Source organism: Helianthus annuus, chromosome 11 (genome assembly GCF_002127325.2).
Source record: "Helianthus annuus cultivar XRQ/B chromosome 11, HanXRQr2.0-SUNRISE, whole genome shotgun sequence".
Taxonomy (NCBI): domain Eukaryota; kingdom Viridiplantae; phylum Streptophyta; class Magnoliopsida; order Asterales; family Asteraceae; genus Helianthus; species Helianthus annuus.
Genome location: NC_035443.2, coordinates 106,604,780 through 106,676,868, shown reverse-complemented (window position 1 = coordinate 106,676,868; position 72,089 = coordinate 106,604,780). Strand labels below are relative to the sequence as shown.

The window sequence follows — 72,089 nt, the reverse complement described above, 5'->3', positions numbered from 1 at the left end:
TCTTGACACAAAACAATGAGCCTGACCCGTGGTTGTCGTTGCTACGCTCATATCCAATACATACAGGTCGTTGACTCTTGGTGCCCTCATGATGACCCACTCTTCAGGAACAACAAATCCCGGTTTTAGAATCAAACACTCTTTGTCAGTGAAGTGAGTGGTATACTTTCTGTCACAGATCTGAGAAATGCTTAGTAGGTTATTCTCCAGCTCAGCAATGTAATTGACTCTTTCAAACATCACAATCCCATTGGATAACGTTCCTTCACCAACAATCCGACCACCTTGATTACCCGCGAATCCAACATATCCTCCATTTATATTCCTTACATCGTACAACAATGCAGTCTTCCCTGTCATATGTCTGGAAGCTCCACTATCCATGATCCATCTTGAAACAAGTTGTGGAAGATCCTGCACATAAACCAACATGATTAAAACATTTCAATTAAGGATGCCGATTCATGCTTCGCGATCAAGGAAGCTCCGGCAAATCATACACAATCAAACGGATTTTGCTACCCAAGCCTCTTTGGACTTAGGTAACTCAAGTTTGATGTGAGATTTTGTTGTATAGAGTGGCGGAAAGTTTTTATCATTTAATTTCAAGCTTTCTTTAGACTCAACCTCAACCTCTTTTTGTGTGAACAACTCATCCTTTTTAGGTTGACCAGATGGTTGGTCTTTCTTTGCCACCCATTTCTTTTCAGAAATTGATTTCTCTTTTTCAAGCTTTTAATAAAAATCCAAAGGAACACTCATCTTTACCGATGTGGTAGAAGATGATTGTTTTTCCATCTCAGAAACCTTTGGTTTTGAACCACTTGCTCTCATCTCAGCAACTTTCGGCTTCCATGTTTGTTGAGTTGTTGCGACCCGTTTGTAAAATTTGTCATTTTTAATTACCACCTTCTTTACGGGTTCAGTTTTGACTTTGGTGTTGTCATTTTTAAAACTCTTTTTCTCAACAACCAATGGAGCTTTTTCTTTCACATCCTCTTTTTTCTTTTGACTCTCAACTACTTCAGTCTCAGGCTTCAAGTTGGTACACTTTCGTGCAATATGTCCAACTTGATTGCATCTGAAGCATGTTCGGGTGTCATCTACCCGAATTGTGCCTTCAGACTGAGGTTGTGAGGCCTTTTCCTCAAAGAACTCTTTGTTTGATTTTGAAAAGATTTTAGGTTCTTCATTAGGAAATGAACTCGAACTGTTCACAAACACTTTCTTTTCAATAGGCTTCTTGTTTTGAACATTTTTCTTCTGATAAGACTTACCCCCTGATATCCACCCGACCAGTTGTTTCGTTTGTTATTAGAAAAACGTGGTGGAATAACAGGTTTCTTGTAGTAAGCTTTATTTTTCTCAAAGTTCATTTGTCTTTTTGTTTGGTTCAGATTGTTCACTTCTGACAACTCAACTTCGACCAATTTGTAAACATTTTTCAATTTGTTCACATTTACATTCAAAATTGGAAACTCAGAATCCAAAAACAACTTATCTGAACCCAACATCTTGTACATGACACGATTTGGTTCTTCATTTAAGTTGTTCTTGGACTTTTGTTTCGGAATGTATTTATCCAAGAAACATCCATCATCTTCATTTGAATCAGACTCTAAAACACTTTCTGCCATGCTTTTAACAATATCAGTCTGAACACTATCATCAGATGATGATGATGAGAATGTAACATCAATTGACTCTGGAAGTTTTATTTCTTTTAACTCTTCCTCATCATTAACCAGCCCGGACCTTTTCTTTGAGAAATTGTTTAAAACAGGTGGTGGAACTTGATGATATCCCACCCCAGTTCTGTCCGAAAATACATCTTCGCCAGCTTTGTTTTTCCCGATGGGTTTGGGAACAATGTGCTGCAAAACAAAGCTTGCGGAGTTGTAGCTAGTTAATTTTAATTGGATGCGTTCGTTTTCAATTTTTGCTTCTTGAAATTGAAGTTTCAGATTAGCAATTTCATCCAATTGTTTATTTATTAACTCCTCTTTCACCCTTAACACACCCGTCAGTTGAACATTTTCTTTTGTTGTTTTGCCATTTCGATCATCCGAATCTTTAACCGTTCGCTTAAGCTTCTCAAAATTTTCAGTGATGTGACGATTTTCAAGAATGAGTTTTTCATTTTCTTTCTTAGTTCTTTCTATGTCACTTTTATCACTTTCAATTTTTTCATTTAACTCTTTTGCACGATCGTTTGAAGCTTTTAGCAATTTATCCCGGTTTAAGATCTGGTTTTCTACCTCTCTGACCCTTTTTGTCAGATCTTCAACCTTTTTGTTATTGAGGTAAGTGATAGTACTACAATCTTTGCAGTTTTTCCTGCAATTCTTGCAGTCACTTTCGCTTTTATCTTTCTTACCTGACACTTCATTTGTATTAATCTGACTGACCTGGCCGTTTGACTTAGTTCCAGAACTAGAATCTACCTCCAGTTCTTTTGCAGCTAGAACTTTGTCCGCCATCTTCATCAGATTTTCGGCTGTGAGCTCCTGTGATGTATCTATCAACCCTCCATCGATCTTCTTTTCTGCCGACTTCACCTTTTCTTCTTTCTCTTCCACTTTCTTTTCACCTTCACCCCACCATTCTCTTTGTCTAGCTTCCTCTTCTTCAGCATATTACACTGAGTGAATTTGGATCGATTGCGATATTACCTTGAGGATCAAGGTAGCATTCTCTGTCTGGATCCCACCTTTTAGCCCTTTTTGCTTCTTTGTAAATGGTATAGATTCTGCTTACTTTTGTTTGGGCTTTCATTCTTCTGTTCACAAACTTTTCTTCTTCTGTTCTTGTGTCTTTAAACGGAACAATCTTTCCTGCTGCGAACGCGTAACCAACTGCGTCTTCCTCAGGCAATATCTCACTCCAGTCATATCCTTCATCGTCATGAATGACCGCTAGAGCTCTTGACTTTTCTTTATCTTTTTCTTCAATCTGCTTCAGCCTAGGAGGTTCCGATTTATTCTGATGGTAAATGGCTTTCTTATAGTAATCTTCTCGGAACGGATTAGCAGACTCGCCAGCATACTCGTTTCTGCACTCACGTTTAAAATGACCTTTTTGTTTGCATTTGAAGCATGTCACTTTAGACTTATCGAAACCCAATTTGGTAGATGGACCACCAATTGTTTTCCTGCCGGTGATTTCCATGAAACGCTGTGCTCGACGAACAGCACTGGCCATAGCCCAACGAATATTGATCAGCTCCATTTCTTCAGGATCTATCTGATCATAATCTTCCTTCGTCAGGTTGGTATTATCAATCTTCTCGGCTACTAACCCTTCATATGACTCCAATACAGATGCTAAGAAAACCATCTGTTGTTTCGCTGACTCCTCACTGAAATTTTGACCATTTTTCAAATCAACTGCAATGTTACATTGAAAGACATTTTTTGGTGCTGATTGCTGTTGGTTTGATGTGCTTGAAGATGGTTCTTGACTTGAAAACATTCCTCCATGAAAACCACTGTGTGAGGTCTCTTGATTCTTTGGTTGTGAACTTTCTGCAGTGAAGGCTGTTTTCGGAGATCCTGTCTTTTGAATCAAGCTCTTTGGATAATAAAGTTCCACATTTTGTTGATATAACGAGTGATTGACTTTATGTGTTTTCTTTATTTCGAGCTCATGACTCTCAAGTTTCTCTATCAGCAAATCAACTGTTAGAACATTTGGCTGGATTGTATTCTTGATCATCAATGCGAAGTATTGCCAATCCATTTCGTCTGGCAGAGAGTCAAATAACTTGTCAACTAGCTCTTCTTGAGTAAATACAACCCCATGTCACGCTAATTCTAGCTTTAGATGCCCAAAACGTTCAATCATTTTCGCAATAGACTCGTTTTTAGACATCCGAACAGATCAAATTCCTTTTTTAGTAATTTCTTTTTATTTTGATGATCTCTGCAGTACCCACACATTTCTTTTGTATTTTTTCCCAAAGATCCTTTGCGTTTGAATACTCAATCAGTGAGATTATATCTTCTCTCACTGACTGGTTAATCAAAGCTATACATTTCTGTTCAGCCACAAAGTATTCGATCTCTTCATTTTCTGACATGTTTTCAAAGTCTTCTCTTCCATTGTTAAAACCGTTTTTTAAGCTTTTCCAACTGGGGTACGCGAAGGCTTTCAACCATTCCTCGAATCGTTTTGCCCACTGATTATATTCTTCAATTGCTAACAGCTTTGGTGGCTTATTATAGGTTCCATAAGCGCTTTCCACACTAAGTGCATCAGACAACGTCTTTCTCGTACTTGGAGTATTCTCATTCATTCGGTTTGTTGAATCATCTCCACTGTTACCAGCAAACGCATACATTTCACTGAACGGGTTCATGAATTCTTCCATTGTTAAGTACCTGAGATGTTTATCAAACACTTAGAAGATTTTTGAATTTCAAAGATGTAATCACAAAGACACTTGGATCGAATGGCTCGTTCGATCGATCAGCACACCCTCAATCGGCTAACTCGTTCGATCGATCAGCTAGTTCGATCGAATGACAAACAGAATTATGTAAACAGCACTCAATTACTGTCCGATCGGCTGTGTATTCGATCGGCTAGCAATATGATATCTGTAACAGTATCAAATTTCAACAATGTTGTTCGATCGATTTGCTCGTTCGATCGGCTAGCACTGATGATGTCACCAACACTCTCTAACTGAAAATATCTGAACGGTTATTCAAACAGAATGATGACGTCAGCAAGTATATGAATCGGCTAGGTCGTTCGACCGGCTGACATCAGCAAACATGAACAGTTTTCCATACATTTTGATCAATTTGAACAAGTTTTAGGTTGAATCTGATTATGAAAACTTGTAGGATTGTAATTCTGATGATTTCGAATCGATCTATAGTAAATTTGTCAAATTTTAATCGTAAAATCACACTGAATTTTAAGTTTTTCCAATTTTATGGTGACAAAGTGAAAAATAAAGCTAGATCTGAGAAGAGAGTAGAAGAATCAGTCAAATTTCCGGTGAAATTTGAGTTGAATCAGTAGAAATAACAAATTTCCGGCGAAATTTGTCTTTGAAACAACAAACATAGCTTGAATTCCGGTGAATTCGTCTCTAAATCAACAAGAACGGCTCGAATTCCGGTGAATTCGTCTCTGTAGATCTCGATTCAGCTTCCTAAAGCTCTGATACCACTTGTTGGTCCCTTAGATGGGATCTTCTTATTCGGAAACGTAGTTGAATCGTAAGTGATCAATGCGGGGAATTCATGTAATCACATAGCAGATATACGAAGACAAAATTCTACTCTGAATCACCGTCTGATATTCTATTGATATGATATGAAAATGTACAAGAACCAGAGAGAACTCAGACTGACATAAAGTTGCAAGAAAGTGAAAGTGTCAAAGGTCCTAAATAAGCTGATCGAACAGCTATTTATAGGCAAGGTCAGGATAAGAGAGTGCTGGCCGATCGGCTGGGCTAGCCGATCGGCTGACAATGCTAACCGATCGAACAGCCTACTCGATCGGTTGGGCTGTCCGATCGGCTGGGCTAGCCGATCGGCTGGCAGCTTTAGCACTTAGCAAAAACGTCGCCGTATTCTGACTTGCTTTACATACAAAACATATACAACTATACAAAATATGACTACATGTTGATGGAAGCTACAGACGTTATTGCACTAACAGTTGACAATGGTGGAGAGGTGGTGGTGGTGGTGTGGTGGCCGTAGGTTATGGGGGGAGGGAGGAGGTTCTTGAATGTTGAAGATGATGAGAATGATAAATGTATTATTTTAGTAGTTTTTATAACATTCTAGTGGCATATGGCATCTTATGTTGGAATATACTCCAACAAAATCTTATAATCCCTCCGTCCCATTAAATGTGTCTTATTTTGAATTTTCAAAGTTTTTATTTATAAACTTTGACTTTAATTATATATTTTATGTGTTATATAAAACTTGATGAAAATTAACCCGATAAAAACACTTGTAAAACACACTCAAATCATATAACTTTCATAAAGTATTATCTTACACAAACAAAATTATTTAAGGTCAAAGTTTATAAATAAAGACTTTGAAAATTCAAAATAAGACACTTTTAATGGGACGGAGGGAGTAAAATATAAGAAAGAAATCAAGGGTGGGACCCATGTCTCCTAACCGGTTGTCAAGGGGGGGGGGTAAAGTGTAACTTTTAATGGTTAGTTACTTGATTTAGTTAGGATTCAATGGTGCTCGTTAGGTATTTTATGTATTTAATGTTTATTAGGTGTAATATGATCTTCGGTGACCATAACTAGCTTTTTAACACTAAAACAATGCCTCTGGTAAGAATTTGATGTTTCAGGTAATGTCTGGCATTACTGTTTGTTAAAGTGCTGAATTGCGCAGTTTAGTGTACTTTATGTTGTATTTTATGACATTTTCGGTTCCCGATACTTAGGAAAGTATTCTGGACCATTAAACCACTTTTCTGCATTATATTTAGATGTTAAAAGCTAATTTATTGCTGAATTTGTTTATTTTCTGCAGAATTCTGCAGTTTCAGTGTGTTTCTTGCACTTTCCGGTACCTATGTCATCACCAGGAAGGCAGTTTTGTGATCCCTGCTTTCCTACACAATATACTAGTGTAACACTTGGTCCTGGGGCTTATTTTGTGTCTTAACATCATGTCTATCTAAGTACTGAACTCCCGTCAGTACTTCTAGTTTGTCTGATAACTGTGCCAACTCCGTTCTGTGCATTAATAGAACTATATTTTGTTGCATGCAGTAATGATAAAAGTCTTGCAACATGAAATGCCATTGTATGTATAAAACAGAAATCAGAAATTCATTCGTCTTATAGACTAGATCATGCACAGTCATTAAAGTACAGATTACTGTCTAATTATTGTACGGAATGTACGGAAAAGTGTTAGTTGTCACAATATACATCGTACACGCATAAGAAAACTAGTCGACAAAAATTACAGAGCCGGCGATTATTTCTCAATATCCAACATCAAATTTGTTCTTGATTTCTAAGTCTGATTCAATTGAACAACTTGTATGTATCAACAAATTAGTTTGATCTGATAATGATCCCTACAAGATTTTTAGAGAAATCTAGATGATATCAAAATTACTCTGTGATTCAAGTATCCTCAATTCGATCTACCTAAGTGAAATAGTGATTCAAGTTTCCTCAATTCGATCTACCTAAGTGAAATAGGTTCGTTTTCTCCATATGTTATACATTTAATACCATGTAAAACTTGCTAACAATAACAATAACAAAGTAAATGATTTATAATCATGAAAATGCTCAAATAAGAACTCATAAATATTACGAGAACTCGTGAAAAATAATAAAAATTATTATTTGATCTATAATGCTTTTAGTTTTATTCAAATACAAAAATTGTTATATTATATTTGTAACTTAGCATGTATTGATATATTATAGAAATTTACGTACATGTAAGTTTCACTATTCACACGAGTGGACAAAACTTATTAAAGTTTTAGGGATGAGAGAAGAAAAAAAAAGTAAGTAATTAAAGATATCAATGATTTAGTATCGTGTACTTCTATATTTTCCAAAAGGGCTTTTCTAATGGAACACCCCCTGTCTATCTACACACTTTTTCAAATCAATACGCATCGTATAGGCCTATACGATGCGTATTGAATTAAAGTAAAAAACATGGCAGACTGACAGGTGCAGGTTATGTCTGGCGGCGGGCCTGATACGCATCGTATAGGCCTATACGATGCGTATCAGGCCGCTGTTTTTTTGAATTTATTTTTGTTGTGTTGTGTCGATTGCGAACCCGAGAAACGAAAGGGATTTGGAGCAGTTGGTCGATGATATGATTGATAAAAGAAGCGCTTTTATCATGTGTCATATTAGATGTGTTATGGTGAGATTTTTTAAGTTTGCACAGTGAGAGAAAAGACCAGCACCTCTGTCAGTATTGTCCTTTAAATTCGCATAAACATATATTCGTTTCATAACCTCCTCCTATGTAACACCTCGAAATTTTTGCGTCCTATAATGTATTGACACATGTCATAAGTTTACACGTGGTAATAAATGCTAAATAAGGACTAAAGTTGACAAACATAGAAAGTATGTGAACCCGAGGGTTCAAAAGTGTCAACGAGGGATAAATATACTATACAGTAACCCTAAATGATGCTCGTACCTTCAAACGAATAAATCATGGATCGTACGGAACGAAATGTGGAAGAAAGTGAGAGATTACAAACTACAGGAGTTAAATGTGTCAACATGTTTAAGTTATACCTCTGAATGACCCTTTAACGAACCCGAGACTTTGTAACAGTAAATTACACTCACTAGAACATACGATATAAATTTTGCAAAGTTTCGTTTTAAAACGAGAAAGTTATGATCAAATTCGTATGCGAGGGGTTAAAAGCGTCAACATTGAAAGTTAGGACTTTTGGGTAGTAATAAATTAACCAAGGACTTAACGGCGCGGTTAAAAGTCACGGGGCCCTTATGCGTAATTAAACGAGGCCCAAAATGCAAAGTTACCCATCTGAAACGCCAAAGGCCAATGCAATAATGAAAAAGATTTGAAAAATCTTACTTTTAGGTCTCAGGCGGCCGCGTAAAAGAAACAAGGGGCTTTACGCGGGCCGCGTGATATGGGCTCTGACATAGAGATCCAGGCGGGCCGCGTAAGAGTTGACTCACCTTTGACGCGGGCCGCGTCAGCCTCCCAGATGCAGAAAAGTCGGACAGAAGCACTGTTTGCTGTTTTAACCGACTTTGGGACAATTATGAGCAGCATGGGCGCCCCCTAAACGTCCCCTAGCACTCAGGGACAGTTGTTGATCATCCATGAACACTTATTGGCCTTGTTGTAATGATCTCATGCTTCAAATTTCACTATAAAAGGCCTTGTAGTGCACACTTCATAAACACACCTTCATCTGCTTTCTTGATCACTTCGGAGCTCAAGCTTTCTCTCTTAGCATCTCTGGTCGTGTACCAAACTTCTGTAAGTGTGTTTAACCCTTTGTGGTTTAGTTTTTGCATAATTATAGCTTAAAAGTCAATCCGTCGTAATTAATGATTGACTTAACGATAAATCACAACTGGTCCATTGATTTGTCGAATCAAAGGTAGTTACATGTTGGTAATTATGTGGGCATTAAACCCCTAAAAGGGCACCCTCTGATTCCCACTCTAACTAGTCCAAATGTCGGGTCAAAGTTGCTTAGAAAAAGTCAACAGAATGCTAACCTTCGATTTTATGCATAATCAGTAATGTAGATGGCGTGTAACCTATTTTAACACTCATATAACATGATAATAAGTATTATAACTGGTCTAAGCTTGTTTGATCCGACCATTTACTGTTTTGACCCGGTTCGGAACCGAAAGTCGCAAAACTTTGACTTTTGCTTTGACTTCAGTTCTGACCCGTTATGGTATGATTTAGATATGCCTTGGGACTCTCTTAGGACCAGGTTACATGATGGTATAACCCTCTGTGACCGGTTCATTGTTGTCCGAGTCTTTTGCACATTTCCGTTAAATGCTTAAAAGTTGACCATAACGCCCCTTTTACTTTAAAACGAGAATTTTGGATATGTGAAAGGACAATAACCTTAGTTACTGATTTCTAAGCATGTCTCTAAAATTTCACGTCAATCCAAGGTCTAGAATAGGAGTTATGCTAAATAGCGCAATTACGGAAACTTTAGTAATTAAACGGCGCAATTAGCATAAAGCCTATCTAAACCCAAATTTCGACACCAAGCCTTTTACACACTGATGTAAAATAATATTTTGGAATTTTTAAAGATTTTTAATTATTTTTAACCTGCTCATAACCTCCGGTTATGGCATTGATTCGGTAAATACCGAATATACCCTTTTCGAACATAAAATGAGTTCTACAATGTATTTTGACCCGAATCCAATGGCTACTGATTTTAAATAATAAATAGAGTATTTTGGACTTTATAAACTGTTCGGAAAACTCAGATTTCCTGTAGAACTCGGAAACCTCTTTTATAATCTTTAAAATGACCGAAATACCCATACGGGGCGTATACTGGGATTAAACTCGTTATGGGCATAATGGAAGGTATCTTACTGATACCACAACCTCTTTAGAGCATATTAACTTAGGAAACTTGTGTAGGACTCTTACGGTTACCCGTTACGCCTTTTACGCGTACGGTTCGGTTTATGTAACTAGTTTACATAAATTAACCGAAACGGGTCAAACCTTATCGTTTTTACTTCAAAATCCAGAGTGTGGTTATATTACCCATATGAAACAAGTCTTCAAATTTGTTGGGTCTAAACCACATTCCATTCCCGGTTTTCGCCTTTCACGCGATTAAACCGTAATTATCCTTTGAAACTGACCGGTCTAAGCTAAGGCTAAATTAAAGACCCGTTAGAATTCTAATAGATTGTTATAAACCTTCGTTCTAGAATAGGAGACCAGTAAAAGATACTTGCATTTGTTTGTTGAGGTTATTACTTGCTCAGGTAAATACTTTTAACTTATTTTTCATTATACGGGCTTGGGTTACGGTATACAAAATACCGCTTGGTCGGGCAATTGACCCCAACTCATTAGTAGTTGAGTATTATCAATGTGACCCGTTTAAAAAAATTGGTTTTGTTGGCTTTACGCCTTTGGGAGCTTAATGACCATGTCCCGGATATCCTTGGCATCATTTTACGAAATGGCCACGACTTCGACACGCGGGTGTAGGCGTACACCCGACAATGTGTCTATATTTTTAAAGGTATAACCGTTGGTTTTCCCGCCACGGCTTTATGCTTTGTGGCGTGTCTATTAACCTTAAACCCGGCACGACCCGGGCGACTGAACGCATAGTGAACATGTAATTCTTTTACAAGATTTAATTGATTAATTATCCCAAGTTATAAAGAGTTTGTGCCTTGTGCATTCAAATCAATTTTATTAAACCTTTTTACAAAAGTATCGGTTGAATGTATTTACCAGTGTAAACTGACGTATTTTCCCCAAAAAGATTAAATGCAGGTTCTACACGAAATAGGCTGGCCACTCCTTAGCATCGTTAGAGTCTCGCAAGCTTGGGATACCACTATCTGTTGAACAATATTTCTATTTTTATTTTTGATCCCCTGTGGATTTATTTCGACTACTTGTGATACTTGGATATTGTATTTGATAGTTGAAATATATCTATCTTTATGCTTCCGCTGTGCATTTAAATATTGTGTGGTTTGACTATATTGTTGCCAACTACGTCACGATAATCCCCCACCGGGCCCACCGGTGAAACGTGTGGAAATCGGGGTGTGACAGGTTGGTATCAGAGCCAACGTTGAGTGAATTAAACACTATCCTTATGTGTTTAGTCTCAATGACACAAATGCACATACTCGAGTCTAGACAAGAACATAGGACAAATTCGGATTGTTGTTCTAGTTGTCTTTTATTGTTTATTGTTGGTTTAAAAAAATTTTGTTAAGCAGGTAATATGCCACCAGCAATTAGAAGAGGAGGAAGAGGCAAAGGGCCGATCACTACTCATAATGATCACGAGGCCGGACCTTCACATATGCGAGCTCCTTCCAACACAAGAAGTGAAGAACCTCAGAGGCGTAGGAGGAACCTCTTTGAGCCCGCAAGACGGTCTACCTCACACAGTTCGACACCTTCATACCGTCACTCTTTTGGACCAAATTCGGAAAACGAGCCCAGTAACCCTCAACCTTCGTTTATACCTCTCCAGCGTTCTGTTTCGTACCGTTCCTATGGCGATCCCACTCCTTTCTTCCAAGGCCAGTTCAACCCGGCTGATTATGTCCAAGAACCAATAGGTTATAACCCTTTAGGACCCGAAGACCATTTCTCCGAAGATAATGCGATGGATATGGACGAGGACACGGACCCCATCGAACCTGCAAGAGGTACTCCCAACCATCCTATTGAGATCTCTGATGGGTCATCCTTCCACGGAACACCCTATCAGGGTCCAGACAGTTACCAGGCAAGGTTTAACCAGTGCGAGTTTCGTGGATCCTTCCGAGGATTCGCGTTTCGTGGCAGTTACGCCACCGCCTCCACCGCCACCAGATCATCAAGCACCTCCAGATCCGCCAAGGCGTAGGAGATTAGACGCGCGGATGTCCACACGAGGAGGGGAATTCCACTTTAGCAACCCTCGCCACTCGAGTGCAAGTCATTTTCCGCCATTGCCTGAAGAACCACAAATGGGTGAACCTTCGAGCCACCCTGCAGAGGTGAATTCTGCACCAGTTGCACCACCTCCACCACCATTCGGCTATGATAACCCGATACTTGCGTACGCCGGTTCAACCGCGTACAACCCGTTTGAGTTGCCGACTCACACTCACTATAATTATGCTGACGCCGACGCATATTTGGTAGCGGCCAATTACAACGCCCTCCATCCCGAAGGACCTTATGGAAATCCTTGGGGATTAGGATACGCAGCTCATGGGTATCCAGCACCTGCTTGACCTCCGGTTCAACAACCATCGCAGCAGCCACGTTTTCCCCACCGGAGCAGGAAGAAATCCTTCACCGTTTAAATAGGGTAGAAAAGGACTTTGAGCAGGAACATAAGAACAATCGTGGATTCCTTAAAGGCCTAGCAAACCTGTTAAAAGGGAAGAAGAAGCGAGATCATTAGTCTTTATATGTTCTATTGTATTTCCTATTTCAATCGAGTCCCTGTGTGGACATCTATCTGTTTTAGTCCCTGCGTGGACATTTATTGTGTTTAGTCCCTGCGTGGACAATTGCCTTCCAGTCCCTGCGTGGACAATTGCCTTCCAGTCCCTGCGTGGACTTATCTTTTGTCCCTGTACGGACATCTATCCTTGTATTTGGTCCCTGCGTGGACTTGTTTTCTGTAAACCTCTGCGTAGGTATTTGTCTATTGAAAGTCCCGTTTAGGGCAGTGTGTAATCATTATTATGATTAATGGAATGTTAAGTTTATAAATTTCATTTTTGTCATTTTAATACATTATTATATGAAATAAATTAAAAATCATTCCTTTTAATTAAGTCTGCCTAAATAAAGAATCTTAATGGTGAGACCTAGCCTGGTGTCATTATAAGACCCGACCAAGATGGTGAGACCTGAGTAAAAGATTCAGATCCCTGTTAACCTCTGTAAACATGTTAACATTCTTGGCAGATGTGATTCGTTAAAATCACACGCGTCATTCTTATATAAGAATCCTTCAAAGGATTCCAGACCTAAATTAATGATTTATAAATCATGGGTTTAAATCACCAATTGAGTTGATTACTTATCAAACATCCATTAGTGATGTAGTGCCTACGGGCCATACTTATTGTCATATAAGACAAAAGACAGTTGTAGTCTATGACTCCCTGTCAGAGAAGGTAAAAGAACCTTGGTTCACACCTTCATGCCTTGATTCTCCGAAATCCTGGCTTATATTATAAAAAACGTCCTTGTGACTAGGCTTTTGTGCCACTAACAATATTATTTGTAATTAGGATAAGTTATATTCAAATCCTAAATAAAAGTGAGTAACAAATTAACCACATATGGTCTATGTTTACCATGGTTAATGAATTGCCATAAAAGACAATTCCATAATAAACTCCTAAATAAAATTATGTCATATTCCTTGTAGCAGATCAAGATCTCAATGGCTGACCCAAATGGAGTTAATAGTCAAACAAAGGAGGATGACAATGATAACGCCCAAATTAATATAACGGGCGCGGAATTAAAAGCTTTGGTAGACGACGCTGTTAAGTCGGCCTTGGATCGGCAGTACGAAGAATATAGCGAGTCTCGAAGCAGGACCCGATCTGCACCACACTCTAAACCAAGAACCCATTCTGAACATCACAGCAAACCACCCTCGACCCAGTCTAAACCTAAGAAGGATGACGATCGACACTCATCAAATGAGAATAGTGTCCGTCCTAAGAAGATAGTGGTCGATGATGCACCTCGCGCCAGGGGTTGCACGTATAAGTATTTCGTTTCCTGCAAGCCCCGAGATTTTACTGGGGAAAAGGGCGCGGTGGATTGCATGACCTGGCTGGACGAAATGGACAAGTGATGAACATTAGTGGTTGTGCTGAGAGGGATGTGGTGAAGTTTGTATCCCAATCATTTAAGGGTGAAGCCCTAGCATGGTGGAGATCATTGGTTCAAGCCTATGGGAAGGTTGCTTTGTATAGCATGACATGGGAGCAATTTATTGCCCTTATCAAAGAAAACTACTGCCCTCAGCACGAGGTTGAGAAGATAGAGTCTGATTTCCTATCACTGGTCATGAAGAACCTGGACTGCCAGGCGTATCTCACAAGTTTCAACACCCTGTCAAGATTGGTTCCGTACCTTGTGACCCCGGAACCCAAACGGATCGCGCGTTTCATTGGGGGTTTGGCCCCAGAGATAAAAGCTAGCGTGAAGGCTTCTAGTCCTGCTACATTTAGATCCGTGGCGGATATATCTCTCTCTCTCACACTGGATGCAGTGAGGAAGAGATCTCTGAGAAATGCTGACGGTGAGAAGAGGAAACGTGAAGATGATGATTCACGTAGGTCAAGCAAGAAGCATCGGGGGAATCGTGACCACAAGAAGGGATCAGAGACCAAGAAGAATGACCGACAGTCGGGCGATAGGCCCAAGTGCAATGTTTGCAAGAAGCACCACTTCGGAAGGTGCAGGTATGAGCCGAAATCCCAGCTGAAGGCATGTGGGATTTGCAAGTATTCTGAGCATAGGACACTTGAGTGCAAGAAACTCAAGGATGTGACTTGTTATAGTTGCAACGAAAAAGGTCACATCAAGACTAACTGCTCGAAGATAGTGAAGAAGGCTGAAGAAGGGAAAAAGACCAATGCCATGGTCTTTCAGATGAATGTCCAAGAGGCTATCCAGAACAACAACGTCATAACCGGTACGTTTCTTATCAATGATGTATTCGCAAGAGTGTTATTTGATTCTGGAGCAGATAAATCCTTTGTGGATAATAAGTTTTGTGAACTATTAAAACTGCCTGTTAAAGCCTTGAATGTGAAATATGAAGTAGAACTAGCTGATGGGACTATGGGAACAGTCTCAACTGTTTTAGATGGATGTGTTATATCCATTAGGAATCACTCATTTCCTTTATCCCTGTTACCCTTTAAATTAGTTGGTTTCGACGTAGTATTGGGTATGGATTGGTTATCGCATAACCAAGCCCAAATTATGTGCAACAAGAAGCAAGTGGTAATCAAGACTCCGTCTGGAGAACCACTTACCATTCAGGGAGATACTCGACATGGATTGCCTACACAAGTATCTATGCTAAAGGCATCCAGATGTTTGAAGAAAGGATGTGTCATTTATATGGCACAGGTGACTATTGGTGAGGAGAAACCCAAGATTGAAGATATCCCAGTCATCTCTGACTATCCTGAAGTTTTCCCGGAAGAACTGCCTGGTTTGCCACCAGATAGGCAAGTGGAATTCAGTATCGACATCATTCCAGGAGCAGCGCCTATTGCAAGAGCACCTTATAGATTGGCACCCATGGAAATGAAAGAATTGAGGACGCAGCTAGATGATCTGCTAGCCAAAGGTTTTGTTAGACCAAGTTCATCTCCTTGGGGAGCACCAATCCTGTTCGTCAAGAAGAAAGATGGTTCGATGCGTCTATGCATCGATTACCGAGAGCTTAATAAGGTTACGATCAAGAATAGGTATCCTTTGCCCAGGATCGATGATCTGTTCGATCAACTTCAAGGAGCGAGCTACTTTTCCAAGATTGATCTCAGGTCAGGCTACCATCAATTGAAGGTTAAAGACGAAGATGTGCACAAGACCGCATTTAGGACTCACTATGGTCATTTCGAGTTCCTAGTGATGCCTTTTGGGCTCACTAATGCACCTGCCGCATTCATGGATCTCATGAATCGCGTCTGCAAACCGTATTTGGATAAGTTTGTCATTGTTTTCATCGATGACATCCTCATCTACTCAAAAAGTCAAGCTGACCACGAGAAGCATCTTCGATGTGTTCTTAGGCTGCTTCATCAAGAAAAGCTTTATGCCAAATTCTCTAAATGTGAATTTTGGCTACGAGAAGTTCAATTCCTTGGACACGTAGTCAGTGAGCGTGGTATCCAAGTGGATCCCGCCAAGGTTGAAGCCGTCATGAATTGGCAGGAGCCGAAGACGCCTACGGAGATTCGTAGTTTCCTAGGTCTAGCAGGGTACTATAGACGCTTCATCGAAAATTTCTCAAGGATTGCTGCACCCCTAACTTCTTTAACTAGAAAGAATATAAAGTTTAATTGGGGCCCTAAGCAGCAAGAAGCTTTTGATATCCTCAAACAGAAGCTAAGCAATGCTCCTGAGTTCACATTGCCGGAAGGAATGGAAGAATTTGTAGTGTATTGTGATGCATCGCACACCGGGATGGGTTGTGTGCTTATGCAGAAGGGCAAGGTGATTGCCTATGCTTCACGACAATTAAAGGTGCATGAAAAGAATTACACCACCCATGACTTGGAGTTGGGTGCCGTTGTATTTGCACTAAAGCTTTGGAGGCATTACTTATATGGCATTAAATTTGTGATCTATTCTGATCACAAAAGCCTTCAGCATCTGTTCAATCAGAAAGATTTGAATATGAGGCAGCGGCGTTGGATGGAAACTCTGAACGATTATGACTGTGAAATAAGATACCATCTAGGCAAGGCCAATGTAGTCGAAGATGCCTTGAGCAGAAAAGAAAGAGTGAAACCAATAAGGATCAATGCCAAGAGTATTAAGATCAAGAACAGTCTGAATGAAAGATTGTTAGCTGCACAGAAAGAAGCTGTGTCAGAAGCTAACTATCCTAACGAAAAGCTAGGAGTAACTGAAGAGCAGTTATCCTATGGCAAAGACGGAATTCTGAGATTAAATGGAAGGATATGGGTTCCTGTGTACGGAGGTCTTCGAGACGTTATCCTTCTGGAAGCCCACAGTTCCCGATATTCCGTTCATCCTGGAGCTGATAAAATGTACCAGGACTTGAAGGCAAACTTTTGGTGGATAGGCTTGAAAAAGTCTATAGCCACCTACGTAGCAAAGTGTTTGACTTGTGCGCAAGTAAAAGCTAAACATCAAAAGCCATCGGGCTTGCTACAACAGCCTGAAGTTCCCGAGTGGAAATGGGAAATGGTGACGATGGATTTCATCACCAAGTTGCCAAAGACAAAGAAGGGAAACGATACGATATGGGTAATAGTTGATAGACTGACTAAGTCAGCACATTTCCTACCCATCAAGGAGACTCATAGCTCCGATATACTAGCCCGGTTGTTTGTAGATAAGATTGTAGCCCTTCATGGCGTGCCTGTGACTATCATCTCTGATAGAGATACCAGATACACGTCACACTTTTGGAAGAGTTTCCAACAATCTTTGGGCACACGTTTGAATTTCAGTATGGCTTACCACCCTCAGACAGTAGGGCTGTTCAAATTGCTCGGCGCTCGACGCTCGTTCGATGTTCGCTCGAAAAATGCTCGGAATTTGCTCGTTCGATTCGGCTCGATTGAAAAAATGCTCGGTTCGGATCGGTTCGGTTTGTAAATGAACCGAGCACGAGCAAAGGTCCGCTCAGTTCAGTTCGGCTCGGTTGGCTCGATTTAACTTTTAATATATATATATATATATATATACTTGTGTGTGTATCGTTTTTAATGAAATGACTAGAGGCCAACATCAACAATGTTTGGTCCAAGATCCAAATAGATCTCATTTAAGTAATTAGAATTCAAATCCAATCTCAATATTCCATTGTTCAATATTTAAATGTCCAATTTAAGTATTGAGTCAAAATTTCAAATACTAAAATGTGAAGCGTCGATCAATACTCAAGTCTCAACCCGCCATTCGATTCAGAAGTAATCAAAACCCCCCATTGGCCATCGTTATTCGATTTCTCCATCGCCACTCGCCAAGACGGCAACTCACAACGGTTTTCTTTAATCGGTTCATTCAATTTCATACTTCCGATAAAACACGGGTATATTTCAGTCGATCGACAATTTATCTTCACGCTTAGCTATTCTCGATAGAACTAGTTGAGTGTTTCAGTATTCCTTGTTATTTGTTAAATTTTTACTTGTGTTCTATTGGATGAACCATCAGGGACGAAAACTGCACTTTATTCTAATAACTATCACTCCCATCGTCACTTTCCTTGTTTGTTCTGCGACGCTCGATACTCGCTCGACGTTCGTTCGAAAAATGCTCGGATCGAAACACGCTCGCTCGACTTTGGCTCGGTTGAAAAAACGCTCGGTTCGGTTCGGATCGGTTTGTAAACGAACCGAGCACGAGCAAAGGTCTGATCGGTTCGGCTCGTGAACAGCCCTATCAGACAGATGGACAGAGTGAGCGTACAATCCAAACGTTGGAAGACATGCTTCGTGCATGTGCGATCGACTTAGGTGGTAGTTGGGATAACCACCTACCATTAGTCGAGTTCTCCTATAACAACAGCTACCATACGAGCATTAAGGTTGCACCTTTTGAAGCCCTATATGGTAGAAAGTGTAGAACGCCCGTTTGTTGGGCAGAAGTTGGAGATGTCCAGATGACAGGACCTGATATAATATTTGAAACAACGGACAAGATTGTCCAAATTCGCGATCGATTGAAAGCTGCCCGAGACAGGCAGAAAAGCTACGCAGATTTGAAGCGTAAGCCTTTCAATTTCGAAGTAGGCGACAAGGTATTACTTAAGGTATCACCTTGGAAGGGGGTGATGCGATTCGGTAAGAAAGGCAAGTTAAGCCCGAGATATATTGGACCCTTCGAGGTAATCGAACGTGTCGGATCGGTTGGCTACAAATTAAACTTACCGGAAGAGCTTAGTGGTATCCACAATGTGTTCCACATCTGTAATCTGAAGAAGTGTTTCGCTGATGAATCACTGGTTATACCGCATACAGATGTACACATCGATGAAAGCTTAAAATTTGTTGAAAACCCGTGTCGATCGAGGATCGACAGGTTAAGAAACTTCGCACGAAGTATATACCGATTGTGAAGGTAAAATGGGATGCCCGTAGAGGTCCCGAGTACACGTGGGAGGTAGAGTCCACGATGAAAGAAAAGTACCCTCATTTATTTCAATAAATCTCGAGGTCGAGATTTCTTTTAAGGGGGTGAGGATGTAACACCTCGAAATTTTTGCGTCCTATAATGTATTGACACGTGTCATAAGTTTACACGTGGTAATAAATGCTAAATAAGGACTAAAGTTGACAAACATAGAAAGTATGTGAACCCGAGGGTTCAAAAGTGTCAACGAGGGATAAATATACTATACAGTAACCCTAAATGATGCTCGTACCTTCAAACGAATAAATCATGGATCGTACGGAACGAAATGTGGAAGAAAGTGAGAGATTACAAACTATAGGGGTTAAATGGGTCAACATGTTTAAGTTATACCTCTGAATGACCCTTTAACGAACCCGAGACTTTGTAACAGTAAATTACGCTCACTAGAACATACGATATAAATTTCGCAAAGTTCCGTTTTAAAACGAGAAAGTTATGATCAAATTCGTATGCGAGGGGTTAAAAGCGTCAACATTGAAAGTTAGGACTTTTCGGGTAGTAATAAATTAACCGAGGACTTAACGGCGCAGGTAAAAGTCAAGGGGCCCTTATGCGTAATTAAACGAGGCCCAAAATGCAAAGTTACCCCTCCGAAACGCCAAAGGCCAAGTGCAATAATGAAAAAGATTTGAAAAATCTTACTTTTAGGTCTCAGGCGGGCCGCGTAAAAGAAACAAGGGGCTTTACGCGGGCAACGTTGACAGTAGAAGATATGGGCTCTGACATAGAGATCCAGGCGGGCCGCGTAAGAGTTGACTGACCTTTGACGCGGGCCGCGTCAGCCTCCCAGATGCAGAAAAGTCGGACAGAAGCACTGTTTGCTATTTTAACCGACTTTGGGACAATTATGAGCAGCATGGGCGCCCCCTAAACGTCCCCTAGCACTCAGGGACAGTTGTTGATCATCCATGAACACTTATAGGCCTTGTTGTAATGATCTCATGCTTCAAATTTCACTATAAAAGGCCTTGTAGTGTACACTTCATAAACACACCTTCATCTGCTTTCTTGATCACTTCTGGAGCTCAAGCTTTCTCTCTTAGCATCTGTGGTCGTGTACCAAACTTCTGTAAGTGTGTTTAACCCTTTGTGGTTTAGTTTTTGCATAATTATAGCTTAAAAGTCAATCCGTCGTAATTAACGATTGACTTAACGATAAATCACAAATGGTCCAGTGATTTGTCGAATCAAAGGTAGTTACATGTTGGTAATTATGTGGGCATTAAACCCCTAAAAGGGCACCCTCTGATTCCCACTCTAACTAGTCCAAATGTCGGATCAAAGATGCTTAGAAAAAGTCATCAGAATGCTAACTTTCGATTTTATGCATAATCAGTAATGTAGATGGCGTGTAACCTGTTTTAACACTCATATAACATGATAATAAGTATTATAACTGGTCTAAGCTTGTTTGATCCGACCATTTACTGTTTTGACCCGGTTCGAAACCGAAAGTCGCAAAACTTTGACTTTTGCTTTGACTTCAGTTCTGACCCATTATGGTATGATTTAGATATGCCTTAGGACTCTCTTAGGATCAGGTTACATGATGGTATAACCCTCTGTGACCGGTTCATTGTTGTCCGAGTCTTTTGCACATTTCCGTTAAATGCTTAAAAGTTGACCATAACGCCCTTTTTACTTTAAAACGAGAATTTTGGATATGTGAAAGGACAATAACCTTAGTTACGGATTTCTAAGCATGTCCCTAAAATTTCACGTCAATACGAGGTCTAGAATAGGAGTTATGCTAAATAGCGCAATTACGGAAACTTTAGTAATTAAACGACGCAATTAGCATAAAGCCTATCTAAACCCAAATTTCGACACCAAACCTTTTACACACTGATGTAAAATAATATTTTGGAGTTTTTAAAGATTTTTAATTATTTTTAGCCTGCTCATAACCTCCGGTTATGGCATTGATTCGGTAAATACCGAATATACCCTTTTCGAACATAAAATGAGTTCTACAAGGTATTTTGACCCGAATCCAGTGGCTACTGATTTTAAATAATAAATAGAGTATTTTGGACTTTATAAACTATTCGGAAAACTCAGATTTCCTGTAGAACTCGGAAACCTCTTTTATAATCTTTAAAATGACCGAAATACCCCTACGGGGCGTATATTGGGATTAAACTCGTTAATGGCATAATGGAAGGTATCCTACTGATACCACAACCTCTTTAGAGCATATTAACTTAGGAAACCTGTGTAGGACTCTTACGGTTACCCGTTACGCCTTTTACGCGTACGGTTCGGTTTATGTAACTAGTTTACATAAACTAGCCGAAACGGGTCAAACCTTATCGTTTTTACTTCAAAATCCAGAGTGTGGTTATATTGCCCATATGAAACAAGTCTTCAAACTTTTTGGGTCTAAACCACATTCCATTCCCGGTTTTCGCCTTTCACGCGATTAAACCGTAATTATCCTTTGAAACTGACCGGTCTAAGCTAAGGCTAAATTAAAGACCCGTTAGGATTCTAATAGGTTGTTATAAACCTTCGTTCCAGAATAGGAGACCAGTAAAAGATACTTGCTCAGGTAAATATTTTTAACTTATTTTCCGTTATACGGGCTTGGGTTACGGTATACAAAATACCGCTTGGTCGGGCAATTGACCCCAACTCATTAGTAGTTGGGTATTATCAATGTGACCCGTTTAAAAAAATTGGTTTTGTTGGCTTTACGCCTTTGGGAGCTTAATGACCATGTCCCGGATATCCTTGGCATCATTTTACGAAATGGCCACGACTTCGACACGCGGGTGTAGGCGTACACCTGACAATGTGTCTATATTTTTAAAGGTATAACCCTTGGTTTTCCCACCACGGCTTTATGCTTTGTGGCGTGTCTATTAACCTTAAACCCGGCACGACCGGGGCGACTGAACGCATAGTGAACATGTAATTCTTTTACAAGATTTAATTGATTAATTATCCCAAGTTATAAAGATTTTGTGCCTTGTGCATTCAAATCAATTTTATTAAATCTTTTTACAAAAGTGTCGGTTGAATGTATTTACCAGTGTAAACTGACGTATTTTCCCATAAAAGATTAAATGCAGGTTCTACACGAAATAGGCTGGCCACTCCTTAGCATCGTTAGAGTCTCGCAAGCTTGGGATACCACTATCTGTTGAACAATATTTCTATTTTTATTTTTGATCCCCTGTGGATTTATTTCGACTACTTGTGATACTTGGATATTGCATTCAATAGTTGAAATATATCTATCTTTATGCTTCCGCTGTGCATTTAAATATTGTGTGGTTTGACTATATTGTTGCCAACTACGTCACGGTAATCCCCCACCGGGCCCACCGGTGAAACATGTGGAAATCGGGGTGTGACATCCTATAAATCAACCACAACTCACTCGATACGTCTTCTTTGGATCACACATGATAAAAGCGCTTCTTTAGACAATCTGGGATTATGTTCTGTTTCTTCAAGATTTACGTCTGATGTCCAAGTTTGATCACATTTGACTTCATCGGCGGCAGTCCAATGACTTTCTTGAGTCACATATCCAACAATAGGGCCCACGGATCTTATGCCCACCCGAGACCGACCTATGAATCATCATAGAAGACGTGTCAGGTTCTTCTGCTAGTGGTCGGGCTTCCAATGCTCACACAGGGTGATAAACAACGCTGATATCATCATAGAAGCATTGGGATCCAAGGGTTTATGAGTCAAAGTTAACATTCAGATTCAGATTCAGAAAGCAGATGATTTTGTACTTGGTTTATTCTCTTTTTATCTATTAGAACGATCCTTGTTTTGTCACGTACATGCGTTTAATTCCCAACATCCTTGTAGTGTTTAGAATGTTTGAAGGAAATGTTGGTTCAATACCACTGGTTTCTAACTTTATGCTTGCATCCACCACAGTGAATATTAACTTTGTTGGAGTCTACGAAGAAACTGTTCGATTTCACGGTGAGTGGAGAAATTAGCGACGGAGAAACTGTTTGTATTTGTGGATTTCGGTTGGTTCAGAAACTTAACAAGAGAAGCAACTGAAAAAGCGGTGAACGATATTTAACGTACACACCGCATTCGGTCATCTTACCAAACTACAACACACCCGATACGTCTTCTTTAGATCAAACATGATAAAAGCGCTTCTTTAGACAATCTGGGATTATGTTCTGTTTCTTCAAGATTTACGTCTGATATCCAAGTTTGATCACATTTGACTTCATCTGCGGCAGTCCAATGACTTTCTTGAGTCACATATCCGACAATAGGGCCCACGGATCTTATGCCCACCCGAGACCGACCTCTGGATCACACATGAGAAAAGCGCTTCTTTAGACAATCTGGGATTATGTTCCGTTTCTTCAAGATTTACGACTGATGTCCAAGTTTAATCACATTTGACTTCATCTGCGGCAGCCCAATGACTTTCTTGAGTCACATATCCGACAATAGGGCCCACGGATCTTATGCCCACCCGAGGCCGACCTCTGGATCACACATGATAAAAGCGCTTCTTCTGACAAACCGTCATGCAATTACATCTTCAATCGAGACCGCATTATTAATTATAATGAAGCAATGAAGGTTGAATGTGCAAAACCGCAACCGTTTTTTACTACGGAAACGATGGCTATGGGAAATACAAACCTGACACGAACCACAATGGACTCAGACTCATACTACCCTTGTCGTTCCGTATTTTCTCCTTTTCTAATTCTCGAAGAATCTCGTAACGTATGACACATGATAAAAGGGGAAATCTAATGGAACACCTGTTTGAGAGAAACTTCTTCGAGCTAACCGCCGATATCTCATCCTTCTTGTGTTCAGTATTTCCGAGACGATTCAAGTTATTTCAGTTATTTCTGTTGATTTAGTACTTCAACGTATTTTAGTTGGTTTCGAATATACCCAAAGAGATCTGAACCAACCTAAATCCACTTCCGAGACGATTCAAGTGAGTCCTATGAAGCAACTGTCGGTCTATTCAATTGAGAGGAAACATTGCATGCCTTGAACGAGTCTAGAACACTCGTAATCCTCAACCGGGCTTTGAAACCGGACGGAATCTATGTAGAAACTGTTCGATTTCACGGTGAGTGGAGAAATTAGCGACGGAGAAACTGTTTGAATTTGTGGATTTCGGTTGGGTCAGAAACTTAACAAGAGAAGCAAGTAAAAAAAGCATACACAAATAGTTCTAGTGGACGAAGCAAATGAAACCGGAGTTGTTATCTTGGTTGTTCAGTACTTTCATGCTAAATACAATGTTCATCTTCGTTATCCTTTGCTTTCTGCAATTCAAGCAGGCACGGATGCTAAACGTACTGTTATTACATCCGAGACGATCCAAGTGAGTCCTATGAAGCAAGTGTCAGTCTATTCAATTGAGAGGAATCATTGCATTACATCTTCGTTGAAAAGAAGTGGTTGTAATGATGGAACCCTTGATTTGAAAAAAACATTTTTGAGAAATTTATATTTCAATACGCATCGTATAGGGCTATACGATGCGTATTAATCGATGATTTTACTGAAATACCCCTGGTTTTCTGATAAATTCAGGGGTATTTTTGAGAAAATTCCAAGTTTAATACGGATCGTATACGCCTATATGATTCGTATTAAGCTGATATACGATACAACATAGGCCTATACGATCGTATATGGCATTATTTCAAATTTAGTATTATCGTGTTTCCCTCGGTTCGACGCGTATACGTCTCGTTTTTTGCCGTGTGTTGTATCGTATTATCCATCAACTATTTGTGTATGCATTCTTTTTGGAGAACTTATCTCGTGTGTTGCAGTTTGGAAAGATGACCGAATAGAGATCTGAATAACAAACTGTGGAGAACTTGTTTGAGTTATCCATCAACAAAAGATAAAAATACTCTAAAATTAACAAGGCGGTCTCTTTGTTGCATTATCCATCAATTTGTCACTTTCAAAATTCAAATCAAACGTTCATGTATCACAAGGAATGACCGATCTAAGGCAGAGAACCTGATTCAGATACACAAATTCGATTTCAACAAATCTTTCAAGGTCTTAAGTGATGGACAATTGGCTAAAAGATGTAGAAGAGTTTGTGTAGAGATCTTTACAGTATGGTTTCTCGACAAATGAAGTATTAAAAGATGTTAGGTTCTTGACAGTATAGTTTCTCGACAAATGAAGTATTATCTGACAAAACTCAAAACAATTGTAATATTCCCAGTAATCATCCATAACAAGGGTGAGCTCGTGTATCGAGCCCACAGATCTTATGCCCACCCGAGACCGACCTCTGAATCATCACAGAAGACGTGTCGGGTTCTTCTGCTAGTGATTCCTATGAAGCAAGTGTCGGTCTATTCAATTGAGAGGAAACATTGCATGCCTTGAACGAGTCTAGATCACTCGTAATCCTCAACCGGCTTTGAAACCGGACGGAATCTACAAAGAAACTGTTCGATTTCACGGTGAGTGGAGAAATTAGCGACGGAGAAACTGTTTGAATTTGTGGATTTCGGTTGGTTCAGAAACTTAACAGGAGAAGCAACTAAACAAGCGGTGAACGGTATTTAACGTACACACCGCATTCGAAGATCCTTGCATTAGACACAATTTGTTGTAATTTGTGGATCAACAGAAATAACTGAAATAGTTCTCTTTAATCTATTAGAACGATCCTTGTTTTGAGAACCTGATTCTGTTGTTCAGTACCAACAGAATGCATACATAAATAGTTCTAGTGGACGAAGCAAATTAAACCGGAGCTGTTGTTCAGTACCATCAGCGTTGTTCACTAACAAAAGAATGCATACACAAATAGTTCTAGTGGACGAAGCAAAGAGACCGCCTTGTTAATTTTAATGAAGCAATGAAGATTGAATCTGCAAACCGCAACCTTTATTGATCTAGAATTGGAGAACCGTTGTTAACAAGAGTGTTAACAAGAGTATGTTGTTCCAAGATCAATTCCAAGATTATTGATGGTAACAAGAGTATGTTGTTCCAAGATAAATTCCAATTGCAGCTGATGAAACCGGAGCTGTTATCTCGGTTGTTCAGTACTTTCGTGATAAATACAATGTTCATCTTCGTTACCCTTTGCTTTCTACAATTCAAGCAGGCACGGATGCTAAACGTATTGTTATTACATCCGAGACGATTCAAGTGAGTCCTATGAAGCAAGTGTCGGTCTATTCAATTGAGAGGAATCATTGCGTTACATTCCTGTTGAAAAACATAATCGATAAATTTAGGGAAAATGGGGTTGAAATATGATAACCCAATAGTGGAGGATCTCATTCGACAGCTTCGATAAATTAAGGGGTATTCTCAAATAATGTTTTCCTAGATGTTTGAAGACCAACAAATGTCCAAAGTGTTACTTCTTCGTTCGCGTGACGGAAAACTACCGCGTGACAGGAAGCTACCTTGCAAAAATTAAAAAATTAAATCGACACCCTCAATACGCATCGTATAGGCCTATACGATGCGTATTACTTTTTGGTAGGGGACAATGGCAACCTTTGGCAAGCATAGAAGTTTGAACCCACCTCAATACGCATCGTATAGACCTATACGATGCGTATTGAGGGTGTCGATTTAATCCCCAAGGTGTGCCAATAATACAGTTTTCGTAATATTTAAGGTTTATGTGTATATTTATTCAGATAAAGGTTTTCACAACATTATAAAAGAAAGAATGAAAAGTAGTTGGTGAGTTTATTGTGGTTATAATACGGGTTAAGTTATTCTAAAAAGTCTACTAAAAATAAGAAGTGTACGAAGACACAATGGATGACACAATGACTCACAAGAAGGACATAGTGACGCAAATATAGAAAAGACACAATGATAATAAATAAAAATTCTAAAATCTATAACCTTCAAATCCAAAAATAAGAACTTAAAATCTCACATCGTAGAATTCGATAAGATAGTACCAATGACGATTGAATAAGATAAATCGGAGTTCGTTTGATACTCTTTGTACGTCTTATTTTGCAAAGCATTTGTATTTGATCCTAAACCGTATAATATAATAATGATTGTTTCTTTTTAGAAACAGAAAACATCTGACTACCACAATTATTGATGATTTTGAATTCAATATAAAAGTTTAGTTTTTTATTTAACCTTCAACTATCTTGTTTATTACGTAAGAACAACTTACTTGGATGCTTATTACAAATCACTTTTAAACACAAAACTCTAAGAATTTAATGATCTAACGGATTTTAATGTCTATCTAAAACTAGTTATGCATTGAACTTATCAACAAATTTAAAAAAGTGACTAAAATACGTCGTCACCTAGCACGTACGCAGTTGTATCGGACAACCCTATTCGTAGTAACAAATTTGCTCATCAAGGTATCTAATTATCTAAACATAAAATTTACAAAGAGATGAAGATACAAATGGTAACATAGATTTATGAAACAAATCAAGATCCTTTTAGATCGTAGGTACGAGGAAGGACACCTTAAGACTGTAGGGTGGGAGTAGGTGACATGTTTGGCTTTGGTTGGCTAGTTCGATCTAGCCATTGAGGGTAGCCGTTGTCAAACCAAAAAAAAGTTCACATGGCTGGGCACGACAAGTTAAGCCACACCACACCCTAGTTTTTGAGTATTACTTTGTGGATCCCACACTTACTATGTATCAAGCAATGATCCAAACCCAATCCCCTCTACACCCTAAGTCTAAGATTTCCGACCACAAAACCAGAAGTCATTAATGATTCATCGTACTTTCCGAGCATGTCAGTAACTGTTCAAGATACTCTGCCCCCAAATCCTCAAAAACCACAATATTATTTGTAGCCCCTCCTACAACTTTTTTATTTTTTCTACTAACCGGTTTTTTCCTCATTGAGTGGCGTTTCTTTAGCACCATCACCGGCGAACACCCTTCTTCAAATCCATATTTCATTTCCTCCAATGACTCCTTCACACTCTCCACAGGAAAATTCAACACCGCTGCAGTCCCTCTCATCGCAAATGCGGCCTGATCATACGCCATCGCGGCTGCTTCGGCACTGTCAAACGTCCCGAGCCAAACCCGGATTCCATGCCTTGTGGAATCGCGTATCTCCGCCGCGAACTTCCCCCACGGCCGCCTTCTCACTCCTCTATACGATTTCTGTTTTTTAGATATTTCAGGTTTGGTTTTGGAGCTGACTTCTTCTTCCTTCACAACTCGGGCGGTGGAGGAATTCGACTCAGACGATTGATCTGTCGTTTGGTTTGACGCGATCATTTCAAAGAGAAGCATGTCTTCAGAATCGTTTAGATTGAAAGGGAGTGAGTTGTGTTGGAAAAGAAGTTCATCCCATGAGTAAGAGGATTCCGGCGAGCAATCTGAGCCGGAGGTGGGGTAGTATTGTTGAATGAAAGGATTATTCGCCATTAATGTGAGTTGTGATGGATCACATAAAACAGAGTCTTGCTGCTTTATATACCGTTGGAAAATCTTGATCTTCTAGAGTTCTACACATGTTTGATTAAAAATTCGTTGGTTGTTTAATATTCTTTCTTTCTTTATTTTTTATTCCAAGTTGTAGTAATTTTCTCACTTGGAGCTTACCGGCAAGGGTTCTTAACATATATTAAAAGTTTGAATTTTATTTGTTAACAGGTAGTCACATTATTGGACTTCCATGCACATTAGTTATTTTATTTTGGTGTTAAAAAACTTTCAATTATGGTTATGTGAAGAGGTATGGCCTCAAATCAGTGCATACATGTCATGCGGACCACACCATTTTTTTAATATGGCGTCCACATCACACATCACACGAGTGCATCCAGAAGGTTCTGGAACCTTCTGAAAGAAATCACCTGGTGACAAGAAAGTTGCTCCTACACACAAAAAGGACAACACGTGGCACCAATAGATGGACGCAAGCAGCGATTGCAAGATCCTTGGAGGACAGGCCGACAACCAGTACAAGCGGGCGCCCAGCTGGAACAAATGACCACGTGCCACGTCACCTCTGGTACTGACGATGCCAGAGGGTACAGAAAGGATATTCCTCCTGGTTGGATAGCTGACGAGCACTGGCTAGCTGGTATGCCTCCTCCTCCTCCTTCACCCTTCTCCGGCTATAAATAGAGGACTCCACCTCCAGGTTTAAGGATTCGATTTCTCACTCTCTTACTCTTAACACACTTATCCTCAGAACAATACTTATTCTCACGCCGGAGGTGGTCACAAGGAGACCCCCCTGTTCCCCTCCTTGTGGCGAGTCACCGGTGTTGTTGTTTTGTAGGATACTATCTGAAAGATCAGCTTAACGACGAGTGAAGAAAGAGACTGGACCAACCTTCACGAGACAACCAGCTGGGATAACTAAGTGTTAACAAGTGTTTCATCATTGGCGCCCACCGCATTTTTACAACCATTTTCATCATTTTTCTTTCCAAAAACATTCCTCAATGGCTGAACGAAACTCTTCTTTTCAAATCGGCGTGGAAAGCTCTCCGTTTGGCTGAACCAAACTCTTCTTTTAGATAATATTTTATAGAGAGAGTCTCTTGAACAAGAGAAGAAATGCGTACGAAGCATACACGACAATTGTATTCATTGATCTTCTAAGTTTAATGTCTCAAAATCAAGCGATTACAATTCCGTAATTTCAAGACTTCTATAATTCAAAAAAAAAAAAACAATTAGAGAAAGGGTATTCTTTTCTTTTCTCAATTGAACTCATTTCTCTTTATTTTTAAACGGCTATAACTTTTTCATACGTTAATATTCTTTTAAATTACATGGTATTAAGGCATTTCATTATTCTTTATTGGGAAATTGGTCTGTAATAATCCCTAGTAGACGTCATTGGCCATTGGCAGTCCCATTTTTGAATATTCCTCATGTCAGTCCAACCTTTCACCTATTTTTCCTCCATCGGTCCCCCTTAATAAAAACTTAAAGGAGTTAATTTTTTTCCGTATTACAAACAAATGTTTTAGGGTTTTTGATCAGAACGACGATATGAGTTCATTGATGTAAAACTTACCTTGAAACGGTGATCCTAACGACGAAAACTGTGCTTCAATCAAGTGTTTAAACTTCCAATTAACAAAAATCAAGTCGTTTGGAGCACCGCTTCGAGGTAAGTTTTACATCAATGGACTCGTATTGTCGTTCTTATTAAAATCCCTAAAACATTTGTTTGTAATTCAAAATACAAACTTAACTCCATTAAGTTCTTTTAACGGTGGACTGGTGAAGGAAAAATAGGTGAATGGTTGGACTAGTAGGGAGAATATTCAAAAGTGGGACTGCCAATTGGCAATGACGTCTACTAGAGATTATTACAAGCCAATTTCCCTATTTTATTCGACCAGACTATTGTTATAGTTTTCTTAAAAAAGATTTAAAGGATATGTGATTAGCCATTCAATATATATCATTACATGATTACACATTCAACATAAATCATTACATGTTACACATTCATTATGATTTGTTATAAAAAGATTAACAGGATACACGATTACCCATTAAATATAAATCATTACATGATTACACATTAATCATAAATCATTATATGATTACACATTCATTGTAAATCCATTACGTGACTACATAGCCAATATGATTTGTTATAATTACGTACTAGAACATAATCAATGAATACCTAAATCACCTACCATATGTGAAAAGTAGTAACAAATTACGTGACTATGTGATTTTGAATAACCATTACATGATTACGTCATTTCATTATAGTATTTTATGTGAAACCTCACTAAGTGATTACATAATTACGTAACAATAGTTGACTATGTATTATTACTTGATTACGTGTTTTGAATACCCATTACGTGTTTATGTGATTCATTATAGTATTTATATGAAACCCAATGAGTGATTACGTAATTATGTACTTACCATATCTATAATAAAAAAATATGTAATACATAATATTTCTCGAAATACCTAATATTTCAGGTCTAATCATGTAGTATAAAATGTAATACAAAGCATTAGCCAATCAACTTATAATTGAATGTGTAATCATGTAATAAAATAGTTTTAATAATAATCAATTATAACAAATCATATTGAATGTATAATCACGTAATTGATATATATTATGTGTGTAATCACGTAATAATTTATATTGAATGTGTAATCACGTAACGATTTACAATGAATGTGTATTCACGTATCTTGTAAAAAAATTAGAAAACTAAAGTAATAATCTGCTTGAATTAAAGAGATTGAAATGATCGTTAATACATGACAATTTAAAAAAAAAATATTAACGTAAAAAGTTATAGCCGTTTAAAAATATAATGATAGTTGTTCAATTGAAAAAAAGAGTCTTAAATTAGAAATGAGAAATATGATTCCATAATCTCACGTACACTTCCCATGAGATTTTGTTCTTGTGCATGATCTTTAAACATATTTTATACATTAGGTTATGAATAAACTGAATATCATATGTAAGGTTTATAGTGTTAATAATATTTTATGATATAGGTTATGAATAAACTGAATATCATATGTAAATATGAAAATGAACAAGATATTCTTGGTAATTCTAAAGGTTTCTCATATAGTTTTGTTGAATCATATGTAGTAGAAAGCGATCACTACACTATAGTTGCTAGATTCATGGTACCGGAAGGTGATTATTTTAAATGGTAAAAGAAATACAATTTTTAATTCATGTTGAAGTGGAAGCTTAAAAAACTTGGTATTTTCCAGAGCCACAATTACTTAGTCCAAATAACTTTACATATGTCAATGAATGATGTATAAGATAACTATTACTCTGGAAATAAAAGTTGGAAAGAGCACGTGAGTCAAATGACGCAAGGCGGCGGACCGGACCCAGATTTTGACGGCCTTTTAATAATTTATTAGCTCCCTGTTGTACCAAGTTCTTCTCCCCTAAATTGAAGATAATGAATTAAGTTGATATTTCAAAAAAAGGTTAAGAGCCTAATTAATCGAGATAAAATATGTGATTATAATACCGTATCAAGGGTATATTCTATTGGACACTAATCAAGGTAAACTTAAAAAAAATATTATTTAATCTTTCATTTAACTTCCAAACATTAGAATAAATTACAAGTTTTGTCTTTTATCTATTTACTTTCCTTTCAGACATTGTTGTTTAGCATAAAAATCAAAAAGTTCTGTATTTAATGTTTCAAAATTTTGCACGGTCCTTTGAGCCTAAGTCAGTTATATTTTTTCATTAAACAACTCTTATCTTTGTGAATGGACTAAATTACCCTTGTTAAATAAAAGTAAAAAATTTATCTATATTTTAAGCTCCTCTCTCTCACACTCTCTTTTCCTCTCACTAACCAAACTATCTCATCGGAATCCATCAGATTCATTCAGGAGCACCGAAATGGTCGGAGCATCCGGGAGCACCGAAACGGTCCTCACAAGTGGTATCAGAGCTTGGAGACCGGTTTCAAGGACTTATAACACATGATACCAGCAATATCAAACAGATTTCAAGCCGATTTGAATCTGATTACATCATCTTTCTTATCTCATTTTTTCTACTCATCTTCTTTCTACTTAAAACGCATAATTAACGCTGAATTCACAGACAAAATTTTCTGATTTTTAGATATATTGTGCGAAAACATGTTTTAATCAATCCTTGAAAAATTCAGACCAAATATCAAACTAATTTGTTGAAAATTCTTGGAAAAACCATGAAAAACACAACTTGAGGTTCGCAGGTCGTCCGAATTGCACCAGTCACTCTCGTACGAAGTGAAATAATCTTTCGGACGAAAGTGCTGAAAGTCAGTTTATTGAAGAAATTGTCACATTCGCACGAAACGGCATTCCCGTTCGTAATAAAGTGCTCAGTCTTTGTTTGAGTTCGCACGAAAGTGGCATTCCCTTTCGTACGAAAGCAGCTTATCTCTTTCGTTTTAAAGTTTGGTTTGACAGTGTGTTGACTTTTTCAGGCATTTCTCGAGAAGTCCAAAGATTGTAATCATGGAGTCGGAGTTTGTCACACCCCCAAAATCCACAAGCGGAGTATCACCGCAGGAGGCGTGACATGACCAGGATCAAGCCACCAATCATATTGAACAATGTATTAATGTAAATATAAAACCAACCAACAATATAATTGGTGTCTAAAACAAATTAACCAAGTTTAAGTTATCGGCGGAAGCATAAAGTTTAAAACTAAAATATAAGTTATAAGTTCATAAAGTTTAACATGGAACTCAACAGTCCATGTCCCACAACGACCTCTCCCCCTCGTGCAAGCTCCATCTACGCACCTAACGACCTGTAAGGCATGTAACAACGAATCAACAACAAAGTTGAGCGAGTTCACAGTTGATTGTCCATTTGAAAGTTGTTCCAAAAACCATAAGTTCTTTCGAAAACCATGTGTAAATCAATTCCTTGTTTCCCAAACCATAACCAGTGGGGGCTACTCCATGTTAACCACTAGACCCAATACCATATCGACAACTGACTGGAGTCATGTTTATGTGCCCTACGTCAATGTCTATCATCATTGACTAAGTGCCCAGATCCATTAGTCCACTCCCGTCCTCTGCGGCACGGTGTGAGGCTTGTCAAACCTAATAGCGCTATTTAACTAATGACCCGCTCGCCATTGGCCTGGCGATTAAGTCGATATAAAAATGAGGGACTTCATGATAGAGATTTGTCTAGTAAGTTATATGTTGTCATCCTTCCTACGGAGGATGTAGATACGTAATCTACCCAAGGAGAATACGCAGGTTTAATGTTGTCATCCTTCCCATGGAGGATGGAGGTACATATCCTACCCAAGGAGAATATGCAGGTTTCATTATTAATCCTTAACCCATTCCCAAACCACCGGGAATCCCATGCCTTGTAGAAAGTGTGAACTCACCTTGGTTTGCTCGGTTTGTTAAGTTACTTGTTCACAGTCAATCAATCAAGCCTATGGTATTCATGTATACATAATCAGTTTATGTTCGCATGGTACACATATCAGTTCATAATCACAGTGTGCATTTAGAATCACAATCACTAAATAACACATAACAGTTATTCAATCCTGTGCAAAACCAGTCTTCACTATCATCAATAACAGATAACAACATAGTTCTTCATTACCTTAAGTGTCCTAAACTACAGTCTGTTGTGACTACTCACAAGGCGGCGAAACTCCAAACGGCGAAACATATAGTGTTTCATCGAGATGCTAAGTGGCGAAACTTATAGAGTTTCGTCGAGGTGCTAAGTGGCGAAACTTATAGAGTTTCGTCGAGATGCTATTCGTCTTCCTCACAGGTCGTCATGAACAACACTACCCCTAACCACTTAGAGTTCCGATTTATTCATAGTTATGCATAAAGATAACATAGTATTCATACAACACATGATCAACAAAATCGTGCAGTGAACATAACTAAATATGAGACATCAGATTCTTGTTTTGCGGATTAAACTATAACATATCAAAACCCTACTGACGTGCAACAATCATCAGCCAAACATCAAATACGTATCACCGACCCACACCGATCTTATACAATATCATTCATAAATAACTGATAACACATAATACAAAAATCAAACACAAACATCAACTCTGAGCAGCGGACATAAATGAATACAATCATAGTGTTCTCAACCTGAAAGATCTAGTCCAATAAATTAGCAACAGAACATCAAACCCTAATTGACAACATATAAAAGCACAACCTCTACAAGATCCTAATTTGCAGTGGCCCTCTATCATCACACAAAATAATCAAACAGTATAACAAGCAAGTCTAATCAGATAGTCGCACACTAACCGGTTACGAGATGAACTAGCAAGAATTCGAGAGGGTTGGTGATTGCCGGCATTTGCAAGGGAGAGAAGAGAGCCTAGGGTTCGCCGGTTGTGATCTTACGAAAAGGTATGTTAATAAAAGGTATATATAACTGATCTGGGTTTGGGCCTCACCTGGGCCACGAGCCCACACCACGAAACATCATGTTTCGTCATGGTGTGTGTGGCGAAACTTCATTGTTTCGTCGAGATAAGGTTGTGGCGAAACTCCTAGGTTTCGTCGAGTAAGAGTTGTGGTGAAACTTCATATGTTTCGTCATATAAGAATAACACACACCAATATATGTCAAACAGTCCACAGTTTATTATTTAACCCAACCTATAATGTAATACATCAAAGTCAAACATATGACAAGCATGAAAAAGTTACACCGCAATGAATTATGAAAACAATTTACGAAACGAGTAACGTGACGAGTACAGACCTTGAAAACTCGGGTTGTCACAGAGTTTTACAACGAGTTCTATGTCGCTTTCACGATAGTACCAACATCCGCACCAAGAACAATAACAAATGCTATATCTGAGAGCTTAATTATTGACAACGCTTATGGAACTTTTAAAAAACCACCAAAGTTAATGAACATGGAGGACTACAATAGGTGGAGTGAGCGTTTTGAAAACTGGGTCAAAGCTTATGCATTTGATAGCTGGTTAAAGTTAAAAGTTGGATATGAACGTCCAAAAAATGATTGTAATGAAATACTACCAATTGAGGATTCACTTGCAGATGATAGAACGGATTACACTAATGAATTAAAAATGATCACATTTCTGCAACAATCGGTCAGAGATGATATCCTTTCTTTGCTTCAACACTCAGGATCGTCAAAAGCAATTTGGGAAGTATTGAAAAGCAAATATGAAGGTGGGGCAGAAATGATGAAAAGCAAGAAGTCATTGTTATAGAGATTTATTTGATCTTTTCAATTGTTTAAAAGGTGAAAACATCAAACAGATGATAGAGCGTTATTGCCATCTGATACTTAAGTTGGAAAGACTCCAGTTAACAACGACAAAGAGGAGATAATTGACAAGCTCATAGATGTCGTACCGAATGAATATGATTGGTCTACATACCTCATGATTATCAAGAATAGTGCAGAGTTTGGTATGTTGATGTTACCGATGCTGATTCTTTTGGATTTGAATCCTGGATCGATTCCTTTATTGATGAATGTGTACGAACACGTAAGTTGTGCGGAATCCAAAATACGCGTGTGGATCAGACACTCAGATGTAATTATAAGTTGTTTTCTATTGATACTTTGACAATACAAAACCGTGAAAACAAACGAGCAGAGCTTCGCCTCAAAGTTGCTCCAAAGTTACAAATGAACAAGACCTAACACTCATATATATATAGGGATGTTGGCTTCGTACGAAGCCATGTGTGATCCCTTTGTACGAAGTTGCTGGCTTCGTACGAAGCTGCATGAGCTTCCCTTCAAACGAAAGTGATTCAATATACATGTACTTTATGCTTTCCTCTATTCAGCACCAGTCTTGACTCATCTATTTGAGCTACGATACGTGATTGACGGAAGTGATAGACATTATACACTCACAGACTCCCCCTTGGATATTACTACATGTTAGGCACTAAAGTGTGAGACTGACGTATCAAATTAACACAATGAGCTATGGTTACAAACTGGGCCTTACCGGGTTAGTTAATATTAGGTTTTGGACCTTTATAGGTCACTTGGGCCAAGTTTTTGGCCATGTGGGCCAAGCAGGCCCAAGGGGAGCCAATGTAGGGAAGTGGGCTTGAGTAGGTATATAAACAAGTTTTTAACTTATTTTAGGGTTTGAGCCTCATTGTTACAAATTTCCTACAGAGAAAGAGAGGGGTGATTGAGTTGGAAGAACACTTGTACTAGTCGGTTTTACTTATTCAAGTAATAGAATCGGGGGCGTGTTAGGCAGGAATGGCTCCGTGTAAAAAATTGAAAGTATCGTAACTTATAGAAGATTGGGCACGGGGGCGTGCCTAAGAAGCACGACCCCATGTGACAGGTCCAGAAGAAAAATTGTTTCGGCAGTGTAGAGGCACGGCGGCGTGCTTACCTCACACAACCCCATGTTAAACTTATTGTAATGAAGATTTCGAATCAGGGACTTCTGTTTACGTGCATGGGGTTTTGGTTCAATGTTATTTCACATTTCTAGACCATTCCCCAGGTTAAACACCAAGTTTTTTCAATGTCATTCCATTAACTCCTTCCATCATCCAATTACAAACTAGAAAAAAAAATTGCAAACTAGTTTTAAGTCCAAATAGATAGATTCTACTAGATACCCCAAAAGATTCAAACCGCATAGCTCTTCCCTAATAAAACAATAAAAGAACAACAAAAACCTGATACTAGTTTTTGAGTGAAAAGGGCTTAGAGCTATTTCCGGGCGTGTTCCCTCAAAGACCGCTGAGCATTTCTTCAATCTCCCTTGGTAGCAAGATGAAGGGCTCATCGTCGATGTCCTCTTGTGGGAGAGGAGCGACGGCAACTGGAACCTTCTAAAAGGCATCAATGGGAAGTTCCGTTGGTATCTCTTCTCACCCGATCGAGTTAATAACCTCATGAGCGAGGTTCTAATCGTCTTGCGAGAGGATCAGACCCATAAAGGGGACCACTAGAATGTTCAACCTTTGGTGTAAAAGGTTGATTATCCTAAAGCTACTTTCCAAGGCTAGTGTGAGGTAGTTCACTCGGTTGATGAGGACCTCCTCCACCGTCGCCATTTCCTCGATTGACTCTTGTAGTGCGCATACGTAGCGGACAAGGGTTTCTTCCCCTTCTGTTGTTGCATGAGCTTGTTGACGAAGTTCCACTCTGCTGGCTCGACATGCTACTTTAAACAAGACAAACCATTAAAGTTGGACTTGCAGACAAGTCACATGGCCTTGTGCCTAGTAGGCACAACCCCATGCAACTTCAACATACTTCCAACACCCTGTATTTTGCTGAGCAAGTATATGCCCTATCCTATGTTGCAGATGTTAAATTCTAAGCTGACAAGTATAGGTGGTTTATTAATGAAGCCGGTGTTGTGTAGATCGTTTTGTGCCATTTTCTCTTGTTCTTTATCTGGAAAAACAGAGTATGTGAAAGAGACTGATTGGATCTTTATGTCACACCCCAAAATATCAGAGCTGGCGTGACTGGACTGGTATCTTCATTGCATAGCGGAAGCAAATAAGCTAAGACTTCAAGAAATTGAATGCCTGCTAAGTACTCGAATTCCCATGGGTTCACCTATTCCAACCGTTCCATAGTTTTGAAAATGCAACCTGAGAAAGAACATGCGGAAAAGTCAACATAAAGTTGAGCGAGTTCATAGTTTGTTTTGAAAAAGATTTTAAACAAATCTTTTTGTTCACCGGTTTAAAAGTTGTGGAGAAAATTTAGTAAAATCATTTTCGCGACATGTTATATGAATACTGTGGGTATAGCCCATGAGAGTCTTTGTGCATTGCACGAGAGAGAATGGGCCGAGCCTAAAAGAGTCTTTGTAAGCAGGACCAACCTGTCCTCTTACTTATACATAAGTTGAAAAACGTTACCAAAGTTCGTAAATCATGTATTTGTGAGTTTTTATCAAATGAATCTTAAAAACATTTGAAAATCCGAGTATCAAAAACTATTATGTAAGCGTCTATGAATAGATCATTAATGTTTTTCAAGGACATTAATATATGCGGCGACATCGGAAGCACTCAACCCTAGCGAGTTTCCTCCGGTCCACCCGGTTGGAACAACAAAAGTACTACATGGGCCACACAAGGACCCAAGAGTGGGGCTCGCTACACCCGATAGATCTACCACTCTTGCCCCTCGGTCTACACAAGATTAATGGCGCTTAAGAGAGATACTATTCGCTCACATGATCCTACAGTTCATTCCCTAGCCTAACCATACCCCAGTTAACGTATAATGTGTGAGTTATTGGGCCTAGCCCTTGTCCTTGGGCCTTTGCCCATGTCATTTGTGTTATTAAAACTCATGCATGTTTTGAAAAACACTTATGTTTTTATAAAACCGGTATGTTTAGCATGATCTTTTCGTAAACCAATTGAGTTCGTTGAAATCCTATCGCGAAATGGTTTATAAATATGTGATAGTCATTTATCGGAACCTTGTGTGATTCTGCAAAACTTGCGTGCTTTCCACCCCGAAAACATTAAAAAATGTAAAACTAGAAAAAGTGGGGGCTATGAACTCACCTGGATATCCTTGTGCAAAGCTAGCTTTATACGACTTCGTGATGTCGTTTCCAAGACGTGACTCGCTAGCGTGCATTCTACAATATTTCTAACACGGAATATTTTATAAGTTTCTAAATAAACGCGGTAACTAAACTACGTGTCACTGAGCTCTACCGAATCGTTAACGAATGATTCGACGGTAAGTTGTTAACTTAATGAAAACGATTAAGTTATACTTATTTAGTTCGTTTATTGTCGGAAATTAATAAGTCCTGAAAGACTTAGTTCTCAAGGGATTTAATATATATATATATATATATATATATATATATATATATATGTAAATATATTGTTATAATCATGTTAGCCGTCTCGTGAAGTCATATGTGTATGTAACGAGTATTCATATGAAAATAATATTTTGCTACCCGTACATTGATATATAGTATGCCGTTTAGGCGTTTGAAATAAATATAGAAAGTTATATTTATTTTATATGGTGTTCGTGTTGTAGTCGTTTAAAATAAATATAATAGTTATATTTATTTTATAAAAGAATCGTCAATCTTTTGACGTTTGAAAATAAATATATAACTATTTTTATTTTTATTAAAGAATTCGTGTTGTACGATATTTGAAATAAATATATAAACTATATTTATTTTTATAAAACGAATTTGTGTTGTTTGGTATTTGAAATAAATATATAACTATATTTATTTATGATAAAACGAAATCGGTTTGTTTGTTGTTGGAAATAAATATATGTAATTATATTTATGTTATATAAGCGTTTGTGTTATCGGTGTTTGTAACAATATAAACAATTATATTGATTTTATAAAAGAATTGTCGAATTTTAACATAACTATACTTATCGTTGTAAATACTTTCCGAATCGTCGTTTTCGTAAATTGTAAAGTGTCGTCGAAAGAAATTATATATTTGCATTTGTTTTTTCTAAATGATTATTCGAATCCGATAGTTTGTTTTATAATAGAACGCGTTTTATTTTACGGATTTTCTCGAAAAATGGGCAGAGTTTCCTTTGATTTTTGGACGCCCTCGACAACATAAGTTGTCGTTATTTTTCAAAATTCAATCAATATTCAATCATTAATGTATATAATTTTCGTAAAAACGATAAAGTATAAACTAAACACTAATCCAAATCGGTTCGAGCTCGTTCACGAAATTAATAAAAAACCTTATAGTTAACGTGAATAACTATTCGCGTCACCAAAATCTTTATCAAATCTTTCGCCTCGAGACGTTTGACTGAGTTGACCGGCTGAGTTGACTGAGTTGGCTCAGTTTGACCGAGTCGACAAGAACTGTTGACCGCACCCGAAACTTGACCCAAACCGCAGTTGACCCGAACTGGCTGAATCTGAAACCCGAAACCAAGCCGTTGACTTGATATTGACCACATTGACCGAGCTTTGACCAGTTTTGACTGAACCAAAACTGAACCATATCTCGAACCGCTGACCCGTGGTTGACCGAACCAAACCCGACCTGAGCCGAGACCATAATCTAACCCAAAACAGCTTGACCCAAACCGAAACTTCTAAGAACTGAACCTGCTGGATTTGACCGATGAAACCCGTGAAAACCCAAACCAAAACATCATCATCTTCAACATTTCGGGAAACAAAATGACATCATCTTCAGAAAATAAAAGATATAAACAGGGGGAGGGGTTTACCAATGAAACCCGTCGGACCGCGTCACCGGCCGCCGCCACGCCGCCGCACACGGCGGTTCTGCCGTCTGTAGATCGTCGTCGGAAATCGGCGTTTTTCACCGCCCTCCCTCCACTCGTAAGCTTTCGGATGATGGATAAACCATTTCTTCATCCAACCTTGGTACGCATTCTGCCCTTCCGTTAGTTTCAAACTCTTCAGCCCAATATGGGACTTCTTGTGTCTGAATGGGGTTTGTCAATGTAGGAATGTTTGCCACTAGAGGATGATGCCCCTGCCTAATTCTTATTCCAGAAAATGGTTGATGATTATAGGTATAATCATACACCCAGTTCTTCTCTTCCATAGTCAAATCAATAGACTGATGTGGATGATAGACTTCTATAAGTGGAGGTTTGAAGGTTGTGGGTTTGAAGGTGGAGGCTTTGAAGGTTAATGGTTTGAACGTTGACAGGGTGATTGTCGAATGTCACGACCCCCGACCACACCCTGGACGGGAGCCGCGAGCAGTCAAGTGGTACCGTTGTTATTTTGAAAATATTGCAGTGGAAAATTTCATCAGGACCGTGAGTTAGGAAAATACCAGAGTTTAGAAAACACCGGATTTTATTTATTAAACAGATGGGATTAAACCCATGTTTTACAAAGGTAGCTTTAATATGGGATAAACCCGAATATATAAAACAACGTTTTCTTAATTTAATTTAATTGATAAAATAAGCCACTTCTTTAAGCCCTTCGGTGCCGTATCATCACTCTTACTCCAATCTACTGTAATCACCTAAAACGCGTTTTAAAAACATTTGGTCAGCAGGAAATACTGGTGAGTTCATTAATTTTGTACAAAAAACACATTTGTTATAATTCACAGTATTAAGAGCGATTACGATGTTTATATATCAACCAATTACCCCAAATCGGTATTTGTCACTCGACCGTTTCTGTGACTATGGTCATATCACCCATTGGCGAACCCGTTGTCCAATGGTGACGGTTATCAAGTAATGTATACAAAACCCCACATACCGACAGTAATTGAAGATTACAAAGACATAATCCCTGTAATTACAACTTTGAAAATAAATAGGGTTTTTGGAAACAATTTGATAAAAAGAGAATGACTCACCTTGTTAGCATATAGTCTTGATTAAACAAGCATCTTGATTCTAAGTCTTCTTATGATTATACATCTTGTTTGATAGTTGGTTTATGGACCGGAGTTTTCTGATAGTTAAACATTTAGTTTAACAGAGTGGAATACGTATTAGTGTAAAACCACATCAAACCTAACGACGGTCACGAGATCAGGACCTTAACGAAATTCACAAAGTATAGTCTTATTTAGATAACACTTTGGCATTCGTTAGTTGGTCCCCAAATCGATCGGACAGAATATCGCATCGGTGATTATTGGTTGGAACACCAACGTATAGAGAGAAGAAGAAAAGAAATGAGCAAGGAAGAATGAAATCCTAGGCTCCTATTTAAAGGTAAGGCAGATTCCTTTCTTAGCTAGGAAGTTTTCTTAATTATTAAGTTTCCTTTTATTTATTTAGTTTTCCTTATTGATTAAGTTTACTTACCTATTAAGTTTACTTATATATTAAGTTTACTTAATTGTTTTAGCTATCAAGTTTACTTGGCTTTTTAACGGATTATCTCACTTAGCTGTTTAACTGATTACTTTTCCTTAACTGTTTAATTAAGTAATTTACTTAGCCGATTAATTTATTAACTTAATTAGCTGATTAATTAACTTACTTAGCTTTGCTTAACTGTTAAGTTTCATTAGCTATTGAGTTTTCTTAGCTATTAAGTTTTCCTTAACCGCTAAGTTTTCTTAACTGCTAAGTTTTGCATAACCATTAAGTTTTCTTAATTACTAAGTTTACTTAGCCATTAAGTTTTTCTTAATTACTAAGTTAACTTAACTGTTAAGTTTACTTAACTACTAAGTTTACTTAACCATTAAGTTTTCTTAGCCACTAAGTTTACTTAACTACCAAGTTTACTTAATCGCTAAGTTTTCTAGTTTAACAGTTTCCTGATTATGAGTTCTAATTCTAGATACAATGGAACTCGTATTAGCGTATTAACCCAATTCAACTTTAACGATAATCACGAGATCAAAGCTCACAACGAATGATAAAGTATAGCCGTATACAGGCAGCACTTAAACATCCATTGTATCAGTTTCAATCAATCGGATATAGTACCGTGTCCGTGATTAGAGTTATTACCCTGATAACGAGCAGAGTTTCGGGGTTTTAGGGGTATAATACCGAGCTACTATTTTGCTATAATAGAAGCTAAGAGAAAGAAAAGAATTGAACGATCTCAACTGAAGCTCGAACACCTCATTTATAGGGCTGGAAATGGGGCTCTCGCGCCCCGCGAGAGAGTTAAGACAGGGCTTCGCGGCCCGCTAGGAAGCATAGTGTGACAACCGGTACTTTACGCCTCCTAATTACGCGATTAACAAATGTTTAATGCGATAATAAATAGTGTTTAAGGCACGAATTAACTTAATTAGGCTCTTGGTATGCCTAGGAACGCTGATCGGACGTTACAGTGCGCGTATGAGTATTTTCGTGAAATCTACTGATTATTAAGCGATAAGGAACTGACACCGTACAAATTACTGAAAACGCCAACAAATACGAAGTTTATATGTATAATTCATACTCATGGGTTTCGTTAACTAATTTATCACGCTTCTGAACGACATAAAACGCAAACGAGAATGAAAAACGCGACTGCAGAAAACGCACCGACAACGAAACGGAAGCATCGGACACGCGTATTACCTTTAAAACATAAATTTTACGTTCTATTTAGTTCCGTATGAAATTTTAGTATCCGCAGTCGAAATCGGATCGGAAAACGGATCAGAAACAAGGAATGAAGCAGTTTACGCGTTTAAGCGCAACTGACAAAAAAAATATATATATACGCTTCAAATATCGAATATCGAAGTAACTTTGAGTATTCTCGACTAAACAATATATTTTACGACATTTTACGGTAATCGGGTTAAACAACGGGCTTCAGAAAATGCTAATGGGCCACACAAAACTCAAGATACGCGCTAACGGGCTTTTAGGCCCAACCCACTTACTAAAAAAAAAAACCCTATGTATATAATGGACACTTATGATCAGATGGCATTTTGAAAAACCCTAACAACATTCACGCACACCACACCCCTAACCCTCACTCCCTGCTTCTCTCTCGTGACCGAGCACCGGCGACCGGAGGGCTCCGACCGGCCATCGGTCTTCTTGCACCTCCGACAAACCCCCCAAACAAACACCTGCCACCCCCCTAGCAGGCGTTCACTGTTTAAAAGTCTTAGCTTGTTTGCTTCCGCTGTGCAATGAAGATACCGGTCCAGTCACGCCAGCTCTGATATTTCGGGGTGTGACAGATTGGTATCAGAGCATTAGGTTTCAGCGAATTAGGTTTCTGTAGAGATACCTAGGCTTTAACCTCAACTTCTTTCTGGGGACTTAGACTATTAAGACTTAAACACATACAGAACGCCTAAGACTCGAATATGGGTTCCAACCGTTGCCGAAACAATGAGTAAACATTTTGATTTTAAACATACACACGTGTTGTGTTGGATACACAGTGCACGAAATGATTACACACAGGAAACAAAAACTTTGAGAGTTTCGATAACACGCATATAGGACCTTTGGAAAACTCTTGATGAGAGCTTATGTCAAAATTTGTTCAAGGTCCTCACTTAGAAACCGTGATAAATAACTCGGGCACACACCATTACATTATGTCGTCTATGCTATTTTAACTAACCGAGCAGGTAATCTACGTGGAACGAAACGCTAGGGCGCGAATACACGTGAAACTTAAACTATACGTCAACGGACGTTGAAATACATCACACACAACTTTCGAGGCAAGGCCTTTGGAAAACATGATTGAGCATGACAACAACGATGCTAACCCCGTCAGTGGGAGAACTACTGGTCAAAAGCGGCAAATTGGCAAGTGATCCTGCAAACGACACAAATCACACTAAGGTACGACGCTTAAACAAGATTTCATAACGATCGATGCTTAGTCTAAAGAGACTTACAATTGTTGGCGCTGCAAAAGAAGTCACACGTCTTCACATTCCCCCTATTTCATATATGGCGATTACGCTATGTTCGACATTCCATGGTAATGTCATCTAACAACCGGTTATCACACAAAATTCCAGGTAAAGTCCTTAAAATTTCTTTTGTTGAAATTTCGACTTCTTGCATATAGTGAGTAGATTTTTGCATTTCTACTCCCCCTAATGGCCATTGCATCACGAAGATTTTATTTCATGATAACGAACACTTAATTGCTTCATTCTTGACAAATTCATATGTTACACATGCGTTGTTCGTTACGCATGCGGCTTCATTCGAAATTGTTGCTTTATCAACGTTCAATATTGTTTCGCTATGTCGAATTTTACATTGTGATTTGGATGACCGTATTATTGCAAAACGTTGACTCTTTGATATCGAGTCAACGAAACTTGTTGAAACTCCTTTCCTTTTCAAGCTACATACATGGTTTTTCGTTGTAACCATGTCAAAATTTCGTATCGATACGTGCATTCATTGTTGAAATGTGACTAAACCAAGTTCAATTGTTTGAACTTGCTCATAATATATATTCGATTCAAGATTCCATATGATGGATTGAGGCCATCATATTCAAAATAATCCCAACAAGCACTTCGTTTGCTTTGAACCCTAACAGGCCTGTTTGGTCTTTGACTTCATTGAATCGTTTCCTTGATCACGATCACCTTGTGGTGACGTTTTCACAAATTTGAAGCTTGCGCCTAACCTCGTTTACACACATCATGTACGGATTTAATTATTTATCTATTTGTTTATTGATATTAAATCCGCTTTGTTGATTTATCATATTAAAGCAATCTTAATACAATCGTGTGTTGAGATAATGGTACACAAATTCATTTCGTATTTCGGTGTACCTCTTAACGGTTCTTTCAGCATCGATCGAACTTTTTGTGATATTAATTGCTTTTTCATTTTCCACCGAAAATATTATTTCCCTGCTTTATTTTCATTTGAAAATCCTATGAGATTTGTTTGAAACAAACATTCAGACTCACTTCGTTGAGCCTTCATTTGATTTCAAATATGGTGATATTTGTTTGATCACTGCTATTATTGAATTATTTCAATCACTACGACACATTGTGGTGTCGGTATAAACTTGTAGCTTGGGCTAATCATGATCGAGCGTTTCATGCAAAACATAGGTGATACTTGTTCGATCACCGCTATTATTGAATTGTCTCATTCACTACGACACCTTGTGGCGTCGATCTAAACTTGTAGCTTGTGCTAATCACGATCAGCCGTCTCATGCGAAATTATATACGCTTTTCGTTTGACACATCATTTAAATAGTCTTGATGCAACTATGTATTAAGGCGATAATACACCGGGTTCGGTTGTATTTCATTTCGGTATATATCCTGGCAACTCAACAATGTCAACACGTTGATTTTATCTTATTCATTTATTGGTTCAATAGTTGACAAATCATTTCATGATTCTATCCGTTTGAGACTATTAATTCTGAGTTTCAACTATATAACAACCAACGCAAGATTCTGTTGGAAGTAAATTTTGTTGTTTCAAAAATTGATTTGCAGTTTGTGAACATTCATTTGGAATTCCATTGGTTGAATTTCCTCTTTTGTTGAACCCAGTAAACCTAGTCACATTGGTGATAGTATCACTACGCTTTGTTCACTTGACATCGATTTCTGGAACCAACTCAGTTGAACCATTGAGTTCTTATTGATGCAAAATGTCTTTACACTCACGTAATCCGAATAAGTCTTGATTCGATTACGCGGTCATTCGCTTTGGTATTACTCGGACTTACCTAGGAACCACACAACTCTGAGGAGATAACGTAGTACAAATTTCGAGGACGAAATTTCTGTAACAGGGGGAGAATGTGACAACCGGTACTTTACGCCTCCTAATTACGCGATTAACAAATGTTTAATGCGATAATAAATAGTGTTTAAGGCACGAATTAACTTAATTAGGCTCTTGGTATGCCTAGGAACGCTGATCGGACGTTACAGTGCGCGTATGAGTATTTTCGTGAAATCTACTGATTATTAAGCGATAACGAACTGACACCGTACAAATTACTGAAAACGCCAACAAATACGAAGTTTATATGTATAATTCATACTCATGGGTTTCGTTAACTAATTTATCACGCTTCTGAACGACATAAAACGCAAACAAGAATGAAAAACGCGACTGCAGAAAACGCACCGACAACGAAACGGAAGCATCGGACACGCGTATTACCTTTAAAACATAAATTTTACATTCTATTTAGTTCCGTATGAAATTTTAGTATCCGCAGTCGAAATCGGATCGGAAAACGGATCAGAAACAAGGAATGAAGCAGTTTACGCGTTTAAGCGCAACTGACAAAAAAAAAATATATACGCTTCAAATATCGAATATCGAAGTAACTTTGAGTATTCTCGACTAAACAATATATTTTACAACATTTTACGGTAATCGGGTTAAACAATGGGCTTCAGAAAATGCTAATGGGCCACACAAAACTCAAGATACGCGCTAACGGGCTTTTAGGCCCAACCCACTTACTAAAAAAAACCCTATGTATATAATGGACACTTATGATCAGATGGCATTTTGAAAAACCCTAACAACATTCACGCACACCACACCCCTAACCCTCACTCCCTGCTTCTCTCTCGTGATCGAGCACCGGCGACCGGAGGGCTCCGACCGGCCATCGGTCTTCTTGCACCTCCGACAAACCCCCCAAACAAACACCTGCCACCCCCTAGCAGGCGTTCACTGTTTAAAAGTCTTAGCTTGTTTGCTTCCGCTGTGCAATGAAGATACCGGTCCAGTCACGCCAGCTCTGATATTTCGGGGTGTGACACATAGGGCGGTTTAGGGTTGCTGAGTCATAGCATTAGGTCGGCACGTGTAGGGACACGTGGCGTAACACGTGTCTGGATTGAGATGAGTCGCTCGCGCCCCGCGAGAGATCTCTATTCATTGGTCGCGGCCCGCGAGAACACCAAAAATCAGAATTTTTGATTTCTCGTTTCGGTTTTCATCGTACGCGTTTAGGGTCCCGGTTAGGTTCGTTCTAGTGTGTTTTTGAGGGTTGTTACATCTTCCCCCTTGTTTTAAATCTCGTCCACGAGATTTACGGAAATTTGGAGGAATATTCTTACTTCGTCACTAATCCTAATTTCCAAGTATACTTTGGTCTTTACTTTGAATTCCACTTTACTTTGACTATTTTCCATGCTTTGAGATTCTTATCTTTGACTTGCAAGATCTTTCAATGGACTTTTTTGTGACAACCCTCATAATTAAAGGTATCCGTACACTTAATTAATGTTTAATCTGTGCTTGGTTACAACTGATGGTTGAACTGCTTTCTGATTTCTGTTCATACATACATATGCATCACATTTCATACTGTCACTCCATTTATTTCACACAAACTTTAGTGACAAACTTGATGCACAAAGCACAGTTAGCACAGTGAGTGGATAACCTAGAAAACATGCTGACAATGCCAGTACCTAGACAGACAATGTTTTTGAGGCCAGTATGAGCCAGAGACAGGACACTACACTAGTAGGGAGTGTAGGGAAGTGAGGACCATAAAATTGCGTCACTAGGTGATAGTTAAAGTGCCTAAAACCCACTCTAAATGCAGAATTCTGCATCTATTAACAAAATTCAGCATTTAATATGCTAGTAATGTGCCAAAAACTTGACAAAATGGTCCTGTATACTTTCCTAAGTGTCGGGAATTAAAAGTGTCACTAAAAATTATATAAAAGACACTTTACAGATCAATTAAGCACTTTAACATAACAGTATCAAACCGAACAACTGGACATTACCCGGAACACCAAAATAATGCTAGAAGCATTTTTTTTATTTTTCTAAGCTAGTTAGGGTCCCCGAACACCCTAACACACTATATATTACTTAACACACATAAATCACTAACTAAATCACCTAAACTTCTAACTAGTTAAACTAATTACCAATGCATCCCAACTAAACCAAAACCCCCCCTAAACCGGTTATGGAGTGTCCCCACTCCTATATTTTTTTGAATTGTTTAATAGATTATGTTGGCCTTCTTGAAACACTTTATACAAGGGGTAAATTGAGAAGATGGTTTATATAAAGACACATGAGATCATAACCTTCACATTTCTCTAACTCACCTTCACTCAAAACTCTCTCCCTCTCCCTCTTTGGTCTCGGCCGACCACCACACCACACACCACCATCATCACTTGATCATCTTCAACCATTTCAAGAGTGTACAAAGGTGTTAAAGTGCATACAACGAAGCTTGGTGTCTTCGGAAGTGGAAGGACCTCTCTTATCTTCTTTTATCCACTCAATTTCTTCACTTGAACTTCCCTAGCCTTGAGCTAGTGGTAAGAACTTAGATCCTTTCATTTCTCATCTTGTTTAAGTGGTTAATGATGTATCATGAACAAAAAACATTAAGAACATTTATGAATCAAATGAAGAAGACATGAACATAAACTAACTTAATGATGAAACACTGTTAAAGTGAAGAAGTAATGTTATGAATGATGTTGTTTTGTATTATTTATGATTTCTTGTTGCTTGTTTGATGATCACTAGGGATATGATGTTAAACATCATGATTGAACTTGTTAAAGTAAGGGTAAAAGCTTAAGTTAACAAGTTAGGAGGTGATTAGTGATTTCCATAAAAGAAATCACCTCCATGTTTAAGCATGAACTTGATAACAATATGTTTTCTTGAAAAATTAGTAACCAAAGTAAGTTGGTGATCATATGGATCCAAGGTTCACACATGATTTTCCTAAATAAACCAAGAATAGAAGATGATTTTTGGAAAGATGTGATTTTTGATAAACTTACACCATTTTATTTACAAGATAAGTGTGGTAAAATAAGAAAATGTTGGAAGCAAATATTTTTGTGAAGTAAGTTCACAAGTTGTGAACACCTAAGAATTTCGAGAATAGGATTTTTGACAAAAGTAAACACACTTCGGAAGGTGACTAAACCCACTAAACACACCACTAAATTACTACGTGTTTTTGTGAAAACCAAGTTCATGCTATTATGTGAAGTGCATTGCTTTTGCACTTGATTAGTGTAATGTTGTTTAAAAACTTGTTATTGATTGATTGGATGAATTTTTAAAAGAAAATGATATGCTAAAAGCATGGACACCTCCATTTACAAAGGAAACTCTGGCGAAATTTTCTAAAAATCCAACACTTAGAAAATATTCTTCTATCAAGTGTTTACGAATATATTTTAACCTTGTTTTCAAAATAAACTTCGCCATGATTTTTTTATTACAAAAATACCAAGTATCGGAGGTTGATTTTCGTAAATAAAATTTGATAAATATGTATTTAGAATATATATTTTATACTAAAACTCTTGTGTGATTATTTGTTTATTTCGTGAACTAGTTATATTATTTTTAGGGTAAAATAATATAACTTATGAATACCATGGAAATTACAACTCCAGAATAATACCAAAAATATCAAGGAATAAAATATTTAAGTTACACACTCGGTATTGAAAAATCGAGCGTTCAAACATAACTTAGGAAATAATCCGAAAAATGCTTCTACACATACATTTTTGGTAAGATATTATTCTGGAAATTAATGGAGTAAAATATATTATTTTTGGGAAAAATACATATATTTTGGGAATATGTTATTTTGGATAAATAAGTTAAATATATTGTTCTAAGTGGGACTTAAAATATATTTTTCGGAATCACGATAATACATGTATAAATACCCCCATCCTTGGGAAGGAAATACGAAGTTAAAATACTTGCGAAGTATGAATACGAAATATTGTTTAACGATTATTCCAACACAAAATATAATTTAAAGTTAAGATAATTATTTTAACTAATCATTATAACTTGGAATAATATTTGGAAACTTAAGAGTCGCAACTCAAAAACATTAAACCCTAAGCTAAGGCACGACCCGTTCGTCTAATAGACATTAGTACGTGTAGGTCGTCGCGTAGCAGACAGAGTTTGGGTTGACGATTCGATTCAGAGGACGCAGTACAGTGAGTTCATGTCCCCCTTTTCTTTTAACTGTTTTCAGTTTTATACTTCGGGGGTGAAATACATGTTACAATTATTACAAACGTTTATTACATGGTATGGTTAGCTTAAGGAGGGTTTACTACTAGATCATGTGAAGGGTGGGTACAACACTTAAGGCCATCAATCCTCATTGTTAGGACCGAGGGACATAAGTGATAGATCTATTTGGGTGTAGCGAGCCCACACCCATGAGGCCGGGGCGGCCCATAGAGGTGACTGTGTCTTACAGCCGAAGCCCGGTAACAAATTTGCTAGGTTTGAGTCTTCCTGCACCTTTTCACACATACTAGTGGCTTTGCAACCCATTGGTGATCTATTTTTCCTTATTGCTACATATCAGGGACTTTTATTCATACTTTGAAGGTTTATACATACTCACTTTCACATGAACTCACTCAACTTTTTGTTGATTTTTCAAACTACATGTATTTCAGGAAATTAGTGGATCTGGCGGAGTATGCGTTGTGTCAAGGCTGCGTAGTGAATATAGATGTCATCCGTGTTGTTGAGTTTAGGAGGTGGATCCCTTTCCTGGATGGGATACACAATTCTAAACTTGGGTTTTTATTTACGTACTTTTGATGAGTCTTTGTGAACTCTGTTAATCTTGTCATGTTTGTAACTTACTTTATGTGTCGACATTTTCAAACAATGATGTTGTGGTATCTTTAAACTTAATGAATGGATGATCATCTTGTGTTTTATTTTCATATGGCATTGTTATGATTGTTTCTATGGTATTAAGAAGTCACACCAAATAAACTCACGCTTCCGCAAAAGCCAGGGTGTGAAAGCTTAGTATCAGAGCCACGATCATAGCAAACTAGGATTCTTTCTCGAGTCTAGACTATGATCACTAGGGCTCTCACGAAAACATTTTTACATTGCATACACTAAACGTCCAGATCGAGGGTACAAACATTTTTACAAACAAAAGGCACAAATGCACTTTTCAAAATTTATATTTCAGTCTTAGAGACTGAGGGAGTTCAGCCTTAGAGGCTGGGGAAGTTCAGTCTTAGAGACTGAGGGGTTCAATCTTAGAGATTGGGGATGTTTAGTCTTAGAGACTGGGAGGTTTGGTCTTAGAGACCAGGGAGTTGGTCTTAGAGACCAGGGGATTAGTCTTAGAGACTGGGAGTTGGTCTTAGAGACCAGGGAGTTAGTCTGAGAGGCTAGGGAGTTCAGTTTGAGAAACTGGGAGGGATAGTCTGGGAATGACTAGGACGATTACTTGCATTACTGTGACTTACATGCTTATTTTACTATATGTTGATATATGTGCAATTGTCGTGATTGTTTGTTACAGACTCTATGTCTTCGTCGAGTGGAGTTTCTGACCCCGTGGCAGTAGATTCGGAGGACCCGATGCACACTGATCCGGAGGTCTTTACATCTGATACGGACAGTACTGACGACGACGATTTCCAGCCCTTCGTGTTGCCGGATTTTTGTGATGATGGCTAGCACGCTGATGGTATTCCTGATGGGGATCTACCCCTTGCCTTGATCCCTACTCCCATTCCACTTGCTGCATTTCCCGTAGGGGATTTGCCACTCAATGTTGTGTCCGATGACGACATCGATCTTTTTGAGGGTCCCCCTGAGGACGACCATGAGGGTGGGGCCCCGATTGCTGATGATGTCGTCATTCCTATTGCTGAGGCTCCTATGGAGGAGGCTCCTGCTGATTCACCTGGTCCAGACTCGTTTGAGTCTGTGGCATCTGCTTCTTCGCATGACCAGGGCATGCAGCATTACTCTCCCGACGCTGACTCAGACGTGGCGATGTCAGCTGTACCTGGTTCACCTCACGAGTTTGAGTTTGATCATGAGTTCGAGGACGAGTTTGATCCAGTTTTTCCTCCTGATTTTGACCCCGATCATGAGATCAAGTTTATTCCTGTTGACCAGCCCTTGGAGGCACCAGTGGCTCCTATTGAGCAGTTATTGTATATACCTGCCGACTTTGATATAGACTTTGCTGACCCTGAGCCTGTCATGGCACCAGAGCCTGTCGTTGATCCTGACCCTGTACCAGTGCACGACCCTGTTCCTGATGATGCTCCAGTCGTTGCACCGCCTGTTCTTATCGATGCACCAGCCATTGCACCACCTAATGTTGATATTCCCATTGTTGCACCACTAGTGGTCGATGCCCCTATTGCTGATGCACCCCTGCCTGATCCCATGCCGACATTTGTTGACCGTGCACTGTTCGCCGCTCACATCGATCCTCGATACGCCGACACCCACAATGGGTGGATCGACGATGATGATTATCCCCCATTCGTGCTACCTGTCACTCCTCATGTAGCACCTGTTTCCGCACTTATTGATGTTCCATTCCTCCACCCACACATCTCTGATGTCCATCGCACCGACCTTCCTATCACATTCCTCCAGGATATACCTCCACCTCGTCCTGGAGAAGGTTCATCGAGGCAGCAGCCTGCTTTTGTTCCACCTGTATCGTCATCTGTTCCGTTCATGTCCCAGTTCACTCACACTACACCATCTTATGTACCTTCGAGCGAGCCGTTACTGTGGTCTTCGCCCAATGTTATGCCGTTATCAGACCCATATCACCCTTTTCATGTGGGGTACATGACGGACGATATACACATCTCCCTACAGCTACAGCAGGACGCACTGAGTCGTCGCGTTCAGGAGTTAGAGAGGACTCCACGTCCTCCATGTCACTGTCAGACTCCTTTTGCCGCACCACACGCTCCCCTCCCGCTACCCCCTGATTCGGATATTCGTTTCCTCACCTCCGAGCAGCAGATTGCCTACTTGCTGCGCGTCATTCATGCACTAGAGGAGGACTGGGTGCGCTTGCGCCGTTTGATTTTCTTCCCTCCTCCGCCATCAGCGTAGCTATGTTTTTGGTTTGGTGCAGGTAGATTGTTTTGGTGAGAAAGTCGCAATTGGGCCTGCATACAAAGACTTTTGGAAGACCACACTTTTGTATATGATTAGTGTAGACTGACTTGTATTTTGGGGGTGATGTCACCCTATGATCTTATTTTGATGTATGATGTACTGTAAAACATGTAAAACTATATTGTGGTCATGATTAATGATAGCCCAATGGTAACGTTCTCACTACATGCTTTGTTGAATTATTTGTTTTATATTATAACATGGGATGTTATGTATTATGAAGTTGATGGATGTTATTATATATGCATATTTACTATACTTACTATGACCTGACCCATATGATCATCTTTTAGAAGATGCCTCCATGACGCAACACCCACCTGCATACTACTGAGGCGGAACTCCAGGGGGCTAATTGTCGCAGCTATAGCACAGTATGCGGCCTCCCAAACAGAAACAAGCAGGAATACTTCAAACAACAACAACAACCCTCCTAATGGTAATGTTAAGTCGCTTGAGACACATTACATTAGATTTGGATACTTCTTACACATCCGATGATATTGATTGCTAATAATATTGCATGTACAGGCTGCACCTACAAACAGTTTCTTGACTGTAAGCCCATAAATTTCGACGGCACTGGAGGTGCTGTTGCATTTGTCAGATGGGCAGAAAAGACGGATTCGATTCTAAGGATGTGCAAGTGTGCCCCTGAGCAACAATTTACATACGCGTGGAGCCGTACATGGTCACGCCCGAATTCAAACGCGTGGAGCGATTCATCTGGGGATTAGAACCTCAGATTATGAGCATGGTTACAACGTCAAAACCAGCAACGATTACTGAAACCATTGACCTTAGCGTGGCACTTACAGAAGAAGCTATTCGATTGAACAAGTTCTCAATTTCCGATCAGAAAAAGAAAGAGACCCATGTGGAGTCTTCGGGGGAGAACAAGCGGAAGTCCTCCAACTTCAAACAAGGCAGCAGCAGTTCAAACAAAAAGGGTGAGACAAGCGCACCGGCCAGGGCTAAAACCGGTGCTGAGAACAAAGGAAAGGGGTACATGGGCACTCTTCCCAAGTGTGAGGTATGCCAGCGCCATCATTCCGGCCAGTGCAGATTAAGGAAAGGTGAGTCATGTGGGAAGAACGGCCATTCGAAGGATACATGTTGGGCCGGAACTGGTGTTGGGCGTGGTGGTAATCGAGGAAATGGGAATGGTAATGGAAACCGCCAACAGGGAGGAAATGGCAGAAATGGAAACCGTGGAAATTTTGCGAACCAAACTGGGAGTGGAAATCGCAACCAGAACAACGCTCAAGGTGGAAATGGAAATGGGAATGGTCGAGGACCAGGGTGTTTCAATGGTGGAGTCATCGGGCACTTTAAAAGGGAATGCCCAAAACTGAACCAAGCACAAGGAAGAGTCTTCAACATTGGTGCAAGGGAAGCGCGCCAGGATCCAAACGTTGTCACTGGTACGTTCCCTATAAATCAATGCTTTGCATCTGTACTATTTGACACAGATGCCGATTATAGTTTCGTATCGTTAGAATTTAAGAAAATGCTTGGGTTAACTGCTAGTAAATTAGACATTCCGTATTCAATTGAACTGGCTAATGGAAAGCTAGTTGAAACGAACGAAGTCATCAGAGGATGCGTGATCGAGTTGGGAGAACACAAGTTCACCCTAGATCTACTACCAGTCGAGTTGGGAAGCTTCGACATAGTAGTAGGGATGGATTGGTTGTCAAGCAACAAGGCCAAAATTGTATGTCACGAGAAGACCATTCGCATCCCAATGGCGGGTGGAGAAACGATCGTAGTACACGAAGAGAAGCGTGATGCGCCTCTGAGGATCATTAGTTGTTTGAAAGCTCGGAAGTGTTTGCAGAAGGGATGTGTTGTGATGTGGTGGGTGTGTATATATTTTAGGTGTATATTTGAAGCCCTTTTTACACTTTTTAGCCAAGTTTTAAATTTATAAAACACGATATTTACTAACACTACACACACATATGGGCAAGTGCACCCATCGTGGACGTAGTATAGTGTTGGTAAAATACTGAGGTCGTCCAAGCACACAAGAGCTTTTAGTACCGGTTTATCCTCAACGTCTAACCAAATCAAAATGTTAGAAAAGATTTTTAAAACTAAGAAAATAAAACTAAATGCTGAAAAATAAAAATAAAAGTACAACAGATAGACAAGATGAATCACTTGGATCCGACTCGTGTATAGTGTAACCTTTGATTATTTTCGCACTTTTGCACTTGTTTAAGAGATTATCTTAGTTATTGTAGTAGGCCCCTCTTTTGAAGGTGACATTACCCTTAGCCCAGTAGTTTGAGTCAGCAAGGATACAATCCTAAAGGGTCGGATTATTGAAAGATAATTAATTAAGTTATTAACGCAAATTATGGTAGGCCCCTCTTTTGAAGGTGAAGTTACCCTCGACTAAGTAGTCTGAGTCAGCAGGGATACAGTCCTAAATAGCCGGGTTATAGTATTAATAGTAGTTAACTTATGAGGGGGTCAAAGAGTTTGGATCCCCGCCATCCAATACCTTTGGGTATTGAAGGAGATCCTACTAAATTTGACCCAGGTCCCTTGCAGGACCTCTAAACGCTGAACAAGGGCAAGACCCTTACCAAACCGTTCCCTTAACCCCCGACCAGGTAGCCAACATACCTCCATATAGATCGTGGAGATATGAATGGTGAAAATATTTTATTTTATATAGACAGTAAAATAATGTCAAGACACCACGGACAAACGATAAGGAAGAATCACCTTCAACATAAGAAACTAGTTATTAAAGTCATTAATACAAAACCAAATAAAAGTGCAAAAGATTAAAAATAAAAAGTATTACACTAGACACTTGTATTCACCAAGTGATGTAAGAGACTTAGGCAAACATGGCCTTTGATTGTCAAGAACTCTTACGATCAATCTTGGATCCCGAGACGACTCACACACTCTATGATGGACAATGGATGATGGTGGTGGATGATGGTGTTATGGTGGTGGTGGATGGTGGGTGAAGTGTGAGAGAGGTGGTGTGCCAAGGGATGAGTTGAAATGGCTCCAAGCACTCCTATTTATAGGCTGAACATAAGCCTGGGCACGGCCCCGTGTCCGTCTGACACTCTCTTTCTTCATTAATTGTAATTCGCAATTACAATAAATGCGCCTGCAGTACTCTGACCACGCCCCCATGTCCGCTGGGCACGGCCCCGTGGTGGGCAATAGAAGCTTCTATTAGTTTGTCTTTTCTACTGCTTCTTGGGCACGGCCCCATGCTCGCTGAGCACGGGGCGTGTTCAGTCTTCTTCTTTCTCTGTTTTGCTCGGGAGGATGCTGTCGTGGGGTCGGGCAATCCACTTTTGTCCCTTTTCTTGTATTTATGTTAGATTTTGCTGTCTTTTTGCTTCTTTTGTTAATTTGAGCTCATTTAATCCTGAAAATACAAAAGGAAGACAAAAACACACTTTTTCCAACATTAGTACTAAAAAGGGTTAGTTTTATGCTATATTTGATATAATTTATATGTTGCATTTTGCGCGTATCAAATACCCCCACACTTGAATCTTTGCTTGTCCTCAAGCAAAACTCTTTATAATGTGGCTTTATTCACTCCCAAATGGAATGGGTAGAAGAGAAGGTTTTTGGGCTTGTCATAGAGTGTCGGGATTTTCCAAGATCGTTTAGGTTTTATTTTTATTTATTTACAATCCTATTCTTCATGATTTATTAAAAACATTTCATAAGATAAATTATTTATTAAGGCATAACATACCTTTTTAAAATTCCATTTATATACAAGTTCACATACCTCACGGGGGAAATCACTCACACTCGGCCGAAGGTGTATTTTTAGTGAATCACTCGAGAGCGGCGTGGAACTTATTTCTACCATAAGCTTGCCAAGCAATCAATCCTCCTCCTTTTTAACTTTATACCTTTGTAAATATCAAGAGGACTTTTTGGGTGAAGGGTTAGGCTTGGGTTAAAGGTGGGTGGTTGGGTTAGTGGTTAGTTGAAAAGGGCGAAAGGCGTAAAATGCGCTGGTTTTCGTTAAACATTTTGTTTTTGTGACTTTTTATTTCCAATGAAGTATTTATTCAAACAAGCTTTTGTTTGAGGAGCTTTGTTTGTTTATTTTCTCCTTCATCATCATTTTTTTTCAAGAGTCACACGAAAACCAAGCTTTGTTACTAAAATAAGGGGAAAAATTGAAAAAAGGGGTTTTGGTGGGTAAAAGGGTTCTGGGTTAAGAAATGAAAAGGTTTAGGCTCAAAGGGGTTAACTAGGGGGAATTTTCGGGTAGGTAGAAAGAAAAATGAAAATAATGGTGTTGAAAGAAAAAGGGTTAGTCCAATGCCTCCATCATTTACTTACTTGGGTTTAAGTTGGTAAGGACCGGGAATGAATTATCGTGGCAAGTTCTAGAGTCGTAAGAACCAAGCGGCTATTCACATAAGAAACGAAAAATGAGCATTTAGTGTAAAGATATGTATTTGTATGATCTTTAAAGGCTCAAAACTCACTTTTGTGGGAATGGGTTTTTACGTGATCAATTATATATAATCAAATTTTAACTAAGTTTGTCATGCCGTTTCATAATTTTCTTATGTTGGTTCTTTTTATCACGACGCTATCGGTTGTAAATTTGTAAAAATATAACCTTGTTAGATTTAGAATTCCCAACTTAAACTTAGACAAGTAAAATTTTTTTTTTGAAAAAAAAATTTGGGGTGATTAGCGGTTCCAATAGAGTTTTGTGTAAGGCTTGTTATTAGGACTTGCAAAATTCAAGGTTTTAGCATCCCCTTCACACTTAAATTACACATTGTCCTCAATGTGTCCCAAAACTAAGTTTTTAGGTTGATTGAAATGGTGTTTAAAGCAAAATTTTATGTTACTGGCAGTCTGGACACGGCCCTGTGGTGACCGAGCACGGCCCCGTGTTCAGGTGCCAGTGACAAAAATTAAACAAAAGAAACAGAAGCCTAGACACGGGGGCGTGTTCAGTGAACACGGCCCGTGTCCAGTTACCTGAACTAGGCGATTTTCTGCAGGATGTTCAGCACGGGGCCGTGTTGGCTGGGCACGGCCCGTGCTGAGCTTACTGTAATGAAGAAATTGTTGTCGGATGGCCCTGTTTTCGTGCATGGGGCCACGTTTCTCGTTTCCCTTGTTATCCTTCACCATCCAGAGTGTGTTTTATTCCTGCAAATTAAAATTAAAAGATTAAACTAAACTAAGGATAGTTCCGCGGAATGCCTCCGTGGTGCGCCACGTTTATAAGGGTCCTTGGGTTGACCCAAGGCGAGGTTATATGTTTTTCGAGCGGGATGTTTTGCATCCCATGTTTCACCGTCGGAGAGCTTCATCCAAACTCGAAGCAATAGCCTTCATGTAATTGACCGGGTCATCGTCCTCTATTCTCTTCACAACCCCGAACTTTACTTCATTATCCCCATATTTCAAAGTGAGTGTTCCGTCATTCATGTCCACCACTGCTTGTGCGGTGGCGAGAAATGGTCTCCCTAGTATGAGGGGGACTTCGGTGTCTTCTTCCATATCAAGTATGACAAAGTCAGCCGGGTAGACGAAAGTGTCGACCTTGACTAGGAGATTTTCAATGACACCTTGCGGGAATTTGACGGATCGATCAACAAGTTGTATACTCATTTTTGTAGGACTCGTTTTTCCTAGGCTGAGTCTTTTGAACATTGATGCGGGCATGGGGTTAATGCTAGCCCCAAGGTCGGCTAGTGCATTACGAACGGGGGAGTCCCCCGATCGAACAAGGAATTATGAAGCTTCCGGGATCAATTTTCTTTTAGGGGAGTTTGTTGAGTACGAGAGCAAAGCATTCTTCGCCTAAGTTAACTAATTGCAATGTTTCAATTTTCCTTTTATGAGTGAGGAAGTTCCTCATGAACTTAGAGTATTTAGGCATTTGGGTTAGGACGTCAATGAAAGGAATGTTGACATGCAATTGTTTTAGTAGACTTTCGAATTTTGCGAATTGCTCATTGGTCTTTTGACGGATTAACCTACCGGGGTACGGAACTCGAGGAGCCTTGGTAGGCTCTGGTGAGGGAGGAGAACCCTTCTCTTGTTGGGGCGGTGTTGCGGTCTCCTCGGTAGGCGGCGGGCCTTCCGCAGGACCCACGGTACGGTTCCATAGTGTTATGAGATGAACTTGTGCCTTTGGGTTTGTTTCGGTATTACTTGGTAACGCGCCTTGTGGTCTCTCGGAGAAATTTTGAGCTAGTTGACTTATTTGTTTTTCGATGTTTTGAATACTAGCTTGTTGATTTCTAAAATTTGATTCTAATTGTAGAAACCTATCCGAGTTTTTCTTTTTAGTGTCGGAGATAAGGCGAGATATAGTATCTTCAAGCCTCTCTCGTCCACCTTGTTGTCGAGAAAAATTTTGTGACTCATTCCTTGGTTGTTGAAAGTTTGTTCGTTGATTTAGGTTTTGTTGGTTACTACTATTGTCGGGTTCTCTCCAACCAAGGTTAGGGTGGTTACGCCATCCTTGGTTGTAGGTGCCCGTTGGGGGACCTGACGGCCTAAGTCTATTATCAATGTAGTTTACCGATTCTGTTTGATCATCTGTTTCTTTCATACAACTCCAATTTTCATGTGGCCCACCACACCCTTCACAAGCCATAACCGAGACTGTTTTTGTCATTTCTAGCTTTTTAATTTTTGAAGAAAGGGCCTCGATTTGGGCTTGTAAAGAAGTGCTTTCATCAACCTTATGGGCGCCCGGGGTAATAGATTTATTGCCTCGGGGAGTGTGCCATTGAAAATTGGTTTGAGCAATTTCCTCAATCTGATAATATATTTCTTGCGGGCGGCGATTACCTAGAAGTCCCCCGGAGCTAGAGTCAAGTGTTTGTCTTGTGTGTGGCAACAACCCATCATAGAAAGTGGATACTTGTTGCCATATCGCAAGACCGTGATGAGGACACTTTTGCAATAGCTCCTTGAACCTTTCCCAAGTTTCATATAAGGATTCCCCGTCCTCTTGCGAGTATGTATTAATTTCAGTCATTAATCTAGCCGTTTTAGCGGGAGCTAAATACTTATATAGAAATTTTTGGGCTAGTTCATCCCAGGTGTTTACCGAACCAACTGGGAGGGTGTTAAGCCAAGCTTTTGCTCGGTCTTTTAGCGAAAATGGAAACATTCAAAGGCGAATGGCGTCATTTGATGCTCCCTTGATCTGAAAGGTATCACATATTTCTAAGAAATTAGTAATATGTAGATGGGGATCCTCGTCCGCAAGCCCATGAAAGGTTGCAGAGTTTTGAAGCATCTGTATCAAATGTGGCCGAAGTTCGAAGTTATTGGCTTCGACATTCGGTGCATTGATAGCGGCGCCAAGGTTACCTACGGTGGGTTGTAGGTAATCCATGAGGGTACGCTGGTCCGCCATTGGAAGTGGTTCCCCCGAAACCTTCTCTTGGTTTTTAGCTTTTAGTCTTTTTCTGAGAAAGCGTTCGGGTTCTTCTAGAGGTTCTTTTATGTCTTTATTAGAACTGGAGCTCATACACTACGTAGAGGTGGCGTCGGGTTCCAAGTCCTGCAACAAAACAGAAAAGAATGTTGGTCAGAAGGTTCACCACGGCCCCGTGCTCAGTGAACACGGCCCGTGGTCGGAGTTACAGTGATTGTTTTCCGGATCCCTGTTACTGGAAAGTTAGACACGGCCCTGTGTTGCACCGCCACGGCCCCCTGCTCAGCCTTCTGTAACTCGGAAAATAAAAACTGCCAGTACCAATGCAGGGCACGGGGCGTGTCCGACCAGGCACGGCCCGTGCTGAGCTTTGCAGAAGCTGAAAAATTAAGAAAATCCTAAAAAAAATAAAAAGAAAATAAAAAAAAATTATTTGGCCATTGATTCCTAACTTTCTTAAAATCCTTGTGTCCCCGGCAACGGCGCCAAAAACTTGATGCGTGTGGGTGTGTATATATTTTAGGTGTATATTTTAAGCCCTTTTTACACTTTTTAGCCAAGTTTTAAATTTATAAAACACGATATTTACTAGCACTACACACACATATGGGCAAGTGCACCCATCGTGGACGTAGTATAGTGTTGGTAAGATACCGAGGTCGTCCAAGGACACAAGAGCTTTTAGTACCGGTTTATCCTCAACGTCTAACCAAATCAAAATGTTAGAAAAGATTTTTAAAACTAAGAAAATAAAACTAAATGCTGAAAAATAAAAATAAAAGTAAAACAGATAGACAAGATGAATCACTTGGATCCGACTCGTGTATAGTGTAACCTTTGATTATTTTCGCACTTTTGCACTTGTTTAAGAGATTATCTTAGTTATTGTAGTAGGCCCCTCTTTTGAAGGTGACGTTACCATCAACCCAGTAGTTTGAGTCAGCAAGGATACAATCCTAAAGGGTCGGATTATTGAAAGATAATTAATTAAGTTATTAATGCAAATTATGGTTGGCCCCTCTTTTGAAGGTGACGTTACCCTCGACTAAGTAGTCTGAGTCAGTAGGGATACAGTCCTAAATAGCCGGGTTATAGTATTAATAGTAGTTAACTTATGAGGGGGTCAAAGAGTTTGGATCCTCGCCATCCAATACCTTTGGGTATTGAATGAGATCCTACTAAATTTGACCCAGGTCCCTTGCAGGATGTGACAACCCGAACGTGCAAGGTTAGCATTGCTTAAATTCCACAATCGTTGGCGTATGTCCTCACTTTTAATTGTTTTCGTATCACAACTATGCAAGGCTTAGTAGATTGTGTGTATGTTTCATTAAGCGTTATGTATACAAGTCATTATTCGTAAAACCGTCAAGTGGGTCTTAATGCACGCGTGTCTCGTTAAATGTTAGAGTGAGATGATGGAGTGGGCCTCATAAATTACACCTGGGTCGGAGCCCAGCTTCTTTCATGAACATAACGCGTGCAATGTAATAGAGGTCACTATTCATGATTCATTATTCGTAATATGGTTTGGGCCTGATTCACTTGTTAAGTGCGGTTGGGCTCAACACTTCCTGCTTGGGCCGGTTGGGTAATGAAGGTCGGCTAAGGGGGCGACTATTGGACTTAGATTATTCCTACACACACACTTAGTAATGGGCCGGCTATTGTGAGTCTATACACACACCTGAAGCCCCAAACACGAGCTCATGTACTGGAATTATGTTGGGCCTAGTAGAGCCCAAGTGGATCATTGTTTTGGGGTCGGTTATTGATTTTAGTATTTATACACACATATGTAGTCACGTTACATAATAACACAAACAATTTCAAACCCTAGGCTCTCTCTAGACGTGCGAAGGCAACAACAGACCCCCTTCGAAGACCCTAGCCTGTCGATCTTGACTTTCGGGTTAGTAGAAACATAACTGTTTTAAATTAATGATGGTGTTTATGGTATTATATGTAAATGTTAGGGAATTGCTATGCATGCGTTGGAAAGAGTAGGGCTGTACATGATGAAATTGTGTGCGATGATTAATGATAGACCTCGATTAGTGTGTGCCGTAAATTAATAAATGTTTGCACATGATGATAATGATTGGAATACTATGGAACTATCTGTGGTCAATGATTTTGATAATTATGTTCTTCAAAAACTGATGTTGAATTAGATTAAACTTTATGGATTAATTGGCTACACATGTCGGTTTCGGCGGCACATTTATGTAAAGGTAACATGGAAACTGTTGTGGGCCACGAGATTTATCATGTAATGGGCTGAATTCTTTTCTTGCATTGTTGGGCCGACACCTTGTATGAATGGCCTGGTATTTGATATTAGTAAAGTCAGCTGATGAATAATGATGATTTATATGAATTAATACATTGTTAACAATCTGATTAGTGCCCTAAAACTTATATTAAAATGGTTAGTAAATCTAATAATAATCTGATGAGGAGAACAAGGTATCATGTAGTCGGTCCTGACATCTCTATGTTTGGGATATATATGTATATATATGTGTTGGTGATGCCTTATGCATAACAACTGGTGTGGGTAAATGTTGAATTTAGGTTCTGGTAGTCAAGGGTGTAGGACAGGATCGAATGGATATGCACCAAGAATGATAATTAGTTTCTTTTTGGACTTTGGGCCCAACAACTATCATGTTAGTTTGTGTTGATTAGGTCTAGACGTAACTGAGTCAATGTAAACGAATTAATTCATAAGTTATATAGGCTGACTCTAGTTGATTTAAATTAAATGGAGATAACCTAGTAATGTCTTCAAGTGGAATTCACTAATGGGCCGCACATGCCAAGATAAGTATTGGGCCACACAATTAAAAGGGGGTTATGTGTTGGATTTCGGGTAGGTTTAGTCACACAGTCCATTCGGGCTTAATAAGATAAAGGGCCATGTAATATATGTACTGCATGTTAATAAAAAAAGGTCGCACATTATGTTGGGCCATACACGGAGTCTGGGCCAACATGACTGGTGAACCATACAAACCAGACCTAACCACATATTCTCTTGAAATAAATAACTGACTACTATGTGTCGTGTGAAACATGAACTTGTGATGTGGCATGTGACACGACTACTTGTTATATATTGATACAGATAACTGCGTTCCTTGATTTCTGGATACGACTTGCATGTTTATTTGAACGGGAACCAAACCACTTGATATGTGCTATGGTGTGATATGAACTCGTGTTGTGTATCTATCTACGACCCGAAAAATTGCTAAGACTTGCGTAATAATATGTGTTTTGCTTGGTTGCAACCTGTGTAATGTGTATGAAGAACATGTGTTTTGTGTGTACATAACTAACTGTCTCTGGTAATCACGATAGGATTTCATTGATCAACTGTTTAACGAGCATTTAATCTAACCGAGCAAACCAAAGGTGAGTTCATCTCTTGAGCATGCGTCCCGGTGGTTGGGACAGTCAGTGGGTATTCCTGGGAGGGATAAGTCTTTTGGGTAAAAACGGGAATGTTGGATAATATACTCTTCCTATCACCTTTAAAGTCCCTCCGTGTTGTTTGATTACCGGGAAGGTAACATGGTATTAGTTAGTAGCGCTACTTAGGTTTGGCAACCTCACCCCGTATCTGGGAGGACGGGTGTTGAACTAATGACCTAGTCATGACCAATGCTTTGATAGGAGCATTGGAGAAAGGGCAAAATAATCAGAAGCCGTCTTGTATTCGGGTTATTATCAACATTGTTTTCAATATTACTTTCGGACTTAACTTCAATGGATTAACTAAACACTTGGTAACCAACGTTTTTGTAAAACTATGAACTCACCAGCGTTGTCTGATACACTTGTTGCATGCTCGCAGGTCGTTAGGTATCTTGGATTTGGGGAACTTGCTGTCTGGAGTAGCTGGAGTGGTCATGGGTCGACTGGGAGGATTTATGCGAATGATTTCATGAAACTATACTTTGGTTTTGAAACAGTTTAACTTGGTTTACTATTTGCTTCCGCTGAACTTATTGGTTTTCGTTTAAACTTATTGAAGATGTTTTTTTATTAATAACGGGGGATTTTAATTATAACTTGTATGGGTTCAATGTAATTGGTGGCTCGTTATTGGTACGTCACACGCCTATCAGGGACACTCCCTAGGTGGTATTTTGAGGGTGTGACAGTTTGGTATCAGAGCCATTGGTTATAGTGAACTTGGTTTTAAAACGTTTTCATAAAACCAGACTATAACCGAACAGTACCGAAATCGACCATGACACTCAGCTCCAGACTGCAAGGTTCGTTTCTCATTTACTATTGCATAGTATATCTAGTGTACACTTATGTATAACATTACACGTGAATGCACACTTGGCACAACAGCATGAGCCCTTACATTACCAACCCCTGTTATGTGAACTGTTAGTGCGACACTACCCTTCGACTATTGTGATTCTTGATCATATAAAACTCTTCGCATGCTATTTGAATGTGGGGAACCTTTTAGCGCAAGTTAAGAGGCACTGAGATAAGCATGCAAATCGCCTTATTATTATGGGTGCACACATAATAATAACGCGAGGTGCATGCAAGTCCCAGTGAGGCTTAACGAGCGTGGGAAGGGTTCTGCCCTATTGTGTGTAAACTTGGTAGATTGTAGATTTCAATGTGATACTTGACCTGTACCTCATTTCAACTCGTAACCTTTTCCCTCTCATCCCATAGAATCATGAGTGGACGAGGACATGGACGTGGTCACATCGCGATGACCCAAGCTGAGCTGACCAACTTGATCAACACTCGTGTAGCTTCTGTTTTGTTTGACTCTTGTTTCGATTGGAGTTATGTGCCTTAGGGTTCAGTCGTCAGTTAGGACTGACTCCCGCCCCTCTAGTAAAATAAGCATGTAGTAAAATTTGCTGATAGTATATCGATCTTCTCATGTTCTTTTTGTTGGTAAGCTTGATCTCATGGGTCAAGTGTTCGACATTGACCCACTTCCCGATATTCTTGTAAGTTTTGATGTAGTCGTTGAGCGAAAATTCTCTGTAAAGAGAAAAATCATGCGTATCCCTCTCCCCAGTGGGGAATCCTTATCAATTCAAGATCATCGTAGTGGTGCCATTGTTGGCATCGTCTCAGTCGTGAAAGCCCAGAAGTGTCTACGGAAGGGCTACTCTGCTATTCTAGCTCTCGTCATCGATTCGCCACTTTAAGGAAGGAAGATCAAGTATCTTCATGTTATTCGTGAATTTTTTTGACGTGTCTTCTAAAGAGTTACCTGGTTTACCTCCACATCGTTAGGTGGAATTTTAGAATTGACCTTATGCAAATCCCGATTTCCTTCTGGGGTACAGCAATCCCTTGGATTCGCTGGACACTATCACAGCTTCATCATAGGACTTTCGAAGGTTTCGCAACTTCAACCTCCTTAGCATAGCGGGGAGCTGTGAATTCCTGAGAAATAAAATCGGGGAAACGTCTTTTCAGCTTTTGAAACCCAACCCTACAACACGCGGAGCATCACTTCTATCCGAGAGTACCGATGATACAGCGATATACCATGATGGCTTAATTCAGAGTCCCAGTTACGCGCGTTTGTCGTTTTGCAACACTAATCTTTACCCACCAAACTCTGTTTTGGACAAATGATACACTCGCGCGATCGCAATGTGACGAACCTCCCTGTTGTGCCATGCCGCCATGCACCACTACTGGAAATTATTTCTAGACAACAAATTTGCTGGCCAAACCCTTCGGATGTTTAATGGACCCCTGTGTCGCTCGATTCTTTGTACGAACCTCATTAATCCCCTGTTTCTTTGATTGGCAACTGATATAACAAAACGCTAACAACCATACCATGATTTCCACCAATCACAAGATTAGCCCCCCAGGCGTTGTAAAGTATCTATAGATCGAGTTCGTCGGAACTCACTTCAAGCCATTGTTTTAGATCAATTTTCGGGACGAAAATTCTTTCAAGTTGGGGATGATGTGGCACCCGACTGACCTCGCAATCCTGTTTTACAATTTGGTTAACGTGGTGTCTGTACGATTATCTGGATGCTTAGTGATTGCGTGTAATGCTTGATTTTTATTTGTGATTATTAATTGCGTAGTATTATATATAGTTTAATTAGAGTTTTCATCGCTTCACTCTTCTGTGCTTACTTGTCAAATTTCGGGACGAAATTTCTTTCAAGTTGGGGATGATGTGACAACCCGAACGTGCAAGGTTAGCATTGCTTAAATTCCACAATCGTTGGCGTATGTCCTCACTTTTAATTGTTTTCGTATCACAACTATGCAAGGCTTAGTAGATTGTGTGTATGTTTCATTAAGCGTTATGTATACAAGTCATTATTCGTAAAACCGTCAAGTGGGTCTTAATGCACGCGTGTCTCGTTAAATGTTAGAGTGAGATGATGGAGTGGGCCTCATAAATTACATCTGGGTCGGAGCCCAGCTTCTTTCATGAACATAACGCGTGCAATGTAATAGAGGTCACTATTCATGATTCATTATTCGTAATATGGTTTGGGCCTGATTCACTTGTTAAGTGCGGTTGGGCTCAACACTTCCTGCTTGGGCCGGTTGGGTAATGAAGGTCGGCTAAGGGGGCGACTATTGGACTTAGATTATTCCTACACACACACTTAGTAATGGGCCGGCTATTGTGAGTCTATACACACACACCTGAAGCCCCAAACACGAGCTCATGTACTGGAATTATGTTGGGCCTAGTAGAGCCCAAGTGGATCATTGTTTTGGGGTCGGTTATTGATTTTAGTATTTATACACACATATGTAGTCACGTTACATAATAACACAAACAATTTCAAACCCTAGGCTCTCTCTAGACGTGCGAAGGCAACAACAGACCCCCTTCGAAGACCCTAGCCTGTCGATCTTGACTTTCGGGTTAGTAGAAACATAACTGTTTTAAATTAATGATGGTGTTTATGGTATTATATGTAAATGTTAGGGAATTGCTATGCATGCGTTGGAAAGAGTAGGGCTGTACATGATGAAATTGTGTGCGATGATTAATGATAGACCTCGATTAGTGTGTGCCGTAAATTAATAAATGTTTGCACATGATGATAATGATTGGAATACTATGGAACTATCTGTGGTCAATGATTTTGATAATTATGTTCTTCAAAAACTGATGTTGAATTAGATTAAACTTTATGGATTAATTGGCTGCACATGTCGGTTTCGGCGGCACATTTATGTAAAGGTAACATGGAAACTGTTGTGGGCCACGAGATTTATCATGTAATGGGCTGAATTCTTTTCTTGCATTGTTGGGCCGACACCTTGTATGAATGGCCTGGTATTTGATATTAGTAAAGTCAGCTGATGAATAATGATGATTTATATGAATTAATACATTGTTAACAATCTGATTAGTGCCCTAAAACTTATATTAAAATGGTTAGTAAATCTAATAATAATCTGATGAGGAGAACAAGGTATCATGTAGTCGGTCCTGACATCTCTATGTTTGGGATATATATGTATATATATGTGTTGGTGATGCCTTATGCATAACAACTGGTGTGGGTAAATGTTGAATTTAGGTTCTGGTAGTCAAGGGTGTAGGACAGGATCGAATGGATATGCACCAAGAATGATAATTAGTTTCTTTTTGGACTTTGGGCCCAACAACTATCATGTTAGTTTGTGTTGATTAGGTCTAGACATAATTGAGTCAATGTAAACGAATTAATTCATAAGTTATATAGGCCGACTCTAGTTGATTTAAATTAAATGGAGATAACCTAGTAATGTCTTCAAGTGGAATTCACTAATGGGCCGCACATGCCAAGATAAGTATTGGGCCACACAATTAAAAGGGGGTTATGTGTTGGATTTCGGGTAGGTTTAGTCACACAGTCCATTCGGGCTTAATAAGATAAAGGGCCATGTAATATATGTACTGCATGTTAATAAAAAAAGGTCGCACATTATGTTGGGCCATACACGGAGTCTGGGCCAACATGACTGGTGAACCGTACAAACCAGACCTAACCACATATTCTCTTGAAATAAATAACTGACTACTATGTGTCGTGTGAAACATGAACTTGTGATGTGGCATGTGACACGACTACTTGTTATATATTGATACAGATAACTGCGTTCCTTGATTTCTGGATACGACTTGCATGTTTATTTGAACGGGAACCGAACCACTTGATATGTGCTATGGTGTGATATGAACTCGTGTTGTGTATCTATCTACGACCCGAAAAATTGCTAAGACTTGCGTAATAATATGTGTTTTGCTTGGTTGCAACCTGTGTAATGTGTATGAAGAACATGTGTTTTGTGTGTACATAACTAACTGTCTCTGGTAATCACGATAGGATTTCATTGATCAACTGTTTAACGAGCATTTAATCTAACCGAGCAAACCAAAGGTGAGTTCATCTCTTGAGCATGCGTCCCGGTGGTTGGGACAGTCAGTGGGTATTCCTGGGAGGGATAAGTCTTTTGGGTAAAAACGGGAATGTTGGATAATATACTCTTCCTATCACCTTTAAAGTCCCTCCGTGTTGTTTGGTTACCGGGAAGGTAACATGGTATTAGTTAGTAGCGCTACTTAGGTTTGGCAACCTCACCCCGTATCTGGGAGGACGGGTGTTGAACTAATGACCTAGTCATGACCAATGCTTTGATAGGAGCATTGGAGAAAGGGCAAAATAATCAGAAGCCGTCTTGTATTCGGGTTATTATCAACATTGTTTTCAATATTACTTTCGGACTTAACTTCAATGGATTAACTAAACACTTGGTAACCAACGTTTTTGTAAAACTATGAACTCACCAGCGTTGTCTGATACACTTGTTGCATGCTCGCAGGTCGTTAGGTATCTTGGATTTGGGGAACTTGCTGTCTGGAGTAGCTGGAGTGGTCATGGGTCGACTGGGAGGATTTATGCGAATGATTTCATGAAACTATACTTTGGTTTTGAAACAGTTTAACTTGGTTTACTATTTGCTTCCGCTGAACTTATTGGTTTTCGTTTAAACTTATTGAAGATGTTTTTTATTAATAACGGGGGATTTTAATTATAACTTGTATGGGTTCAATGTAATTGGTGGCTCGTTATTGGTACGTCACACGCCTATCAGGGACACTCCCTAGGTGGTATTTTGAGGGTGTGACACAGGACATCTAAACGTTGAACAAGGGCAAGACCCTTACCAAACCGTTCCCTTAACCCCCGACCAGGTAGCCAACATACCTCCATATAGACCATGGAGATATGGATGGTGAAAATCTTTTATTTTATATAGACAGTAAAATAATGTCAAGACACCACGGACAAACGATAAGGAAGAATCACCTTCAACATAAGAAACTAGTTATTAAAGTCATTAATACAAAACCAAATAAAAAGTACAAAAGATTAAAAATAAAAAGTATTACACTAGACACTTGTCTTCACCAAGTGATGTAAGAGACTTAGGCAAACATGGCCTTTGATTGTCAAGAACTCTTACGATCAATCTTGGATACCGAGACGACTCACACACTCTATGATGGACAATGGATGATGGTGGTGGATGATGGTGTTATGGTGGTGGTGGGTGGTGGGTGAAGTTTGAGAGAGGTGGTGTACCAAGGGATGAGTTGAAATGGCTCCAAGCACTCCTATTTATAGGCTGAACAGAAGCCTGGGCACGGCCCCGTGTCCGTCTGACACTCTCTTTCTTCATTAATTGTAATTCGCAATTACAATAAATGCGCCTGCAGTACTCTGACCACGCCCCCGTGTCCGCTGGGCACGGCCCCGTGGTGGGCAATAGAAGCTTCTATTAGTTTGTCTTTTCTGCTGCTTCTTGGGCACGGCCCCGTGCTCGCTGAGCACGGGGCGTGTTCAGTCTTCTGCTTTCTCTGTTTTGCTCGGGAGGATGCTGTCGAGGGTCGGGCAATCCACTTTTGTCCCTTTTCTTGTATTTATGTTAGATTTTGGTGTCTTTTTGCTTCTTTTGTTAATTTGAGCTCATTTAATCCTGAAAATACAAAAAGAAGACAAAAACACACTTTTTCCAACATTAGTACTAAAAAAGGGTTAGTTTTATGCTATATTTGATATAATTTATATGTTGCATTTTGCGCGTATCATGTTGCCTTCCTGGCACACATCGTTGATAAAGAAGCCGCTGAACCGAAGTTAGAAGATATTCCGGTCGTGAAGGAATATCCTGAAGTCTTTCCAGAAGACTTGCTAGGATTGCCGCCTCAAAGGCAAGTCGAGTTCCATATTGACCTAGTTCCAGGCGCCGCGCCTGTGGCTAAGGCACCCTATCGACTTGCGCCTTCGGAAATGCAGGAGTTGTCAACGCAACTCCAGGAGCTGTTAGACAAAGGATTTATCAGACCAAGCTTCTCGCCTTGGGGAGCTCCAGTTTTGTTTGTTAAGAAGAAGGATGGTTGCTTTCGCACGTGTATCGACTACCGGGAGCTGAACAAGCTAACTATCAAGAATAGATATCCTTTGCCGAGAATTGATGACTTATTCGATCAGTTGCAAGGTTCAAGTTTTTACTCAAAGATCGATCTAC

At 39.3% G+C, this 72,089-nt stretch overlaps 1 protein-coding gene and 1 non-coding gene across 2 annotated transcripts; one reads left to right on the top strand and one right to left on the bottom strand.

The window, feature by feature from the left end:
* Window positions 1–27,510: 27,510 nt before the first annotated feature.
* On the bottom strand, window positions 27,511–28,589 carry LOC110890251 (ethylene-response factor C3). The gene has a single exon (XM_022137846.2). The coding sequence runs from the start codon at window positions 28,559–28,561 to the stop codon at window positions 27,887–27,889; it is 675 nt and encodes a 224-aa protein (XP_021993538.1). The 5' UTR covers window positions 28,562–28,589; the 3' UTR covers window positions 27,511–27,886.
* A 32,422-nt stretch (window positions 28,590–61,011) lies between these two features.
* LOC118484490 lies at window positions 61,012–61,118 on the top strand. Its single transcript, XR_004873601.1, has one exon. It is a non-coding gene; the product is annotated as a small nucleolar RNA R71 (small nucleolar RNA).
* Window positions 61,119–72,089: the final 10,971 nt, after the last annotated feature.

Coding starts and splice junctions, on each gene's coding strand:
- LOC110890251 (XM_022137846.2), bottom strand. CDS start 28,561: ATGGCGAATAATCCTTTCATTCAACAATACTACCCCACCTCCGGCTCA.